The sequence below is a fragment of the Semicossyphus pulcher genome, unplaced genomic scaffold (assembly GCF_022749685.1).
Source record: "Semicossyphus pulcher isolate SPU_LCO1_2020_fin unplaced genomic scaffold, fSemPul1.0.p SCAF_23, whole genome shotgun sequence".
Classification (NCBI taxonomy): Eukaryota; Metazoa; Chordata; class Actinopteri; order Labriformes; family Labridae; genus Semicossyphus; species Semicossyphus pulcher.
The window spans coordinates 12,909,128-12,980,667 of NW_027211697.1; the positions used below are offsets into that span (position 1 = coordinate 12,909,128).

Below are 71,540 nucleotides of genomic sequence, written 5' to 3' on the forward strand. Positions count from 1 at the left end.
TGGCTCACAGCAGCTGGCTGGTGGAGAATCCTGAGAACAGGCTGAAACTGAAACTGATCGCCAGAGTAATCCCCAGTTAGAGAGAGACGGGATGGAGGGAGGAAAGGAGGGGAAGCAGGAGTAAAAATGTGAGCGTGTGAGAGAGCAGTTGAAGGAGAAGAAAATGAGAGGATGAGAAATAGAAATAAAAACGGAACAAACGAAAGTGATGATAAAACGAGCAGAACGGAGACAAAGACAATTTTATATATTCAAAAAACGCCATTGTCACACTTTATTGAAAAATGCAACCTTCCATATATACTGTGTGTTATTACTGTATATACATCGCCATGGTAACAGGGAACAAATAGAGTCAGTATGAAGCTGTAAGGGTACAAAAAGACAAGATGACGTTTCACCGACTTTGAGAGAGCAGCCCTACTTTTTCTATTACTTTATTTTAACAAGGCTTGGGTTAGGCATGTATACCTTATCGACACACACACATTGTGCTCTGAGTGTGTGTGTGCGTCTGTGTGTGACAGCTGTCCCTGTCTGTGCTTTAATCCTCAGTAAGCTCCGCGGCTCCCACAGTCTCTTCCCTCGATCTTTCAGAGCATCTCTGCCCTCCCTGTGTTCCTCTCCTGCACCCGCAACCTGCAAACTAGTCACATCCCGTCACTCCAACTGTTACGTTTAGGATTAGCATCAATAATAAAAAAAATAATAATAAAAAACACTTCAGTTCGCCCTCCCTCCGTCTGGTGAAGCTCGTATCATGACTGTCCAAAAGAGACTCTCTTACGTCACTCAGTGTCGGCCCGACGAGATTCAGCTCAACTCCACGCGACACTTTTGGACTTTTATTTGCAATAATACACGTTTAATTACTAATGATTTAAATTGCATAAAAAAATATTGCAAACTTTAATAGTTTCTTAAATTTTAAATGTATTTTTTGCTTACTCTGTGGAAAGCTTTGCACTTAAATCTGCTCTTTTTGATTGCAAAATAAAAACAAAACTGCAACCTCCTCGTGCAGGAGCAGCAGCAGCTTTGCTTAAAGGGCCAGCGAACTGCTCCTTTAAGAAACAAACATTGTTAAAACAGATGGCCTGGGGCAAAAAGGCAAGAAAATCTGCCTATTTACAGCCCCGGTAGCTCACCTGATAGAGCGTGTACAAACAGCGCTGAGTCCTTATCGCAGCGTCTGAGTTTGATTCAGACTCTGGCCCTTCGCTGCACATCGTCCTCTCCCTCTCCCGTCCTTCTCTTTAAATCTTCACGTATCAAATAAATGCAAATTGGACAAAAAACAAAATCTTCCTTCCTTCTACCTTCCAGAGTTCATTATTAACTTCATCAGTCCGTGTAATGTTAGTGGTGCTTCCCTTTGTCATGCACGTGTGCACCGGAGCTCTGTGGGGAAAGAGGTTAGTGGTGATACACTTCATACAAATTGATGCTAAATAACAAGTTACATGAAGTTTCTTTGATTAAAGCGGGCTGATCTGAAGATCAGGTCATTACCTCCATGTAGAAGCACAAATATATGTTGGATACATTGAACACAACCCGCTCACACAGCCGTCCTCTCCTCTGTCTGTGGTAATTAACAAACGTCTGCTGGGCCGGAGGGTCCCGACTCTTTCACAGTGATCTCTGGGCTCCTCTGACTCCCACAGTGTCCACAATCATTCATGTCACAGTGTCCGTTAAACTCTTTAAAATGCGGTCCTTGATGGTGAGATACTGTTTTTTATTTATAGTTGTTTATACTTTTTAATATAAAAATAATTGTCTCCCTCATTTGTTTGAAATCAGTCTTTAGAAGTGAGGCGATTAGGACGAGCAAAGTTTAGAAAAAATGTGAAAATATGTTTGCAATACTCCGTCTGATGAAGCAACATGTTCGGGACGATTTTAGGAGGCTCTTCCGTCCTTGATTTCAGTGAAGAATACAGTTTCTTCACTTTGCAGAGAGAAAAATAGCCGTGTCAGAGTCTCTTAACTGGTTAAAAAAGTAAAATCCATTTAACAACATTTAATTCCAGGAAGAAAATATCCTCTTGTTGTTCTTTCTCTGATCTGTGTAGTGAGAGGGTCGTCCCTCCACAACACAAACCCGTCCACGCTGAGAGCTGCGAACAGCTCACGTCTCTGTCCTTTGGTGTTTAAGTGTCATCAGAAGTTGCTGAACAGCTCGTATTTCTTCATCCAGTCCATCTGCGGTGCCTTCCTCTTCTCTTTGGCGTGGACCTTCAGCTTTTCTTCGGCTGCCGTCGCGCTCAGAGCCAGGCCCATCTCAGCGAACGGGTCCAGCAGCCGGCCGCCCTCGTCATCAGCGAGCTGCACGGGAGGTGGAGATAAAAGATAAAGATGGAGACAGACTGACTGACTATCATGTGAAACTCTAAAGAGGAAACAGATCAGCATACAGGGATGCTGAAACCACCCACCTGCGTGCTGTTGCCCTGGCTGCTGAGGTCGGAGCGCGTGGAGCGGATGGACTGTGTGGTGGAGCTGCCGTTGATCTGAGGGTTGTGGGAGCCGTTGGATATGGACGGGCCGTCATAGTCTGTGGGAACAAACAAACAATGCACACAGACGGCACTGAGGTCTTTATATATTCATCACACATTCGAAGGATTGAGATGTAAGTTGTTTTAGGGTCTGACAGTCAGTCAAGGATGATACTTTTTTCTGCCTCAAAGAAAGCGGCGCCCCCAGATGCATCATTTCATAACACATCTCGGACATTTTGCCAAGAAGGGAACATCAAGACAGGTTTGTTTTGGTTTAACCTCCAAAAAAGCATCTTATAATTTAGCTGAAGATGCAAAAAAAATACATTTCTGGAGAATAAAGTTTACAAAAATGAATGAATAATGAATAAGTGGTTTTAATTGAGCCGTGTCTACTTCTGGTTTGTGCTCTTTTGTTACTAGTAGTGTCTTGTGCGCCTGTTTGGGCTGAGCATGTTGTTTTATGCATGACACATTAATAAATCAATCAAAATGAAATCATATAAAATACTCCTGCTATCTTTGTGTCTGTGCAGCCGTACCTTTGATATGGTTGACCGCGGGGACGACCCCCCTCCTCTTGAAGTGTTCGTCCGTGTCGGGGTCCACCACCAGCAGCCAGGTCTCGTCTCCTCCTTTCTTTATGAAGGCCACCACCTCCGCGTGCCGCATGCCCTCGATGTTCACGCCGTTTACCTGAAGAACAGAGACAAACAGAGGAGCAGCTTGGTAAGAAGGGAGGAGATTTTTTTCTGAGCTCTCCATTAACAAACTACAATAAGTGCTAGTATACATACTATGGCTTATTTTTATGCCCTGTGGCAGCCATAGTGGAAGTCTTTAGAGCTCAGTAAGCATGCTTACAAGAAATGGCTTGATTTTTCCCTTTCACTAAGAGGTGATTATTTCATGGACTTGCACGCTCAGATTATATCAGCATTTCGTTAGTTGATTTCCAGAAAACTTTATCACATTTAATTTTTTACTATATTTAAAGTTTTGTAGCAAAAAAAGAAGATGGAGATCTTTAATTTAACATTGATTAAGGTCATGTTTTCCTTATTTAAAAATAAATCAAAATAATCGTCAGACGAGCTCAAAAGGAGCTTTAACCAGTTTGTGCTTCCTGAGAGTAAAAGTTCCAATTTCAACCTTTATTTTGAAAGTCATGTCTTCCATGGAGCTTAAATAGTTTGACAGTGTTTGTGAGGATGTCAACAGAAAGGTGAATTTCTCTGAATATTTATATTATTTATATATAATATATATATATATATATTTAGCCATAACAATCTGCAGGCTGCAGACATAACGTTGTCACAGAGCTTTCGATCATTTCAAACATACAGAAAACAAAACATCAATCTCCCCAAAAGTTGATGTGGGCATGATTGAGGTCCTGATCCTGACTCCCTCCAGCAAGAGCAGTACCTCCCATTTAAATTGTATTTAAACTGAACAAAAATCTCCCTAAGACAGCAGAATCTATTTTGACTTTTATTTTGAAATTACCACCTTAACAGACTTCCCGTCACTGATTGTCATCAATGTCTACAGCTTGTGCAACCACATTCGTCCAGTAGGTGGAGCTGTGGATCAACATACAGGTTTCAACATGCTCTAAAAGCTTCTCTATCACTCTGCACAGTTAAATGAAACTCGTGTTTTAAATGATAAATTCCTGCAGCAGCGATTCCAGCTGTTCATGCAGCTGTAAGAGAAATAATTTACAACATTAGACCTTCGATTGACTCCTCGTAAACACTAAAACAATTAAGAGAGATAAGTGGAAACAAATAATCTTGTTGGAGGCATTTGGAGGCCTGCGTTTCAGCTTTGTCTGCACCTGGGCTTCTAGCTTCCACCACGCCAAGTCAGTGTTGGTACACAATCAATTATTGATGGCTCTCCTGGGCTCCGGCTATTGTACGGGTTTCAGGTGTCAGATCCTGAGGGGGAATTTGTTTAAAATTCAACTCTTATGACAAGACGGGACGCAGAAAAGAGCTAACTCTTGAAATCAGCTTTTGCTCTCATTTGTGGCAGAGGAAAACGGGGAGAAACAAACATACAAAGTCGGCAAATAGATGCAATGAGAAAGTCAGGGAAGAAAGGAAGGTAAACAAGATCAACAGAGAGAGAGAGAGAGAGTGGAAGGAAGACAACACTGTAAATGATCTATCCCTTCTTCTTCATGACAGACAGATAAGGAAGACATTATAACAGACAGCATCAGTCAGCCGGGGACACAGACACACAGTTTGAAACAGAGAGAACGAGCATCTTTGTGTTGGGCCAAACAACAGGTGTTGTGTCATGTTTCACAGCCCTTCATTAACAGTCCGTCCCACACAAGACAATACACTCTGCTCCCTGCCCACTGGGCTAATTAATACAAGCTGTAGGAACAGTGGAGACACTTATTTCTCAGGGGACTTTTTCCTCAGGGAACCTCTTGATGTGTGTGTGTGTGTGTGTGTGTTTAAGTGCCTCGTAAAAGTCATGGTGGGTCTATCCACCTGAAGTCTGCTTGCACATGTGTGTGTTTGCACGAGCAGCTACAGACGGACCTCGGATGGATCAAAACAAACTGTGTCTAATTCTCCTGCACATCTGTGATGACGCATGTGTGACTTTTAACTCTCCCGCCTCCTCTTTGTGTGTTTGTGATTTAGATGTTTACATCACGAGAGGCCTGTTGAAACTGCAGGACGGCGTTTGCACCATGTTATCAATAACACAAGTTTCAGCAACTGCACGGCCAATTTGTTCCCTCCTTAATCCAGGGATTGATTTTGGCAGATTAATTAGTGTAAATGTGATGTTTCCAGATCGTCTGTCATGTTTTGCCGAGGAAGAAGTGAGTTGCACATTTGGCATAACAACTTTTTAATGGGTTTTAAGGTGATTCCTTAGCAAGCATTCCCATTGTGATCTCTATACTCCTAATTTGAACCACAGGTGTGTAACTCCCGATAAAAGATGTTATCACTTATATCAGTGTTGTGACGACGGATAAAAACTGCAAGGTTATATGAGCACACTGATTTTCGTGTAAATAAATGTCTGTTAAGTCTCTATCTATGTCCGAATGAGGTAACACAATGGTGATTGAGCCTATGGCCCACTGATGGAAGCCTTTGCGTTTGCAGTATTACAGACTGGGTGTGTGTGGCGACGCGGAAAAAATCACAAGCGGCGCCCAGTTAGTGACGCGTTTTCCATCAGCCAGCAGTGGTTGGTCTGCCAGAGAGGGTAGGCGGAGCTAAGCGGCTGCTTTTCCGCTCTCTGCAAGTGTTGCGAGTAAACAGTAATCTACTATGGCTGAACAAACAAAGAAAAGATGGATGACTACAGATACAACTTCAACAATAAGTGAAAATCCAAAGAAGAAACAAACTCGATGCTCAGATGAAGCAAACAGTCTGAAAAGGAAAGCAACCGTCAGCCAGGAAAATCAAGAGTTACAACCGGAGCCAACCGTGGACGTCACACATGCAGCACTGTCTGGATATCTGGGAAGTGTGCTCCCGCAATTACTGTTTATTGCCATGGGTGGCGCCAAAGAGAACAAAACTGAAATATTCGACATTATCACTTTAAAACGACGACTGTAGGCTCTTACAAAATGTCTTTGTCAATCTCCCTGATTAAAAAATTAGAGCCATACTAGCAGCTCTGTGAGACTGCATGTAGCCACAACGATGCTTTGAGCTAAATGCTAATGTTTGAATGCTAATATCAGGATGTTTAGCAGACATAATGTGTCTATCTAAGTCTTGCATGTTAGCATGCTAATATTGTCTTACTAGCAAAGTACAGCTGAGGATGATGAAAGTCATTAGTTTTGCAGGTGTTGGCAAAGGCCAAAATGCGGGTAGGGTACAAAAAGGCAGTCGACAAACCAGTGGGTGACATCACCGTGTGGCTTCGTAACGTTTTAAGTAGTGTGTGTTGTGTGTGAGAGAGTGTGACCGATCATCATCCCGGTGTCACAACAAATCAGCTCTTAATGTGGGAACTGAAGTGAGCGCGCTGTATATTCTTTGATGTCACTTGCACGGTTGTGAGAGGTCCAGACTCTGTGACGTGCTGAGTCCAGGCCGAGCAGACAGACTGGTGATGCGTTCACTGGTGTCACTGCTTCTGCCAAACATCAACAGAAAGCTGAGCGCTCCTCGCAGCCGTTAGCAGCTGCTGATGCACCTCCAGTGTAATGGGGCGTGGTGAGAGAAAAAGACAGCGAGAGACAAGCGGAGAGAGAGATCTGTCATGGTTGTTCGCCTCGCTAACAAGCTGCTGACAGATAACACAAGCACTGTCTTGACGCATGGTCAGAGGCGGTTACAATTATCACACACGCACACACACACGCACGCAGCAGCCATGTGAGTAAACGGCGGTTCAGATTTTTCCGTCCAAACAAAACTAAAAGAGATAAAGTTATCGAGCTGCTGAATTCACACAATTGCCAGAACACTGAAAGTCTTCTTGTTTATCTAACAGTAACACACATGAAGTTCAAAATAAGTGCAAAATACACAAACATTTAAAAGCTTTATGGAAACAGAAAAAACAAAGTCCTGTTTTGTCCAACCAACAGTCCAAAATCTAAAGATTGCAGTGACATTAAACGCTAAGAATCCTTACGTTGGAGAAGCCAACTTCCTAAAGAATTATTCATTAATTAATCTCAATGGGACAAAAGTCCCAGCTCTACACCAAACAGATATTATCAAACATCAAACTGTGTGCGCATCTACATCATGCAAATAAAACCTTTTTTTTAATTAAGTCACCTGACACTGCCTTTAGTGCCCTCCAGCTTCATGTGTGTGCATGCATGTAAATGTGATCCTCAGTAAAAGTCTCCATGGAGAGATGTAGCGATGTGGCGTCTGTTAGTGTCATCAGTGACCTGTGACAGGAAGTCCCCACACTCTCAGCAGCCACTGTTCCAGAGAAGCATCAAAACATCAGCAACTTTTAATGCCAAGAGCGTGATCATTGAAAAACTGCCTCTTGTAGACTTTTGCTTTGAAAAACAACCGCAGCCGTTCTGTGTCATAGTTATAGAACTGTTGCTACTCATCCACGGTTTGCCCATTTATTATCTGACAGACATTTAGCTACTATCAACGTTTGTGGCTGATTTCAGAAGAAATGTACGTCCTTTAAGTGAGTTCATTTACTCAACTATGAAAATCATCCAGTTGCAGTGACTTAAAGTTGTTGCTGTGTCTATAGTGATCATTTCTCTCTTGAAACTCAGCCTCAAGTTTAGCTGTCAAAAACAAATCATGACGGGAATAGTTTGACCTTTTGGAAAACAGGCTTGTAGCTGAATTAAGCTCATTAGAGGGTTAGCTTAGCTTAGCATAAGCCTAGAAACAAGGGGAAACGGCTAGCAATGCTCCGGGAAGTGTCTGTTAAACAATTGTTACATGTTTTTGCACTTTGGTTAAAGCCCCCCTCCAGTGAAAATCAACCTTGTAAACATCTCCATGTGGTGTTCTTCATGTGCTACAAGACATATCAGGGACAACATCAGCAGTCACCTCCATGGCTGGGCCTGTCTGCTTTTAAACTGCAGTGTACCAAGGACAGGCTGAACAACACGTTTTCAGATTGGCAGGTTTGAGACGTCACAAACCTGAGGAGCCAATCCCGTTATGTGTAACCTATGGCGACCGCTTCGGTGATGCGCCAGCCAGCTGTGACCGTCATCGTAATTTGCGCAACTACTGATTACTACATTACAAGCTCGCTACGTTTCAATAAGTTGCCACTAAACGATGGCAGAGGCGTGTTTTGTTTTCATGACGGAGGAGGCGGTTGGAAATGTGCAGACGGGACGCGGACTATTTAGATTCAGGAGTTTTAATGAATGAGAAGGAGGAGAGGCCTTGGGAGGATTTTTACAAGGTAATTAAACGTATTTTATAAAAGTATAATTTCAAGCAGAGCATTTTATATGTATAAAGCATGACTGGAGCTGGTCTGTAATAACATAAGATATAACTTTATTTATTGATAGTTTCCCCTCCATTTCCTGTCTTAATGCTAAGCTGAACTAGTGATAAAACAATGCAAAGGATGAGGATCTATTTTTTTATGTCATGCATCTTTGAATTCTCTGCAAGCTAATGTTATAAACACTGCAGTCCAGAGGAACGAGTACATCTCTGGAAACTAATCACAAACTAAATAGGAAATTCATCATACACATTAAAAACCAGGAGAATGTCCCTTTAAATTTGGGGGGTTGTAACCGAACTCTGTTTAACTTCACTATCGGGCCTGTTTGGAGTCGTGCTCGGCGGCCTGGTCTGGACCCTGATGAACGGCCAGTGAGGGTCAAAAGGTCATGGGAATGAAGGGTGAAAGTTGTGTGAGTAAACTCAGATGGGGAAATGCTTATAATGAAAAACATGATGCTACTGCCACGGTGCACTTTTCTTACTGTTTGGATTGAGGAGGTTGACTGATCGACCGTGCTCTCTGTCGCCTTTCCTTACCCTGCAAATTTGAGTTAATAAACTTTATCTTTGTGTGTGACGGAATCCTGAGACTTTGTAAAACTGTTCTTTTATTAAGGACTCTCCTTTTTGTCATGCATCTCTCTCTGCTGCTTTTTTCCTCTTTTCCATTATACACACTGTCTGCCTGTATTTCTCTCTATGCTTTATAAGAAGCGTTGTACATAAACACACTCCACCTCCCCTCCCTCCCCCCGTCTCTCCCCTTACTCTGCCATCAGTCTGATATATAACCGCCTCCCCTCTCTCCAGTATGACCGGCCTCTTCTCCCTCTCTCCAGTCTGACTCACAGTACAGATCGAGTCCTGTTATCATTAGAAACAGCGGCCTGACAGCAGACAGCAAGTGTCTTTATGCTGCTTTTTCAGACCAATGTGAAAATGTGAGGGACAAGTCATGAAAAAAGCGGTTTAATTGAGCTATTTTTGGATTGATTTAGTCACCGATAACATATTGAATTCAGGTGTTTTCACACTATCTTGTGTGAATAAATAAAGCTGAATGAATTTGTTCTAATAGCAGCCAACAGCTACTTTCGTTGCAATAGGGTGGGTGAGGCTGCGTATCGGTGTCATAGAGTGAATTCTACACCAAAGAACATCTAAGTGTAAATTTCGATTTATTTGGAGGTAATGGTTTGATTAGTTGTGTAAAAAAATGTGTGCACATGTGCAAAATGAAAACACAAGCACACCTACAAAGGTACGGAAAAAAGACGCTTCTCCAAAATGAAAAGATAAAGCTGTTAAAAAGTCCTCTGGAGGAAGTTTCTCACACCCAGTCAATCATACTGTTCTCTGACATGCACCACATTAACCCCTGATCGTTCATCAATAATCACCTCATTAGTCTGTCTGCTCATTCGTCGCTCTGTCGAGCTCTGCGGTGTCAAACATGTGCAGGTGTGAATAAAAACACTCTCTCACTGACATTAAACTACCCCTTCTCCTTCCAGCGTCGTAACGCCTCTGCGGAGGTTTCCCCTCACCGCATTATCTTCTTATCAATCACACACACACACAACCCTCCTAACTGTAACACCACAAACACACCCAGACACACACATCACACAGTAAGGGTGTAACACTGTATCTGGGTGTCGCACAAACCTTTACTAGAAGTAGAAATCATCGATAACAATTCATTTTGTGTTAATTTGTTCTAATTTCTGGATGTTTAAGTTTAACTGCCAAAACTATAATAAAATATTTAAACCGTCTAAATTCATAGGATTAACTGCAGGACTGCTTTATCCTGTTGATGTTTCTGTGTCTGTGTCCCTCCATCCTACCTCCACCAGTCTGTCCTGTGGCCGGAGCCCCGCATGGTCCGCAGGTGATCCTGGGTCCAGGGAGCGGATGTACTGCCCGGGCCGGGATCGATCGCTGTGGAGGTTGAAGCCGTAGCCCATCTCGCAGCGGACCAGGTGGCACAGACGGGGGACGAGCTCGGACGGGTCGACTTTGGGCCTTGGCTGGGACGGAGCCTGGGAGTGAGCTTCGGCCTGGACGGGAGCTTCCTGGAAGGAAACAAGAGGAGTGAGTATTTTTTACTCTCATTAAACAAAAGCAGCATCTCAAGCAGGCGAAGCTGCACATGATTAGTCCGGGTAAGAATGTGTACTTTAATAGCTTCATATAATGTGCTGTCAACACTCAAGGCATCGTTTGCATAATTTGATCAGAGCTTGAAGGATTAAAGGAAACGTTTGGAACGATACAAATTCCCAAGTACGACTCAAATCAGGCAGCGTGCTCACATAAATCTGCAGAGTTTATCCGTCCTTACAACACTGATATAACTGCACAAACAGAACAGAATGGACATGTATGAATGTCGAGAGATGTCAGAGCGAGGGGGGCTGCACATGAGCAGTTGGGGGATTCGGGATTGCTCAGGGGCACCATAACAGTCGACAGCGCCCAGGAAGGGAACTGGCACCTCTGCAGCCCCAACTCCTTGCTTGGTATGTACCGGGACTTTAACCGGCCACCCTCCGGTTCCCAAGATAAGTCCCTACAGACTGTTGGTCCAATATATATGAAGATAAATGCAAAGGTTTACTCATTAGTTCATGAGGACAGAAAATACAGAAGAAGCTACAAGAGCTCCATGGAGAAATTGAGTTTATTAGCATTCATGCTAACAGTTAACAACTAAGTTGAAGCAGATATTAATAAAATATAAATCAAGTGAACCCTCACACTAATATGAAACTACAAATACAGAAGTGTACCAAACATGTTGATACATAAACACAGGAAGTAGCTGGGAAAAAGACCACAACATTTATATTGACGTTACTTAAAAGCCAATAAAATCGGTTGTTTTGAGGCTCTCTCAATCAAAACAATAACAATAGACATAGTTCGATGACAGCGTGAAGCCCCGTGGGATCATGGGAGTTGTCCTCATTTTTAAACAATCACTGCTGCCAATAAAAATCAATCTGATGTGACTCAGGCAGAAATCATGTTCGCTGCTGAAGGGATTTATATTTCATCTACATTACACTTAGTCACAGTTATTACTGTTATGTAACTGCATTCTACTGAAAGAGCTGCAAGCGAACATTAACATCTCTCTCCGATGTATCGTCTTGTGTTTCCTGTGTCCCTTAGACATTTTAAATTACACATTAAACCTTTAAGTAATGCAGCATGTGAAGGGATTGGAAAAGTCCGACTGGCATTGAGCTTTCTGCGGAGCATGTGAACGCAGCAGGTGACTAAAACACATCGCTGAGTCAGTTTGCTCTTTCAGGACGGCCACCTTTCAGGCCTGCAGGTTTCATACAAACACTGTGGGTGGAAGGCAATTTAACAAAACCCTTTTCAACATATGAATGAGGCATTTGAAAGACATCTCATTACCTTCATTGTTGTTACAGACTTATTCTCCTTTTAGCGTTTCATTTTGAGCTGCCATTCAGGCGCAGAACGGACGTCATGTTTAATACTAGTGTGCATTCAAAGTGTCCTTTTGCAGCGCATCGCTGACACGTCGAACAGCCTGCACGGAGACATTTATAGAACCTGTATAATTGTGCCTCAAGCTCTTCAATGTGATCACACTGATTCACCACCTACACACCGAGGGGGGGAAAAGTGCACTGAGAGAGATGACGGCCAGCTCTGTAACCTTAGCTGATATCAGCAGTGAGGTTACAGACAGGTGGAGTGGGTGAGTCTGCAAACAGTGTGACATGCTGTGTGCACAGGACAGCTCTGCAATCATGTTATGCAACATGAGAAGTCTATTGTTTCTACTGCATATGTGAAGTTAGCATCATGGTCCAGCTTGTGCAGGCTAAAAATACATATGGCGTATGTGGGCAGGGTGAGAGAGAGAGAGAGAGAGAGAAAGAAAGAGAGAGAGACAAAAATACAAAGAGTATAAAAAGAGGAGAAGATGATTTTGGATTTATTTTGCTTTTTTTAGCCTAAATGTATCTATTTGAGCTCCATAAACTCCTTACACGTCCCCGGAGATGATTAAAAATGCATCTTAGCCACAACAGGGCCTTCGATTCGACCGCTAGACTGTGACAATGTTCACTAAACACAGTACATTTATTAGCAATGATTTTGTGAGCTTGCCCCGAAAAGTAAGGAGAGAGACCTCCGTGAATCCCTCCTGATCCTCTTTTCCCTGGCTTCCTGGGCTGTGCAGCAGAAGTAAACCCTCTGAGGAAGAGCGAAATCAACCTAAAATCAAATGTATTAGCATCCTGAGGTGGCAGGAATAAGGAGAGGAGAAAGGGAACGAGCATGGCTGGAGAGAGAGAGAGAGAGTGCGTGGGAGGGACAGAAAATGAGATGCAGAGAGAGGATTGAGAAAGAGAGTTCAAGACGAGAGTCAGTGGAGTTAAGAGCTTGCAGAGGAACACAGCAGACAGATAAACAGATAAACAGAGAGAGGAGCGGTAAGAAAAACCAAGACGACAGGAGTTTCCAGTTAGCGACGACAGGGAGGGAAAGAGTTTGCAGTGAAACTCCTCGAACATAAACAGGGAGAGAAACACAGCTGGGAGTCATTATGTGGGGGAGACTCAAGTGTCTGCCAGTGTAACCTCCGACTGCCTCGCTAGGCCCGTCCGCACCCCGTTAATCACCCCCTGAGGCCCGTGCCATCTCTTCAAATATTTGTGCTAAAGTGTTCATTCTTTACACTTTTCATTTGTCTTTTCGTGTGTGTTCGATCTAAACTAGTAACGTTTTTGTGCGGATGACTCTGGGTTGGATTCCTCTGCTCTTTACTGACGGAGTACGGGTGCAGATGCTTGATTTCTGCAGACTCCTGGAGTTACCACACAACCTCTCCAAAACCGTAAGGCCATCAAATGCACCGCGGTCTCCGTGTTTGTTTGAACAGTGGGTGTTGAAAACCTCATGGTTTTTGTGAACAATGTTTTGATGAGAGAGAGAGCGAGAAAAATGAGATGTAATGTTTTCCCTCTTCGTCAGCAAACTCGCTCGTCACCAGGAAAGCGGTCGGTTATCAGCATTGGACATTTTTTCAAAACAAAAGTCCCAATGGGAGGAGAAGCGGTAGGAAAACACAGAGTTCGTGTTTTGTTCCAGATACATGAACGCAGCACGGCTCCAAACAAATTCACATGGAAAAAAGTGCGATAAATCTTTCCATAGGGAAATACAATATGGAATATTTCACACCCACAGCAGCACATTATGGAGCGTGACGCCTCGACACACACACATGGACACACTGACCTCCTGACTGTGGCACACTGAGAGGATGTGCTGTCAAAGTGCCATCCCATGAATTCCTTCAGCTTCCTGTCACAATCAGCCTTTGTTTCTGTCACTCTGTGAGTACATGTGGGGGAGAGAGCGTCTACACAGGACACTTGTGTTTGACTCTCTGCGTGCCTTATGCAATTTTGATTTCATTAAATATATTTCAAAGTGAGGCGTATAAATTTGGCCTCGATTCGCACATATGATGAAAAACCTCCCGTGCTCTCTGCTGCATCTATCCAGCTCTTAGTTTGCATATTTATTCTGTGGACGGCGACAAATGAAAACCGTCAGCCCCACGTTTAATTAGCTTTAGCTGGCTGTTTTAAAATGCTGTCTCCTGCTGAAGTTCTAGCTGATTTATTCTAAAAGTATAATTCATAAATTGGGTCGTTAACAGTCAATATGGTGGATATATACATAATAATGGGCTCAAAGATTGAGTCATAAGCAGCATGTTTAGTATCATCATGAGCAGCCGATGATCAATGCAGACAACAGGTAAATAAATACACTACATTGTTCTTGTAGTGCAGTGTAAGGGCCCGATCAGAGCGCGGTTTGCAGGCTGTAAAACACGAGGCGCACCACCTTTTCTGTTGAAGCCTATGGTTAAAAAAAGAGCAGCTCGCTGCGCCTGTTGCTAAGGCAACCACCGAATCATTAGCTGTCATTAACCTAACCGTTATATTGTAAACTGACAGAAGGCCCGCCTCTCCTTTCATATGATTGGACAACAGAAAAAACGGCAATGACGTCGGGCGATTTTCTGCTTTGAGTTGAAGTTTTTCTCGAGGCGCTCGGAGCGTTTCCTCAAAAAGGTGAGGCGCACAGAGCGGAAAATGTGAGGCGCTCTGCAACGCAAAAGCAGCGTGCAAAACACCTCTCATTGAAAACAATGACAAAAAAGCCGCCTGGCATGCTAACATTTGGTTTTCTGGGTCTGTAAAGGGTTAAAGCAGGAATCTCTCTCTTACTTTAGCCCCATGAACACTGTCATGTGAGGACACACGAAGCTGGACAGACCTGCCGTACTTAGTGCCTGACCCTTTTAGATGTGGAGTTGTCTCAGGGTTGCGCGTGGAGTGTTGTACATTCAGCTGTTTATCACTGTGAACAGAACTTGGTGTAATCTGTAAGGTAACCAGGACGCTCTGTGTTTGAACAATCCAGGAAAAAACAAGCACCAGCTGCGGTATCTTTAAAGACAGGTAAGACAGTGCAGAGGGAAAGGGCTGTCTGACGTCAATGTGAAGCGAAAACTAAAATACAGCGTACTTAAACTGAAACTAAAATGTGTAGGACCCTTTAAGTGGCTAAAGTGTGTGCTGCTGCTGACCCTGTCTGCAGCTGTGCTTAGCTTAGCATCCGTGTTGGTTTCTCCTAACAGTGGCCGTGCTGTTATCTACTGTATGTAGCACACTTACTATGGATAAGTACCTCATACAACCCCACTTCAAAAAACCTGAATTATCCCTTTAATGCACAAGTGTGTCTACATGTTGCCTGTTTGTAAGTTTGTCTGTGGGTCTGATGTTTATGTCGTACACGACTGAAAATGAAGACATCCCAGTTTTGACGTGTGTGTCTGTCTGTGCACACACACACGCGTGTATTGTGTATATTTCCCTCTGCAAGCTGGCAGCGGCGTTGGCAGTTGATGAAACTAGATCTCAGCCTGTTGAATAATTGAGCGCTGGCCTACTGCGATGGATGGATCATGACCGCTGTTAACCCTTTCACAGCCAAGGATCATTGGCTCGCTGCAGGCCCTCAACACAATGAAGTGTGTTTGGGCACGCATCCATGCATGTGTGCGTGCGAGTCTTTGAGTTGCTACAAAGAAACTTTAAATCCACAGTGTGTGTGTGTGTGTGTGTGTCAACCATGCCATGTGTGTCAACAGTGCTTTCACTTGCATGCTTCTAATAGGGGATTATCGTTAACTTAATATCCCCAATCTAATAAATCAGGAGGTCGAGTTTCCTTTGAGCTGTGAGTCACAAGTATTTCCTGCTAAGTTTGGTTTACTGAAGGCACATGAGGAGAACTATGGAAAAACAAACATGTATTGATCACATAAAAACAGGCTGAAAATAAATTGACTTTTTAAACAAACAAGAAATCATTGTTCAAACCGTTACGAGGGAAAATCTCATCTGCAGTTAAACTCAAAGCAGTTTTTGTTCCTTGGCACTAATGTAATGTTTTATGGCTTTCCATAACTCGACCACAGCTCTTCCATGACCTAAAAACTGTATCCAAGTTTATTAATGCTTTTTCTAAGCCCGGAAAAATTCTACTGAAGTCGACGGCCTGTTTTCCAGCTCGGCCTGCTTCAGACAGCTGAAAACACCGACTTCTGCTGCAACAAACTGTCAGTCAAACTGGAAGTATGTTTCTCTAGAGAATCCAAGCAATGTATTTGTGTTGAACAAACAATTTCATCACATTTAGACAGATAATACTGTATGTTCTCGTGGGTGGAGTTGTTCAGATATGGATACCAGTGTCTGTACCGGCCTCCTGTCCTGCCTTAAATGCTGTGTCCGGTATTTGCGAGTCAATGATCACTGATCCCTTTATTTATTAGCCTCCTAAAAAGACATGCTCGTTAGGTTAGTTGGTTACTCTGAATGTGTGAATGTGAGCGTGAAAGGTTGTCTGTCTCTATGTGTCGGCTCCAGCGCCCCGCGACCCTCAACGGGATAAGCGGCGTAGATAATGGATGGATGGTATCAGAGGGATACTCGGCCGATGCTCATGTCTCGGTTGTTGAATCGGTATCAGGAAGGAAAAAATGATGTTGGAACATCTCTAATAGTGGGGGTAACTCGCTCTATCCTGCAACACAGCAAACCTGCTGCTCCTTTATTCCCACATATTTCACAGATCATCAGCTCCTGATGACTGACTTTGTGCAGCTTCACTCGCAGTCTTTAAACTGGTAATCTGGTCTCAGTTTTGTTCTCGTTGGCGCCACCTGTGGCGATAAACGGTAATTACAGGAGCACATTTCCCAGATATCCAGACAGTGCTGCATGTGTGACGTCCACGGTTGGCTCCGGTTGTAACTCTTGATTTTCCTGGCTGACGGTCGCTTTCCTTTTCAGACTGTTTGCTTCATCTGAGCGTCGAGTTTGTTTCTTTTTCTTTGGATTTTCACTTCTTGTTGAAGTTGTATCTGTAGTCATCCATCTTTTCTTTGTTTGTTCAGCCATAGTAGATTACTGTTTACTCACAACACTTGCAGAGAGCGGAAAAGCAGCCGCTTAGCTCCGCCTACCCTCTCTGGCAGACCAACCACTGCTGGCTGATGGAAAACGTGTCACTAACTGGGCGCCACTTATGTCGCCTCAGACACTCAGTCTGTAACACTGCAAATGCAAAGGCTTTCATCAGTGGGCCATTGGCTCAATCAGCATTGTGTTACCTCATTCGCAGTAGATAGAGACTTAACAGACATTTATTAGCAAGCTCCAGCGGATAAAACCTGCTAGCAACCACATTTTGTCCCATAAAATCCAGGTTATTGTGGAGTAAGAAGCATGGCTACCTCAGTGAAATCGAGAACAATTTGTTTAAAATATTATAGAAAATATAGGAATTTAGCTTGACAGTTCTAGCATTAGCATCTTAGCATCTAAGGGGGGCGGGTCTTAAACAGTCAGTTAACTTAATACCTCAGACATCTGATTATAAATGGAGCTCTGAGTGGAAACAGTCCTGATGTGCATGACTCCTTTGAAGTACAAACAACAGTTGCACGTGGGACTTTTGCTGACGTCATTGTTGACGTGTTACCATAAGGACGACAGCAGAACCTGTAAAACCAGTTCAGTGAGAGAAACATACTGCCTCCATACAAACCGTATCTTTAGATTTCATAGAGACTTGAAGCACCGTTTTGCAGCCCCGCGTCTGCGTGACAGCATGACTCAGTGTTACCAAAGCCCATATGCAGATCATTTAAAAAGCCTTCACCAAATTAAGAAAATTGCTTCGCCTCAGACATTCTGTCCATTTCAGCTCTACCCTCAAACTGTGTGTGTGTGTGTGTACATATGTGTGTGTCTGCCCCACATGCAGCTGCTTTCAGTGTTGCTCAATCGCAGAGGGAAAGAGCTGATCTGTCCAGTTCACTGTGGGTGAGAAAGAGAGAGGAGTGGGAAGGGAGTGAGAGAGAAAGGAAATGACAGGCAGCTGGAGCGAGGCAGAGAGGGATTTGGAGCTTGAGAAAATGAAAACGGAGGAGAGAGGAGAGACAGGAAGAGAGAAGGAGTCAGCATGAGTAAGAGAAAAAGATGGGATGATGCACAGAAAGTGGAGGACAGGATAAAGGCAGCGTTAGAGAGATAGAGAGAGATCTCGATAACCAACAGTTTTTCTCACCGGTGTTTTGGCGAATTGCGTAACGGCTCTAGCTGCGTGTGTTTGTGTGTCCGCTGTTTCTCTACCAGGATCTGTTTACAAAGTCCCCCTGCTCTGCTGCAGTGTTTGTGATGTGTGGTACCTGCTGTTTCGGTGTTTCATGAGATCATAACATCTGGAGTGAAACAGACAGAGGAGAGTGAAGGTGGAACGTCTTAAAAATAAGAGTGAATATCCTCTAAGGAGCTGAAGAGCAACACGATGAGAGTGGAAAACTGATATACTGGAGGAGTCATGGAGCGACTGTCATACTGCACTCTGTAGTCTGATCTGTTAATGGATTAAAGGAATAGTTTGACATATTTTATTAGATAAAAAAATATAGCGTTCTTAGCCACTTAAATAATGCAACAAGCAGCCAGTTAGCTTAGCTTTGGCTAGCCTAATGACAGAAGACACAGAGAAGCAGCTAGCTTGCTTTAAGCGCCTCTTAAGCTTAAACATTAACCTGCAATTGTTGTTTTTTTTGTGAGAACTGAATGAAAACAAAAATCTGTTTTCTGTGTCATGTTTCAGGCTATTTCCTTCATGTGGGAAGTAACAATCTCTGCTGGCTGTCTCGCCCAAGAAATGGCAAACAGACACTTTTCATCTCTTTATTTTTTGTTGAGAAAAAACAACCAAGCTGTAAGTTGTCATGTTTAAGAGGTGTTCCTAGTACGACTGACCCGAATGCTTCGAAGCTTCAATGGTAATCAACAGCAACAATCAGGATTCAAATGTATTTGACCACAGACATTAGGAGACGAGCAGACATAACACAGATCTGTTTGTCATGCTCTGTACCTGGCTCAGTAAGGTCGCGATCTGTCCGTATTTCTGCACACAGGTACTATAAAGTATAAACAACGTCTCCACATGCTGAGTGACACGACTCTGTGTTAATCACACACATCCTTCTGTCTGTCTGTCACTGTTAACAGAGACTCCAGTCGGCTGTGTAGGTCATATATTTCACACGGAGCTGTAGAGGAGCGTCAGGCTTCATTGATCAAACTTGCAGCATACTTTGGATAGAGCCAGGCTAGATGTTTCCCTCCTTGTCTTTTCTTTTGCCTTCTCTATGCTAAACTAACTGGCTCCAGCTACACAAATATCGTACTGTAAGTGTCAGAGGCAACATGTTTACTCCCCTAGAGGAAGTGAGAAATCAGTGATAGGAGTAAAATAAATAATGCGGTCGGGCTGGATCTAGAACATTCACTTCCTTCGCCTGAATTATCATGACGAGGGGAAACTTCATACTGAGCTGCTTTCAGACTTCTTTAAACTTTTTCCATGCTGACCTAAATATCTGACGAGGCAGAGAAGGACGTTGATGTTTGTCTTTCATAAACACCTGTAACCTGTCAGTGTGTCTGTCCGCTGCAGGCCTGAAGGCACTTCAGTGCAAAACGTCTGTGAGTGCAAACATACTGTGCAGGGTGTTGTTGCTCGGGGCTGAACTGTCACCGAGATGAGATCATGATGGAGTTGACGGCCCGCAGCTTGACTTGTGTGAATAATTAGCACAAAACAAGAGCTGTGATGCCGACACCAAAAACAACGCTCCAAAGTGTCGCTTCATGCTGGAAGGAAGACGACAGTTTTGTCAGATTTTCTCCCAATTTCCCAACACGTCTTATCTAAAAACTATGAGCCCTGCTAATGCCAAAAATAACAATCTCAATCTCAATTATAAAGTCACGACGGACGTTAAACCACACGTACTCCGCACATTAATGTCCCGGTTAATCTGATCCCTGAAGTCCCTGAGTCACATTTTACACAAAAGCAATAAAATATGTTCCTTCTTTATTAGAAAAACTGTGTTTCAGCAACAAAATGTGTAAAAACGTGTGCACAGGTTGCTCTTCTAACTCACTGGTTGCACAAACTGAATGCCCTGCAATGCAAAGTAATGCACTATGAACTATAACATTGCAGTAATGCAAATAATACATGCAAAACAACATGTGTGTTCTATTAAATCAAATTACATATGTCTCTTTGTTGCTGGTGATTTTTCACTCTTGCTGTTATAAGGTCAGCTGTGGCTCAATCATGGAGCCCATCAGCTATCTTCTGACAAAGCCTATGGGAGCAATGTGGAACATGTTGGGCATTCCGGTTTAGTGATAAATGACAAGACGTCCTTCTCCGTGCGCTGCATCGTTTACAGTCCAGTTAGCTACTTGAGAAGCGACCGTGTGTTCAGATCAAAGTGAAGGTAAATTATCCCTCCAGATGTGTCTGCAAAACAAACGCTGTCATCTCTCGGTTTGTTCCATCCCCCGGAGGAGCGCCCGTTCATCTGTTTGTGCTGAGTCTCAGTTTCACTGTAAACAGTAAGCTACACAGAGGCTGCACTCTGGCTTACTGCAGCGGGATGAAGCCCAAACAGAAACAGATTTTCTTGTGATCGACTTTAATTAACGGCTCTTCAGTTTGCTGAAATAACAACATCATGATGCAGATTAGTAACAACATGAAGCTTTGTCAGGTCTGTCCTCAAGAGGAGAAGAAAACTACTTTAACATGAGACGGAGGGCGGATCCATCATTTCTGATGCATTCAAGGAAGTCAGGAAATCTAAACGCTGAGCCGCTCTCATGACACAATGCCAGGGGAATTTATCTCAAGTTGAAATGTTTGATCCAGAATAGATTGTTAGCTGGTAGTAGCTGGCTAAATCTTTGTCAGCTGACGCTGATGGGAGCTGGGATGTCATTACGTTCCGCCTGCTTTTGCTCTCCATGGACTGTTATTCCTGCATACACCGCAGCCTGCTGATACGTGATTGGTCCTTTCCACAAACGTACCACGAACGGAAACGAGAACACTTCCCGTACTAAAATACGGTCATGCGCCTACATATTCCATATTTTTATGTATAATCTGTAAATAGAGATTAGCTGTGGTTTGAAACAGATCGAGTGAGAAAGGAAGAAAAAGGGATACTTGAGTCATTAACTGCATCCATATGAGTTATAACTCCTACTTTTATTCTTCCCCACATAGAAATACGAAAGTGAGAGAAAATGGTCATTTCAAAACTGAAACTAATTTAAGCCGTTTCCTCATGACGAGGCCTTTGTGACTCTTGTGTCAGATGATGGAAACATAAGTGTTTGTTCACGTCACGCTGATGCAGCCACTATGTGAGCAAGAGCACAGCGTTAGTTTCCATGAGAACGTGCTGCATGGAGTTGATTGAATTTCCACGGACATACTTCATGCTACAGTAGCTGGTAAACACAGCAGAAGGATCAAAAGGGCAGAAGGAGGCAGATAAACCGTCAAATATGATCCTCAATGTCACATTGAAACTGTCCTTCCTCCTCTGGATCCACAGTGACAGTTCATCAGCTGCTTCTCGTCTCAGCCTGTACAGTAAGAGCGTTTCAGCACATGTTTCTGTTTCAGTATATCATGAAACTGTGCATTGACAGACAGAGAGAGAGGGAGGAAAGAACAGGTGGTTTCCTCCATCTGTTTCTCTCCATCTTTCTTCACTCCATTCTTCCTTAATCTCCCATTTATTTTGTGCAGCACACTCACTCCCTCGATGTCATGGTATTTATGCGTCCTTTCTGCACAGATTCTTTCACCCTCTCACTCTCTCTTAGCCCTCTGTTCTCTTCGAGTGGCTGTTGTTCACACTGCAGTGAAGTGGCTGCAGAACACAACATTTCTGCCTGTTTGCATTTAAATGTCAATTTAAAACGAGTGGGCTGCTGGCAATGCTGATGGCAATGCACATAGCAGGCGTGTGCTGCTATGTGTCACTGATGAAGGAGCGATAATTTTCTCTTATTTTAATCGTTTTTTTGATGCTTTAAATTCTGGTCAGTTTTTCCTTCTACATCTGTTTTTTAACTTGTGTGACAGGACAGAAATAGGTGTTCGTGATGTAATGTGTGTGCGTGTGTGCGTGTGTGTGTCCACACCCCTGTTATCAGCATGCGGCAGATATCGCTCGTCCCTCGGTTGGGACATGTAAGAGTAAGAGAGGGCGGGAGGAGGGCAACAGAGGGAGTTAATCCGAAGAGTAAATTAAAGTAGGAAGGTTAAGTGTTTGTCAGTGTGTGTGTGTAAAGTTGAAACAGTTAATTTAAAAGTTGTTTCAGTCATTTTATTAAGAGATAAATCTTAGTCCTCAGGGATGGAAAACTGACTAGATATTTGATATTCCAGCTTGCAGAGAAATGTTTGACCTTTTAAGAGTTATGGACGTGCAGGAAAGGACGGATGATAAACGTGTGGTTGATAAGAAGTCATACTGTTACAATAAAAACTGACCATCGTTATTATGCAAGTATTAAACCCTGGTGTCCTCTGTGAGGGTCCTGAGATTGACCCGTCGTACCAAATGAATCCCATCACCTGATTTTGACAGTACATCAAAACATTGCCTAAAAGGGTGCCTTTAGAAATGCCACAACGTGCCACAGACAAAGCAGCTGTATTTGACGCTTTTAGAGTTAGAACACGTTGAAAGTAAAGCTACATGATACGTCAGGGATAATGTATACTGAGCAGGTTGTTATAGAGGAATATTCCGCGATAACAACCTGCTCATTATACATTATTCCGCTTATTACACGACTGTTCACTTAAAATCAATAATTTGACACAAAATGTTGATTTGGAAGTCATTTTATGAATTTAAAAATGATTTTATTTCAGTTTCCTGTTAAAAAATAGTCCGTTACATACACATTTAGAGCTGCGTCCATGGCAACAGTTAAGCCTTCTTAAAGTGGCAGTAAGCAACATGAACATTCCAATGGAAATGCTGACACAAGTCACGTAGAACCCCAAATGTTTTAGTTTGTACCGAGTCGCTGTGTTTGGCTAGTTACGTGGAAAGCTAATCCTGATTGGTTGTTTGATTCAGGCCGGACACATTTTTAAACAAACTGATGGTGAAGTAAGACCCGGACCGCAGGTATCAGAGCAGCACCTGATTGTTTTCTGTCTCGTCACTGTCAGAGTTGGTTGACATTTTCTTTTCCATTCACCGTCTTTAAACACCGCCGTATCCCGTCCTGTGTTGAGTTTAATGTTAACTTCATATACCGTCTTCAGTTTTGTAGATCTCTCGGTCGTTCCCTTCACTTTTTGCATCTTTAACCTCTCTTGCTTTCTCTCCGCTGTTTCTCTCCTCTTTTCTTTTTTTCACTCTGAAAACAAGCCAACGTCAAATTTCACCGGTTTCTTTCTGCAGATTGATATGATTACAGTCCTTTAGATGGTGTGATTAGAGCCGCATCCCTAGCAACGGTCTGCTCTTCATAGCAACGGTCTGTTATCAAGAAGTAACACACCTTGGAATGCCGTAATCAAGCATTATAACTAATAATTGTATCATTATAGTTCTGTATGTCAGCTGAAAACAAGTAACTTGATCTTATGTGTGTTAAGTTTTTTTTATTTAAAGCAATTACTATCAGCCCAATATTTCAGGAACAGCATCAAACATCCCATAAGGATATATTTTAAAGGCGTCACCTTTGACCCTGTGATGTACATTTCTCACATTAGACTTTATAGAACAAACACTCGTGAAAATAACCATCAGATTACTCAATTTTGGAACCCATGTCGGAGCTCTGTATGTTTGTGTATTTAAACCTCTGGGCCCCAGAGCCAGAAAGACATATTATATATGTGACATCATGGAGACGTAAACATGCTCAGTGGAGGAGGCCTCATAAATGACACCAGGACAAAGATTTACATAGTTCTGTGTGTGTGTGTGTGTGTGTGTGTGTGTGTGCGCTTTAAGAAAGCAGATGGATACAAATTACCGTTTCCAACTTTCTTCAGCATAATGAATCAATTAGAGGGGGTTCCTGCTATGCCACTCACACCCTCTCTCACTAACCTCACCTCACACACACAAACTCCCCCTCTCTCTCATGTCAAGTGTTACTCAAGCATCTATAGAATTCCCTGTTGATCCATGAGGATAGAAAGCCTCTCTATCATCACATCTACGAGAAAGAAAAGCTGTAATTAAACGTATCCAAGATGCTGATGTGTGAGCTGAGCCAAACGGAGCAGCGCCAGTGGGACGGGAGAAACAAGCGCCCGAGTGTGTTTTTTTGTGAAGGGTGTGTGGAATCGATGTGTGGGAACGTACGCTGGCTCACAGCTGTGAGTGCTGAAGTGAACATGTGAAGGGACTGAACATGATCGAGTGGTTAGGAGTGAGAACAAAAAGGCCGGTGCAGCTATGGATAGATCTGTGAAGCAGCACAGTTGTGACAGCTCGCCTGAAGTCGAGTGCACGTGTGATCGCCAAATCATGAACACATAACAACAGCAACACGACAAAGCTCCATCACCGCTTTCAAGGTTTTCTCCATCAGCAACAATGAGGTGTAGCACTGAAGAATGCCTTGCTGTCTGCCTCTTGAGTTGTCTGTATTCACACTCGCTCCCTCTTTTGTGTTTTGTATTGTATTCGGTGAGGCTGTTGTGTGGGCAGCTCATCGATCGATCCTCTGCATGGCTACAGCCGACCTACACTTACACTGATATTCCCTCGTTCAACAACTGACTGAAAGACGAGATTAAGAAAACTGAGACTGAGTAAACATTTCCCAAACATTTGTTGGGATTATATCCACAAATCCAAATACAATTTTTATGATTTCACAAACAGATCTTTGAGATCAGTCCCAGATGATTCAAAGGCGGCAGGAGAAGCCGGCCTGTTTTCCAACATTCTGACCCACCGAGGGCTGCGAAAAGTAGCGCAATCTATAAATAAAGCTGAAGATGTGGGTCAAGCCTGTAAATTGCTACAGTTACAACTAGGAGGAGTTCAGTGAAGCAATGTTACAACTTCATAATTATAGTTTGGGCAATAATAAACTTTATTTGCACAGCACTTCAAAACAAAGTAACAAAGTTCTTCACATAAAACACCAAACAGAAATAGACACAAAACGTTGCATCGTGCAGAAAGGCCAATTAAAGTAGGAATGCAAGTTCATATAATTAGTTTTATATGAGATTTATAGGAAGTCACAGAGGAAATGAGACAAATTTAAGTCTGTTTCAAGGGACTGCTGGCAGAGTTTTGCAGGATCACAAATGTATGCCGAACCACAGAGGCTCTGAAAGTATATTTTTCAATTTAATTCAAAACGTTATTAAAGACTCGAGGTCCAGATAAAAGACAAGACAATACAGAAAATGTAAAACTTTTAGGGAGGCAACTGTACCAGCAACTCCAGAGCTGGGATTCGCAGCGCATGCACCTGATGTTTGACAAAACCAAGATTTCTTTGAGGCATTGAACCAGCAAATACATTTATACATAAGAGTTCTTAAAACAGCTTGGGAAGTATTGACTCGTGCAGCCACAAATATTTCACTACACCAATTTAAGGAGTATTCTCATAGCATCATACTGAATAAAATCAATTGAAAGCAAATGCAAACAAGAAGAGGTGCGTAATCTCAGTTTCTTGTTGCCGTTTATGGTGTGTCTGCAGCATTTTGTACAACATGAAGCTGGAACGGGCTTTGCTAACAAAATCATTTCCACCTGATTAACTTGATAATCCAAGATTCGATTAGAATCAGGGGAAACAAATCTACCATTAAACGACCCGTCCTGATCATTTTTCTTCATTGAATTCGAGGAAGTTGTTAAACTGTTTTAAAGGACATCGGACTGCTCGTTGTGCCTGATATTTCATATACATAATGTTGAGTGTCATCGGATTTGGCAGAGCAAGAAATAAATGTTATGAATACCTATTATTCAGCCAAGTGGAGGCATGTAGAGACAAAATAGAAGGGGACCTAGGACGGAGCCTTGTGGTACTCCACAGTTCAGAGGGGCAGTTATCAACCATTTAAGAGCAGATTCTGCAACTCCTATGATGTCTTTGAGATAACAGAATAAGATATAATGAATTCAAATCAATATTAGTGTTATTCTTGGCTTAAAAGCCAGATGGATAGAGATTGCGGATAAGGGGGTGAACCTTATTGTTTTATTTCAAATTAAAAAAGAAACTTCCATGACACAGTGACAAAAACATTTCCAGTCAGAGTAAAGTTATTATTTTTGTAAAGTCAAACTACGCCTGCAGCGACACAGTTGGGTCAACGACTGCAGGGTAACAACAACATCTGATTGCATTATCAGCTCTGCAAGGGGAGATAAAACATGAAGACACACAGCTGCGTTCACTCACACACACATGGGTTTAATACAATACACTCAGTTGTTCATGTCCTGCCTACATTACACACCTTACTAATCCCTTTCTGTTGCTTGATTCCCCAGACGAACGCCCTCGCCCGCACTTACGACCCCTTCACATCCTACAGGCCATGTTTTTACTCCAAGAATGTGGTTTATCACACACACACACACACACACACACACACACACACACACACACACACACACACACACACACACACACACTTAAGACACACAGAATCGGGACCCCTGCATCTTGATGTAACACAGTTGGTATTCAAAGGAGGGGGGGAAGCTCAAACACCAACTCCAGATGTTAGTAAGAAGAATTACACACTCACTAACCCTCACAAATGCACGGTCACTTAAAAATCTAATGAAAAATCTTGATGGGAACAGTTAAATAAAGGTCAGACAACTGAAAGGCCCACGCTTTGCCAAAAAGAAAGACTTGCAGAAGATTATTTGCTTTCTCATTCTTTTATGTCAACTGCTCCGTTCGGCTTTCAGAGTATCAAACAACCTCAAACACAGACGATGACACAGGCTGAAGTGCTGACTACCTCCAGACAACTCCTGCGCTGTGTGTTGTTCCATTAGAGCTGACAGGGGACATATTTCTCCTATTATGCTGTGTGTAATGAGAAGCCAGGGAACAGGCCGAGGGAGGAGATGTGTGTGAGTCTAACCTGAGCCATCAACTAATTTTGTATCGCTATAAACTGATGGCTTGAGATGATCATGTTTTTGTAGTGGGGGCAAAAAGACCCTTAAAAGAGCAAACAGGAAATGAGTGCAGTTAGCCTTGTTATGACAGTCAGCATCTCTACAACATCTACTAAGAGATGGAGGAAAATTGAAGCAGAGGATGGAAAAAAGACGTCAGTTGCGGGTCTATTTGCTGCTGTGATTGATACCCCGCCCCTTTCCCATCAAAATGAGCGCATTGACGCAGGTTTTTCAGACCCAGGAAGACCCGCTAATAAATGCTGATTGTCTCTTTTCCCATTGCCAGTGTTTCGGCCTCTTCTCTGCACCATCTGACGTCTCAAATGTGCCAGAGACAGGGTTAGTAAACAGTGAAGATGTTACAATGGTTAGGTCTTTATTGTATCTATTCATCATTCAGTCTGTTCATTAAACTCGGCGCAAACTTGGAACGAACCAGGCGGCTCGGAAGTTACTGACGGAGTGTAGCATCCCGCCGGGAAAGGGGGCGGAGATTAGCGTGTCGACACGGGTTTTGTGTTCCCATCAATGCCGATCGGAGCCGAGGCGATAATTACCCGTCTGCAGAGTCATTTGACCTGAGTCTGAATGCCGATTGTAACCTTTCTCACACAAAAGCCGTGTGTTAGCAGGTTTCTGACCAGTGGTTACTGTTTCCAGCATGTGTGTCCCATGCAGGACCTTCTCAGGCTGCTGTTCTGCAACCGTCTCATTTTCCTCTTTTTAGTGTCAGCAAAGTCTTCTTCCGTTTCCTCCTCCCTCACAGATCCCAGAGTGTAACTTTTGGTGTTTATTCAATCCCGACCCCACGACCTCAAGCCCTGACCCTTAAAAAACTGAGCTCGCTGTCCGAGCTTTTCTCACGCAGATCTCTTTCTACAAGCACAAAGATGCACATGTTTAAGTGTTTACAAACTCTGCAGGAGGATTTTGTGCAAACTGTTGGGTCTCTCTTGTGTACGTTGTGTGCGTGTTGTTTAGTCTATCCTCTTGTTTAGATGGAAATCAGAGTTTGTTAAGGTTTCAGCACCTGTGACACACGTGTGTCCTCCGACAGTCATGCACAAACACGCACACAGACATGTACCCGCAATAAAACAACCAATGTTTTGATGCTACATACGTCACACAAATCTGTCTTACATTCTTGACCGTGCAGACACAGACCACCTCCACAAACACCATCCCCCCCCCGACTGTTTTAACAGATGTGTGTGTGAGTTCTCTACAAGGAGCAGATGATCTCTCGCAGGCCTCTGCAGATTCTACACATGTTGTGAAGTTTATTACAACACAAAATGCTTTTCACATGTCGGCCTGTGAGCTAGCAGCTGGATCGATCATCTGTGTCAGACTGAGCCGAAACATGACGTGTTCCTGAGCTCCAGAGGTCAAGGAAGGAACCTCTAAAAGGTCAAACTCATAATATCAGAGAACACTGATTTGTAAAGATGCTGCCTTTTCTTTTCGATTCCCTTTCCTAATCTCAAACTTTATTTTCAAAGTTTTTCACACATATCTTTCCAGCACATGGACGCTGACTGTTAACATGGCAACAACTTCTCCGTGTACTTCCTGTTAAGCCAGGTGTTATACCAACCAGAAGAGAGAGAGGTGTGCATCGTCCTTTAACAGCCCAGAACAAGTTAGGTTTGTGTCTGTCTGTCTGCAGGCAAGAAGGTTCTGTTTTCTGCTGCTAACATATTGATATTACCGAATCTATCTTCAGCTTTATAAACGTGTGCAGAGCTGCAAACGATTGTTTCATGATTCATTGTTTTGTCCATCAAACATCAGATAAAAGGGAATAGCTACAACAAAAGATGTAATGAAAAGTCTTGTTTTCTGTCACCAACAGTCCATGACCTGAAGATATTTAATTTACATGTAAGACGAAGAAAAACAAACATTCGAAGGTTCTCTGCGTTTCTCTGCGTGTGTTTGTTCATGTGTGTTATCGAGTTAAAAAAAGGTTCTGGTGAGAAAGTGACATCTGACACTTTATCTGGAGCTTTAGTGCTAATGACACGTCCACGTGACACACCTGAGTGCACATGTGTGTGTGAACAGAGTGGAATAAAGACAAGCACAGAGACAGAGCACTGACACCTCAGGTGTGTGCTCAGGTAAGACGATACACGTTGAACCGGAGGCCTAATGTTCTCGTCCTTGAAACGGGTCTTCCTTTCCCAGGCAGACGAAAGAAACGAGCATTGTTTCTGGTGAATGTGTTCGATGCCGTGTGCTGGCTCATCGAGCAGAGATGTGAAGGAACAAAGCCTGTACTTTTTCACTTTTACTTCAGTTAAGAATCCGTTCTTCCTCTTTTACCAGAGTACCTTTTTAAACACGTACCTGCACTTGTGAGCAAAGATTGTGAGTACTGTTGCCACCTCGACTGTGTTTTTGAGGTTTCGTCCAGATCTTTTATCAAGCTCAGTCAAACTAGTTTGTGTATAGAGTATAAAGATGTAAGCCTGGAGATATACTTGCTTTTAGCTATGCGTTTGCCAAGCGCTCCATGCGTCTGTTTGGAGCGTCGGCTGTGAACACACAGCATATGAACAGCGGGGGCAGTGTAGAGGCAGAAGGGATGTGACAGGGTCGACACAGCAGCAGGGACGATGCAAAGTTCTGAAGACAAGCTGACAGACCAAGTCCGCAATTATTGTCAGGTTGAGCAGTGTGCTCTTGAGTAGTCACATTATTAGTTCCCTCCTTCTTTTGGCTGGCTGGTAGTGGGCGGGGCTTATCAATTAACCCAGTTGCGCAGGTGTACTAAGTTTGCTGGTTAACAGCGTGCAGTGAGAAGTTTGGCGCTGAACCACGATGAGCATTAAGAGCTGACACCGGAGCACCTTTTGTTTATAAGCCTTGATCACGACAAGGACTAGAAGCCTACTATCTCCACTTATTTCTTTTGGACCAAAATGTGAACAAGAAACGGTCACTGACGCTGCCTGGGCTGGCCGCTCGTGGAGAGCTCTCGGTTTGAGCTAGCCACTGTTGCTAACAAGAGGTAAGCCCTGCACCACCCACTGCCAGCCAGCCTATTCTCTCCTATATGCACTTTGTGTTAGAGAATCAACTTGCCCTGCGCCAGGAGCCAAACTCCTAGTCATTCTCATAACATTATCAACATCTGTATGATGAGTCATTGCCACTTCACAGCGACAAACATGTCAAAATATCTGTTTCATAAATGGAAAGAAGTCCGGAACCGTTACGTCCGTGCACGGAGGAACATGTTGGAGAAACGGAGTGGGGACGGTGCTGACGGCGTGTCGCTTCTTCTGAATGAACATCACAGTAACCTCCTCGAGTGTCGCCATGTCTGTTGTTTACATCCCGCACATACGGTAGTTGCATACAGCCTGAGCTCTCTGGTGTGCCCTCTACAGGTATCCTCCAGTAACACGCTTAATGCAGAGACAAGTACGTGAACACTTACTGGAAATATATGATGTAACTGTAAACTCAGGGTTTGATACGCAGACTTCAGAGTACAGAGGACACGATGAGCAGGGATCAGAGTGATGCACTCAGTGACAGCATCGGCCTTTCAAGTCTTCATGTGGCTCCTACAGCAAACAGGCTTATACACGGTTTCCTAGTTCATGGTCGATATTGTCAACAGTAATGTCCTATTAAGGCCTGCACAGTGGATTTCTAATAACCCAACATGACTCAGCTGTATTCCGTCTGTGCCGCGGAGCTCTGCTGAAGAAATGAGCAAAACAGAGAAAATGTTATTCGTTGATGGTTTATAGTTTGAGTTAGAAATGCAGAAAGAACGGAGTTAAAACACTACCTATGTATCTACACACGCTGTGTTTAGACCCAAGAATGTGCACACACATATATTCAGGGGCAAACACACAAGAATCTGGAGGGGATGAGTGGCCATAAAAGAGAGGAAAAATACAGGCAGTGTCAAGTAACCTGGGGAACACACACACAAACACACACACGAACCCTGAGCGGGGAAATTTATTGGGAAAATGTGCAAGTGATTAAAGTTGCAGAAAGATTCATGTCTGCCCATGTTTCTACTGTACCGGCTGGTCAATGTGTGTGTGTGTGTGTGTGTGTGTGTGTGTGTGTGTGTGTGTGTGTGTGTGTAGAGTCTATGTTGTGTGTCTTTGAGGGGCCTTCGACTCTAATGTAAAGCTGTAAAACCTCCCGTGCTTTGTTCTGAGCATATATTTGTGTACATTTAGGAATACTGCTGGCATTGTGCTGAATTAGCTACAAGCAGAACCTGTTTGCAATGTGAGCATGTACGTACAGAAAACTGTCACGACCACAGTTTGATGATGATGAAAACCTAAAAACGTGACGATTCTGAGACAACATCTGGAGATCGAAGGAGCATGTTTGTTTTTTGAAGATTTAAGGGTTTATTAGTGAACCGACATCGGATGCAATCTGCAGGACAGAGATGTTTCAAAGGTAGCTTAAAGGGCCAGTTCGCCGATTTCCAACCTCAGCCCTATCATGCTGTTATGGGGAGCTAATGCCATTATGGTCGGAAAAAATGCAATTTGGCTCTGTGTCTTTGGAGGACACTATTCGCTTCTCCAATGTGCCCTGGAAAACCTCCGCCAGACTACATAAAATGCGTCATCTGGTGGAGGCCAGGGAGCTCTCTAAACTACACATTCCCAATCTAGGTCGCCACCGCCTCTGATGTCATGTCTCCTTCAGAATCGTCAGTTTGAAATGTAGACTGCAGACCTGAAGAGTTTTTAGACGATGCACCGGTATATTCTCGTCGTATTTCGGATTCTGTCCCGCTCTGAGCCGCTGCCTGCAGCGATCGATGTCCTTGACTGGAAAACGATAGTATTTCACGCTGGGTGTTGTAGGAATGTAGAATGAGCGAAACCACGAGCTGTTTGTACAACTCTCTCCACAGCTATGGCGCCAATTTAAAATATTATTGCCTCTATTGATGACAGAGAACACCAGCTTTGACTGACAGTGGAGCGAACTGCTCCTTTAAGTACCTTCATGAGCTGAGTCACTACTACAGCTGCAACTGTGGACCCTGTTGATAGCTGCAAAACTACAGTTTAGTAACTGACCTTTAACCCTCCGGCCCTCAGTACATTTATCTCTCTCTGTCCCGCTGATTTCTCGTGCGCAAAAATGTTTCGTCTTTACATTTGACAGACCTCAGCAGAAGGCCAAGTGCTTCACAAAGGCATAACCCCATGTGACACATCCACCATCTCTGGATATACTGGCACATACCCAGGAAGTGCCAAGTCGCATCAAACCTCTTCTCCATCCCTTCCCCTCTCTGTGGGACTCCACTAACCCTGCAAATCTTCTCTCTCCCCCACTCCCCAACCCCCCCCCCCCCCCCCCCCCCCCCCCCAAGTGAGGGGGGCCCATTTCCTGAAACGGCTTCCAACAAATCTTCATGGTTGTTGTTGGCTGCTCTCGGTCTCGGTTTCCCTCGTTCCAAACGCTGTCTGCGCTCATCTCTCTCTCATTCTTTCTCTCCTGCCTCTTCTTAAAAACAAAAGTACGAGGAGAAATGTGCTGCTCTCAGCGAAACATCTCGCAGCAAACTGAGTCGACTTTTACAGCTGTGAGAGAAACACAAACACGGAAAGCTCCGATTGTTCTAATGGTGATTAATGGTTTCATTGCTGATCAGTCTTTTTCCCCCTCTGCTTTTGTTGAAGCAATCACACAGCATTGATTGCCAAAGCTCCTCGCCAGCCTACACACGAGACCTGATATGCTGTTTCAGCGTGCGGCGTGACTACTGAGTCTGCATATCTGTGGTGGAACAGCTTCCTATGAGATGGGACGAGAAACAGAGACATCAACTCTTTGCAGACTAACAAGGTCCGAATCCAACCGGGGAAGTCAGGTCAGTCCATGTTCCCTGTGTAAATTAAGTTGTTTAAAATCCAACAGCGGCTCATACATTGTCCTCCAGTTTTCCTGCTGTTCGTTCAAACCCTGCTAATGCTTTTCTGCTCATCCTGCCAAACCTTCTTCCCAACCTTTCATTAGAGCCATTAAAGTCCGGGAGAAAGAGCGAAACGAGAGACCTCTGAGCATTTCGCGAGCCAATCCGACCCCGGCGTGCACTGGGGTTTCTCCCCACAGGTCACAAAAGCCAAAGCCAAACAAAGACACACATTTAACATTTAACTGATTGGCCCTGTCACTGCTCGGGTAGAAATAGTGCCTGAGTGGCCGCTCAGGTTTTGGCAGGGCCGAGCTAAGTGAAAACACATGTTGTGTGAATGCAGAAAGCAGAAGTGGAGCGGCCTCGTCCTCTCGCTGATGGGGACCATGTGAAACTGAAGCCCATCAGGGGAGGCAGAGCAGACGGAAACACATCCTGTTTTCCGTGTCGAGATGGAATAATCAAACAGAGATATAAAAAAAAAAGTAAAAATGCATCAGATGACTTTTTCAGCATTATGCAAGCCTCTGTGACGAGAATAAACACAGGAAGAGGAGCCGTGAAAGGCCTGTGAAAAAAGATCCCTCCAGAATATCATTTTGTAATATCTATAATACGAAGGCATTCAGAAAATGTTCCCTCCAGCTGTCTTTATTCAAATCATTCCTTTTATGATTTCTTGAATTTCCTGTTCTGCAAAGTCACCGCGTTGTCCTCTGCCAGATTCCTGACTTCTGACCGCTCCCGCCCTCTGACCTCTCCTGCCCTCTTTGACCTCTAACACAACATCTTGAACACTTCCGGCTCGCCGTCGTCTCCCCTCGAGACACACAGACTCACTTATAGGCGCGCATGCATTTATGGAAGGCTGCAGAACAGGATGGAAACTTGCAGAACGTCTTCTAATCTAATCTAAAACTGGCAAAGCAGCAACAAAACAAGTCTGGGGTGAAAGCATGACAGAGCTGAGGAGAATCTGTTCAAAGAGTTGACTCACAGCCTGCAATCTGTTTGTTAATGCTGTAAGTTTTTTTAACTCTCGTGTTTAGGAGTTCTCAAACCCCTTAAGATACATTTTTGTTTGTGTACTTGTGTTGTGGAGACTTTATTAATGTGGTTAAAGTAACAATCTTTTAGATTTTCATTTAAATAAACGTCTGTTAAGTCTCTATCTGTCGCTGAATTAGCTAACACAATGGTGACTGAGCCTATGGCCCGCTGATGAAGCCTTTGAATTAGCAGTATTACAGACTGGATGTCACAAGCGGCCCCCAGTTAGTGACGCGTTCTCCATCAGCCAGCAGTGGTTGGTCTGCCAGAGAGGGTAGGCGGAGCTAAGCGGCTGCTTTTCCGCTCTCTACAAGTGTTGCGAGTAAACAGTAATCTACTATGGCTGAACAAACAAAGAAAAGATGGATGACTACAGATACAACTTCAACAAGAAGTGAAAATCCAAAGAAAAAGAAACAAACTCGACGCTCAGATGAAGCAAACAGTCTGAAAAGGAAAGCGACCGTCAGCCAGGAAAATCAAGAGTTACAACCGGAGCCAACCGTGGACGTCTGGTTAAATTGGGAACTGTACTCCTGTAATTAACGTTTAGAATATAACACAAAAATGCTGTAGCATGTTAGCTGTAAGTCACCTTTTCTAACCTGTGTACAGAGCCAGGCTTGCTGTTTCCCTTGATTCCTGCTACACTAAGCCAAGCTTGGATCTAGCTTCATTTTTTCTGTGACAGACATCCGGCTTGTTTTCTACCTCTCGGTGCAGTGAAGCAAATACATGTCAAACCGAAAGGTCCGGCGATTCCCTTCAGTCATTTTGCAAGACAAACCACCTCGCTGGGTTCAGCATTTCAAATGTAAATATTTGCTGATTATCTTTGTCTCGTTTGTTTTTTTTCAGCCTGTTGATTGGACAAAATAAGTTAGTTAAATTTGTCCCTTAATTTGACTATTTTCAGAGAATTTGAAGACCAAATGTTTCATCACTTAATCGAGATTAATAACCAACAACATTATCCCTAAAATCATTTCTAGTTGCTGCTATGAATAACTGTTTGATGTTAACTTCCATGAGCGTGAAAGCGGAGCTCAGTTTAACTTCATCACAAAGAGGTTTGGAGCTGTACACAGTCAACAGAATCATGAGATCTATCAATCAAGAACACATAATAACAATATTCATCAACATCAATAGTCTCATCTGAATAGGTCTCTCTAGAGATCCTCATCTCGTACCATCACATTTTGAACCAGAAAGACATCGTGCACAGTCTTGGTGCACAAAGATGATGTTAGCCTGTGGTGGCGTCCAGCTTACCTTCCTCGCAGCCTTCGATGGTGACCTCCTGGTGGGCTTCTGCACCTGGCCGCTCGGTGTGACCGGCTGCTTGGACACCGAGCCGTTCTCTCGCTTCTTGCTTGGGGTGGATGGGACCGAGGAGGGGGGAGGAGAGGGTGAGGCTGGGGCGGAGGAGGTGGAGGAAGGATGCCCGGCCCCGATGATGGCCATGTCCTCTGTGGCTGTGAGGCGGAGGCTGCGCAGGCTCTCATGCGTCTCCTGGTCCACCACCAGCAACCGGGTCTCATTCTCCACGGCTTTGATCCTCTGAACCACCTGAGAGAGGAGGGGAGACTTTGATGTAGTTTACTGTACTTTAGACGACAGCTTCAAAAGAGCCGTCCAATCACAGCGAGGAGAACACTGTTAGGTTAACTGGGCTTTCTAGAAGCATCCATTCAGTGCTGCAGCATTAGTCACACTTCTCTTACACATGTGCATGTGCAGCGCCTGTCAGAGTGGTGAAATATACAAACAGTGACCAAATATCAGGCTGTAAGTCGATGTTCGAGCAAAAATGAGAAACATTTCATGGTTTCAGCCTCTCAAATGTTTGTGTTTGAATCCATTAATCGAGAAAATGATTGGAACTAAGACTTGTTAGCATGCTTTCACATTATTAATTTAATGAAGCAGGCAGAGGAGAGGTTTTGAAATGTAAACATTTAAGTGAGGGATTTCCCCTAGTGTAGTGCAAGCCTGGTGGACCCCCTGGGCCTGAGTTTACCTCCTAATGACACTTATAACTACAAGCTAGCCGCCCCCCTGATGAAGAAATACTAACACTGAGCCGAACATGTTTCAGGGGAAACCCTGTGAGATTGGCAAACATTATCTGACAATCCAAGCTCCCGAGCAGGATGATGATGTCCTGTCATCCGTTGTATTAAGACAAAAGAGAAGCACCAGGGCAGCAGAGAGTCTGACAGTTTCAAACACAAAGTTCAACAGGTTTGTTTTTATCTCTGCTGCTGCAAGGTTACAGAGAAACTGTCTGTGGCTTTTGGGAAAATGATTATCAGAGCCTGCTGTTCCCATCTGACCACCAGCAGAGACACAGAGTGAAGCAGGACCACGTGCAAACAGGAGGAGACAGTTTTACAATGATTGTTTACAGCCTTTTATCGGTGCATTGCTTCCTTCACAGCAGAGCTGGGCAGGTTAATCACACGTAACTCATGTGATTGGCATTGCAACCATGCAAAAGTCAAGTTTTCACAAGACCTTGGTGTGATGCGGGCTAACTGTCAGGACAAAAGATAAGTTTCACAGTGATAAGCTGCAACAGGGGGAGGATGGGGGCTTTGATGTTGGCCTGGTTGTAACCGTCTCAACAGAGTCAGAGTGCATGCGCCAGCCAGTGCGACCTGTTGATATATAACCCCTGCACAGACAATTAAATCCAGTGTTGCAACAGAAGGTAAAACACAATCTAGAGTGCGCATCTACTTGCCTGGTGGTGCGTCTCTTTCTCCACGTTAGCTCCATTCACTGCTACCACACGGTCCCCCGCGCGCAGCCCCGCCGCTTCAGCAGGAGAGCCAGGCTCCACTTTGCGGATGAACTGTCCGCTCTTTCCTTTCTCACCGTGCAAGTGAAATCCATACCCTCCCTCCGCTTTACCCATGATACAAAGCCGTGGTTTCCGCTCGCTGGCCATTTCCTCCTGAAAGTTATAAACCTCCTGCAGAACTCAGTTAATGTTTGATGATTAAAATGCAAAGATGAGCGTTCAGAAGAGAGGGCGCAGGGTCAAACTTCCACGGAGCAAAAACACATCAGCCCGATACGCACGCTTTCCCCCATGTTAGAATAACACACAAAACAACGTAAGCTCCAAATGCACATAAAAAAAATCCCAACGACAAAAGATGAAGCAAAAAGGGCAGAAAACTTTAAGAAAACGATGCAAGCAGTCCTCCAGATCGTGTGTCAGGATGCAGCGCGCTGCTGGCGACTCCAAAACTGATCCTTCCCCGCGCGCACAGACTTCAGATCGTAAAACAGAGCATCTTTGAAGGTAACGCAGACGTGTTGGGTCGAACGGATCCCCGGGATGTCACCTCAGCCTCGACATTTATCCATAACGTCCGGACTGAGAACACGCATGCAGTTATAATGTAGTTTGCGCAGGTTTAGCGTCGTGTGCGCAATAGCACCACCTCCGTCCAGCGCCGACTACCTGTTTGTTTCTGTGAGGAGACCGAAATATTCAGGACGGAGTCAGAGGAGTCAAAATGATACAATACTGCCTCCTGGTGGCAGAAGATAAAGTTTATGCCAAGATGGGCCGTGAAAGAAATCTTCTCAGCTGTGTTGATTTTCTCAATGAACAAGATGTTTAGTGACCTTCATTTAATCCGGGTTCTTGACTAAATCAAAAACTACTGTACATATTAGTTCATATTTAATCAGGGTTATTTAGTCCTGATCTGACGACTAGTTATTGTTATTTCGGATTGCAATGAAAGCTGTGTAGCAGGCCAAATGTCGAATTGAACAACCTATTAATCAATATTGTTTATATCACGTTAAAATAAGGTTTATATATATCATAATAATCTTAACATTTTATTGGTGAAATAGAAGAAATGTAGATAAAAGTCATAAAGCTATACAATGGTCAGACATACAGACTATAACATAGAGCAGGTAGAATAATGTATAAGTAGAGTTTGAAAGCAAATTAAATAAATGTTCGATTAATTTCATAGGCAAAAAACAGAGGATAAAATAAATTAAATGATCATTTATTAAATATTTTAAAAGATAGCATCAAGTCAATATTCGCCATTAATTTAACAGCTGTTGTAGTTCCTCACTGTGACCACTGGAGGGCAGCAAACTCATAACTTTGATTACGCTCAGGTTCACAGTTTACCTTTCTTTCATTAAAACAGACGCCTTACCTCACTGAAACTTCCGGTCAAACCTTGCAAAATAAAATGAGCAACTTTAACTGCAAAGGCAACATTTTCTTAAATTAGAGGATCTAATAAACACGGACATTACTGACATCCATACTCACACTTTAAATATGAAGAACTATTAGTTGTTTTTTTAATGCTCTGTTTTTACATACACTTGCCTTGCCTATAAATACCGTAATAACCTTGATAAATACACTGCACATTTTTAAAAATCAATTTAACTTCAGTTATTTTTTTCCCCCACAGAATAAATATTAAAAGTTATCTCTGTGATTCCTAAAAGAAAATGATGATTCGTTTGCATGACTGCTTCTGTATTATTTTGATAAGACAAGATAGACGTTTATTAAACCCAGAGGAAATTAAAGTGCCAGATAGCAAAAAAAAAATCCCCGGTACAATAGACATAATACAAACAACAACTCAATATAAGTGAAAATATAACGTGTATGGGTTAATGCAAAAGAGACAGTGGCTAAAGGATCTTTTCTAACAGTAAGAGCTTAAAGCTTTAGTGCAATAAAAATAAATGAGCCAACATCAGATTATTCTGATTTCATGTATTACGCGCGTTATCATGCAGGTCTTCTGTTTACAGTGACGTCGGCTCAGAGCATCATTTCCTTTATTAGCTCCTCTGGGGAAAACACACACACACACACACACACACACACACACCCACACACACACTCTTCCCGCTTGGAGGATCATCGTACGTCTAGAGTTGTGAAAGCACTTCCTGAAAGAGTAACAGATTGTTCAAAGAATAATTTTAAGTTTTGGTCAAATAAAAGACATGTAGAGATGTTGTGGGAAACATTCTGACGTTTCATAGATAATAACTCCAGAAGATAATGGACTGATGAATAGATGCTGAAAATAATGATGAAGAACCATTAATCAAGTTTGTCCCTTTCATTATGTTGACAGACTCTCAGCCTGCTCCTGCACCCTTGATTTGTTTCTCTGTCTGCAGACAGGAAGGTGATGAAGAGTGCAAAGAGACCATCATCCTCTCACTGAGTTTAGGTACACACTCCTCTGCTCTTTTCCCATCGAACATCTCATTTTCACATACCCTGCTTCTCCCTAAACTGTCCTTCGGTGGGTCCAATGATTGACAGCTCCAGATGTGAGAGAGGAGTTCAGTGATGCCTGCTAACGTGAAGAAAAACACACGAGGAGATGTGATGATACTTCAACCTTTTTCTGTCGCAGGTAATGGATGGGTTTGTATGTTGTCTGTCTGCATCTTACTCCCACCCACACACACACACACACACACACACACACAACACACACTCCCACACACATTAAACGTCTTGTTTAACAGCACCAGCTGACTATTTTGTCCTGTGTTTATATGAAAGCAGACAGCGGCTGCCATCAGGGGAGATTCCCCGGGGAAAGTCTGAGTTTAGTCTCCTAAAGCTTCACCTAAACTTCTCCATGGGCAAACAATCACACAGGACACACACGACGTCGACAGCAGATCAAGTTATGAAAAAACAATCCAGGGTTTTTACGGCATTTTACACAATGAATGCCCCATTTAGCATTTAGAGTTACAGTTAATTAATTTAGCCAGAAATAACACCTTATCCCTGACATCTGCACGATCACATCCGACAGCAGACACACTAAAGTGGTTCAACACTTTTTAAAAAAATCCGTGCACCTTTTGGTAAAAGCATGGAAACAGCATAAATAACCCTCTCGGCCACAATCTTCTGCAGGTTTAATTGCTACTGACACGCTGATGCACTCCCTGCTGCTCGTCTCCTCCCACCGCGGTGTTTCGGGGTTGGCAAAATATCAAACGTGCGTAGGTGAGAAAGAAACCTGTGAGGGGGAAATGCCACACAGCTTCAGCATCCATGATGCTGTTTTGTGGATGGACGCAGAGTGAAAAAATTAATAAAGAAGAAGAGTTTATTGTCTTAAAATAATAGACAAATGTTCAGGTTGCTGTTCCACTTTTATTCCTGTTCCTTTATGCATTAGGTATAAAGTGAGAAACAGATTTAGGAAAAGAGACACTGAATGACACAGACGACATCTTGGTTTCAGTCTGCTGTGAGTGACAGCGTGCGTCTATCCTGGGTTCAGTATGCTGATAAATAATTGAAATGGGCAGAGACATCCTGCATCTCCCCCTGGCAGAGGGAGGAAGAGACACTGTGGGGGGAGAAGGGCACAGCGCTCGGCTTTAATTAGCCACAGAGGAAACAACTCCTCTGTGTCCTTCTTCTCATCCCATCGGTGCTGCTCGCTCCTCTACATCTGAGACAGGTGATGGTTGGTTCTTTTTCCTATCGTGATTTTAGGGAGCTTCTGCATCGCTGTAAACCTTGAACATAAACCATCACATGTCACCAGACACCCATAAGCCGTCAGCCCTTTGCTCATGGCCGTTCTCAGGGAAAGTTTCATCAACAGAAAATCTGATGTCTGTCTAAAACAAACACCTAAAGCGCGATATAAGCCGTGTCCCTATCCAGGCGCTGCAGCCTTCAAAGGCTGTATTTGGAGGCCGCGTTTGTGTCACAGAAGTGCAGCCAAGGTTGTCCCAGTTCAAAGGCTCCTTCAGATACGGCTGACAAATGCATCCTCCTTTTCCCGGGCCGGTGCATCCTTCGCGGCCCGACGTATCCTGAGATGCATCGCGCGCCAACTCAAATAAGATGGCCGAGGACACATTCAATTTTTAATGTAACAGTTTTTGGTTTCAGCTATATCGAATAACTTACGACGTTAGTTATGCTAGCTAGTTACCTGTTGCTAGGCGACAGGAGTGGCGCAAGGGTCAGGGCGGGAACAGCTGCTGACGCAAACAGGAAATCCTCCGTGGACCGGACCGTCTCATTTCAGTTTGGCTTTAACGTCTACACAGGCTGTGAGTGTAGCAACACCTGCACCTCATTGAGTTTGGTGAGGGAATCAGCTTAGGTCAGGTGTGTGTGTGTGTGTGTGATTGCCCCTGATTGAGACCAGGTGTGTGAAGCCTACATATATCTCTGGGTTCCGGTGCTCTGTGCAGAACTCATTATCTCACCTTCAGAGGTAGTGAGCGGTTCATTCATCGTTTTCTCTTCTTGTGTCGGGGTGTGTGAGTCCATTTCACAGTTTCTAGCTTCTCTCAGAGCTGAGGTTCTCACCTGGTCTCGCCTCAGGCCCCACTACCACCTCCTTAATGACCAATTGTGACCCAAATTTCTGTCATTTTTAACCACTTACTGGTGCAGAAAAATGGTGCAGTTTGGACCTGGACATCGCAAAACACAACAGTATAATAGTCGAGCAAACAAGAGGAAAAAATTCCCTCTACAAGTCATTCGATTAGCAGCCTTTTTTTTCTCTACAGAATAAACTAAAAAAAGTGCAACATAAATGCAACTACATGAGGGCTCATCAACTTTCAACAACTGTATCTGGGATTGTTGAACACATGGAGTGTGAATAAACTACACTACTACTGCATGCACATCATAGGTAAGCCATGTCCTTCAAAATAAAAGCACAGCATAGACTTTTGGCACAACTTTATTTTTTTCAAGCACACATCCGCGACCCACTGAAAACAGCTCCACAACCCACTTTTGGGTCATGACCCACCAGTTGAGAACCACGGTCTTAGAGTGTAGTTTGTTGGTGCTGGGTTGGCATCCCTGGCAGCCATCGAGTTTTGGTTTTGTAGTCTTGCCTTGATCTCCCTGAGTCAGCTGCTCCTCACCGATGGTTTAGTTTCCTCTTATTTAAGTCTCATTTAGTTTAGCTCGTCATTATTTTGGTACGTCCCCTCTCTCTTCCATAAGCTTGTGATGTTTGTGGTTATCTCTCTGGGGTAACTTTAAGACACTCCCACCATCCTGACACAGCTGTAGTTTACTTCAGCCTTGGAGCATCTCTTTCGCCTCCACCTCAATAAAAGCCTGGATTCCTTTCTTCACCGTTACCAGCAGGTCTAACGCTTATTTTAATAAGTGAGGCAAACTCCTCACCTTCCTCCTCGTCCTTTTCCTCTTCTCATGGACTCCACAGTGTCAACAAACACATCTTGTGTGTCCATAACTCACTCTCTGTACGGCTGTGAAAGTACCGTCAGTCAGTCAGTCAGTCAGTCAGTCAGTCAGTCACATACAGACCCGTTTGTAGGCCTGACCCCGGCGGCCAGACAGATCCAATGATCATAGACGATGCTTGTTTGCTAAATGTTATATATGTTATCTAAAATCTCAAATATCACATCCTGTGAGTCTTTATATCGCTATAATGGCAATGACAAATCAATGTCACTACGACAAAGATATTAAATTCCTCTTTGTGGCTTTGAGTTTGTGGGTGAATTAAACCTCTTTCTTAAAAAGTCACAATACGAGCAAACGAATGAAATGTGTGCAGGTGTGTGTGTGTGTGTGTGCTCTATGTGTGTATGTACTGCTTTCACAATCCAACATTTTAGCCTTTTACTGCCACTTTTAGAACAACCTGTTTAGATTATAAAACAGTTGGTCGTGCTCTTTTCTCTGTTAGGGGATCAAACTGCTTCTTCTGCTCGACAGTGAAACGTGGACGGTGGATGGAACGGAAGCATCATGACGACAAACACAAAGCTCACCTGAAGCTGCAGAAGAGTGTTTGTGCCTCCACACCCCGACACAAAGACAGCTTGTCAGTAGTCATTTCACAAAATTTGAATGTGACAGATGCACACATAACAGCTTTGTTTCATGTCAGCAGCCGTACTTTGTGTCAAAACCAGAGACTGTATAAAAAGCTCCCTAAAAGTGAAGCCAAAGCCTCTCTATCGCCCCCTGCTGACTGGGTCATAAAGCCCGCCTCCTCCATGTTATCAGATGGGACATGAGTCAAACTATAAAATCAAAACACACGTCAAATACATTTTTGTCAAACATGGTTTCTGTCACTATAGTTAGTTCTTATCATGCTGATTTATGTCCAAGTGTTCATTTTCCTGACAAGTTTATTTTTAAAAGTTATTTGATGCTGTAAAAATGATGATTGACAGCTCTGTTGACCAATACAGCTCCTGCAGCCGATCTGTTCCAGATTAGCAGAGTGGAGGAGGAACGTTACTAAAACAATCACTACAGTCATGGAAGTTCTCATACCTGTGAACGTTAACCTCAGACCAACACAAGAAGCTGCTCTACTGTTAAACACACCGGTGCAGGATCCTTGCTGGGTTTTGTTGGTAAGTGTGTGTTTTGGTTAGCGGAAGTGGCTACGGCGGCTCCACCCGCCGATCTCTACTGTGCAACTGACGCCAAATGACGTCACCATTGCTAGATGGCAGCGCCCGTCACGGGGGCTATTTTGGCATCACTTTCGTGCAAGGAGAGCAGATGGAGACGCGTCGTCCATCTTTATATACAGTCATTGATCGAGAGAAAGGCAGGAGGAACCAGCAAAACAGACTTAATTGTTTATTAAAATTCATAACAGCTTCATAACAGAATGACCAAGGTAGATTTTTTCTTGTCCCATGCTTTACAAACCCAGGACCCCATATTTAAATTGTCCTATAATTCTAAAATTCACAGTGTTTCAAACACAAATAAATCCCTCGCCTCCTCAATGTTTCCATGTTTCTGCAGGTCCGTCTGCAGAAGCTCACACTCGCCTCAAACATCGCTCACATGGTCGTGTTTGGATCAAGTTACAAAGAAGATTTTACAGTGTTGTCCAGCAACTTCCAAAGAATGTCGGCATCAAAAGTCCAGCAACCAAACGGTGAGTCAGGATATGATACAGTTTGTTAGTTACCGTGGCGTCCAATCCTGCGGATGTTTCAGGAATATGAGAGAAGAGGAAGAGGAACCGCACTGGACCGTTCTGTTTCAAAATGTCTCAAAAGTCTTAATAAGCCAAAGGAAATATAATAGTTATAACTATCAACACATTTTCACCAGCTTTACAGTAACCAACAGAACCGTGCTCACTCACGTCAAAGCACTACAAATTTATGTTTAATTAAGGGAGAGAAAGATAGCAGAGAGGGATAGCAAAGGTCAAAGCTGGTAAATGAATCATTGAGCAGGGTCAAATTACCTGTAAGATAGTAGTGTAAGATAATGTCATTTCAAACAGCACTCATTTCAACTTTTACTTTTCTTTTCAACGATTGGGGACGAAGGCTTAATGCAGCTGTCTCTCCCACTTTCCTCCTTTAGTCCTCTTTACAAAAGTCCCAGTCAGAGAGGATCAGAAAGAAAGACAGGAAACACCGATCAATAAAAGGTCCAGGAGCAAATGGTCCCTGCTGTAGCTCAGACTGAGAAATCATAGTGATGTCTGGCTGTTCAGCACTGTTTTTGAGGTTAAAGGCTCGCTGTCAAGGTCTCCGATAGCTTCAAGCTGGATCGGCTGCAGAAACAAGACACAGAGATCAGGGCTGCATGACAGACTCAGTCTGAAAACAGGTTAGACAGTGAACTATCTTGTTGTGGTTGAAACGTATAACCCTGTTAAAAATATGACATAAATTGTGGTACAATAAATGGTAAATAGAATGCAATTATAAAGCGCTTTTACACCACATGTCACATTCACCCTTTTACACACACTGATGGCAGAGGCTTCTATGCAAAGGGCCAATCTCCAATCAGGAACTAACTACGTTCATACACTGAAGGCGATGCAAAAAATGTAACGCCTTTTCGCTCGCTTGTTCGTTCGCTTTGGTTCCACATATAAATCGGTGCTGCAGTGGGAGCTATTGGTGGTAGCCGCAGATTTTGTTTGGGTTATATCCTAAAGTAAGATTAATGCAGTGATGAACCATGATACCAATGAGGTTCAATAAATAAATAAATAATGATGATGCATGAATTTAAAGCTGTAATCCGGAAGATCTTAGTTAGTGTAACTCTTAATTTTCATCGCTGAAGGTCGCTTTCCTTTTCAGTCTGTTTGCTTCATCTGAGCGTTGAGTTTGTTTCTTTTTCTTTGGATTTTCACTTATTTTTGAAGTTGTATCTGTAGTCATCCATCTTTTCTTTGCCGCTTAGCTCCGCCTACTCTCTCTGGCAGACAAACCACTGCTGGCTGATGGAAAACACGTCACTAAAGCCGCTTTCCTACTGGTCAAAAAACCCGCTAACACTCTGCTTTTTTGCTTAGTGGGAAAGGTTACAATCGTCATTCAGATCCGGGTCAAATGACTCTGCAGTTGCCGGGTAGTTATCGCCTCGGCTTCGCTCGGCATTAATGGGAATACAAAACCCGTGTTGACACGTTAATCTCCGCCCCCTTTCCGGCGCGATGCTATGCTCCGTCAGTAATGTCTGCAACTCCTCGTCATACTACAAATTCCGCCTGTCTCCGTCCAAGCAGCGCTCAAACATTGTTCCAAATTTGACTTAACAGACATTTATTTAAATGAAAATCTTCAAGATTATATCCTTTGAACAGTGTTATCTTTCCACTCTTTCTCTTAAGTTTTAACTTTATAATATTGCCTTCTGGCTTTAGAAATGTCTTGGGCCAGAAAATTGGTCTAAACAACTTGTGCCAGGGTCAAGTCAAAATTTCAGGCTGCTTGCAGAAATATAAACCATGCAATGCATCAGAATTAAAATTTTAGCCGTGGCACAGTATACTTTAAGTAATAAAAAATAATGCCTATCTTTATTTAGCTTTTTGCACAAACCTGAATACTTTGCAGTTTTCCATTCTGTGTGTGATCCCCGGGGGAGTAAATCGGATTGTGGTTTTCCTGGGGTGCCTTCTTTCTGCCTCCCATCTTGTCTGTGGTGCAGACACAGTTTGGTTTTTGGATGCAGAGAACCTTCTGGAAGCTCTGCTTGAAGTTATCGGAGAGGAAGGCGTAGAGGACGGGGTTGGCGCAGGAGTTGACGTAGGTGAGGATGACCAGGAAGAAGTAGATGGCCGTGGTGGTTTTGTTCTCGGGGATGATGTGAATCAGGTTGACGATGTTGGTAGTGAAGAAGGGAAGCCAACAAAGTACAAACACCAACACGATGACCACCACCATGCGCGTCACCTTACGCTCTGACTTACGTCGTTTTGTCAGGCCGGCCCGCACACCTGCAGACCTCACCTGGAAGTGATTGAAAAGGTTTTATGAGATTATGAGAGCAGAACATCTCTGAAAAATCAAACACTGAGTAAGAATCTAGAAGCGATTCTCTCTGTCCCCTTACCCTGATGACGATGAGCAGGTAGCAGAGGCAGATAACGACCAGAGGACCAAAGAAGCCAAGGATGGACGTGTAGAGGATGAAGACGATGGACCAGAGTTCTTGCGGTTTAGGCCAGGTGATGTTGCAGGTGTTGAGCTCCTCCTGCACGTGTGAGTAGATCGTGACCGGCAGCACAACCAAAAAGGACACGACCCACACCATGGCATTGGAAACTTTGGCCACCTGTGGTTTCCGCCAGTTAGCACTGCGGATAGGATGAACCACCGCCAGGTAGCGATCGATGCTCATCACCGTCAGGCAAAAGGTGGAAGCGAACTGGCTCATGGCGTCAGCAGTCATGCACACCTTGCAGAAAAAATCCCCGTATGGCCAGTAAGAGAGCACGCTGTTAGTGCCCAGGAAGGGAATCCCCAGGATGTAGAGTTCATCCGCCATGGCTAAATTAAGGATGTACATGTTGGTTACCGTCTTCATCTTAGCGTAACGAACCACCACATAGATGGCCAGCGTGTTTCCCAGAAGACCCACGATGAAGACGATGGTGTAGACGACAGCGGTGATCACGTCAAAGGGCATTGGTGCGGCCATATCTGACACGTTCCTGTAGGTGGGGTAGCTGGGGGGCCGCTGGGAGGACGACATGCTGTCATTCTCAGCTATACTTGTCCAGTTGTAGACATCCATGTTGAAGGATGGAGAGCTGGTGTCCATTTGGATTACACAAGGAAATCGCTTGTGAGAGAAAACAAAGACAAACATTTACAATTTAACTTTGGAATACCAGCAACACAAAGTTCATCAGATGTTCTAAGGATCTGTGAGTTTCTATCTGCTGTACCACACACCTGGGCACTCTCTTTGGGCAAAATGCCCATATTTACCCCGAGAGGAGAGAAACTTTCCACTCAATTGTCTGGGCAAGTGGCCAACAGGCCTTTTCTCCTAATGGGAAGGTGCACTTTAGAAGAAGACGACATTAGTTAAGCAGGTTTTAAGTACTGTCGCTCCTTTAGGTTGGATTCAGCCAGAAACAAAAAACCTGCAGCCAAGTGGCAAACAGCCCGCACCATTAATGAAGTGCGGGAGTGATAAAGATCCACAGTTTAAACTGTGTGAGGTGAGTTTTGGTCCAAACATCTTCAGCTGAAGAAATAGGGTTTGTGAAATCCCTCCAGTGCACAAACTAGAGGTTCAAAGTTACACTGTGCGTCTATATTTCATCATCAGAAAATGTGAGCAGCATGGACGAAAAAAACAACGATTGGTCATTTAAGGTGCAAAAAGACTGAAAGAATGACTTCACAGGTTGAAAGTGCAGATGTTTGGTGTCAGTGTGCTCTTGTGCACTCATGCAGCTGAACAGCGAACATGAAATAATGATGCAAAATCATTCTGTGCATCTGCATCTTATTGGTTTTGTAATTGTTAATATTCAATAATTTGCCTTGTTTCTTAATGCCCCTAAACGGGCAGCTAGGTCGAGCTGAAACGGCATTTCGAGAGTACCTAGCATCCGTATCGTGACGTATTTCCGAGTGAAACAGGACGTGCAGGCGGGACATATCATTAGAGGGATTTGATTTGATCGTTGAGAAGTGGGCGTAGACAGACGTTGCAGATTGATTGGTTGAAATTGGGTGGTACTATCTTACGTAAGCACACGGGAAATTTGGTTTTACAGGAAGAAAAAATGATCGAATTTTGATATAAGAATACGAAGAAATGGATTTTCTGTATTCTTTTTGGCCTATATTGTCAAATAGATGCACAATATTACCGGGGATGTGATCTAAAAGGATTAAAATGACATTTTTCATTTCACCTCGACTTTAAAATTTAGTAGACTGTACTGTGACTGAATGTTCACGTGTGCACCAAACTCTGAACCCTGTCTCATCAGGTTTTATGAGCTTAAGGTTGTCAGGGTGTCCCTAACAGATGCATGAAGGTAATCTAAAGTGAGATCAGTGCCCCCTCCGCCACACACACACGCACACACACACACACACACACACACACACACACACACACACACACCTGGTGGCTTGCGGGTGACCTAAAATAATAAATATTCTTAGACCCGTCAGCTGTCGGACGTTGCGACCCGAGGCTGTGAAAATGTGTTGCACAAATAAATGTTGTGACGTGAGCTCCAGTGAACCGCGCTGCAGAAAACACGGGAGTGACGCGCAGCCCGCAGCATCGTGTTGAGAAAACAAACACTTGCAGCCCCTGTCCCCTCCAGGCTGAGTGATGCTTGATATTTTTTTGTCCACCAAATTTAAAGTGCTATAGCCTACAGTCTTAATGAGCCACAAGACAGGGTCATTCAATCAGAGATGAACCATTACAACCTGAAGGAGCACATCAGTTTCAAAATCACTAAAATAAACTGTGATAAATAAAACATTCATGGCCACATCTCTTATAAAAACAACAGTCTAAGTGTCATATCACTTAGTACATATTGTGTTGTAAATGAAGTTAATGGGATTCATCTTACCCGTTCGCTCCGGTGCGCTCTATCCTTGATGCGCGTCTCCCGAAGTATTCACGCGCTTCTGGAAACGTGCGTTTTAAATCAGCTCTCTCGCTCAAAATTTTCATCTTGAGGCATCTTCCTGCTGTCAGAGGGCACTGATTTCCACTGTCAGAGGCGCATAAAAACCCACATTTCCCCCGGATTCTCTCTCTGGTCAGACCTGAAGGAAAGACTCTGTGCGTTTGGAGACGCGTTCCTGAAGATGAAGAGGAGCCACTCACAGGGTCATTATGTTACACCTCGACGCACTGCGAGTATTTATGTGGGAAACGTCACCACGCCTTTGGATGCCCCACCCACCATCACCTCACAGACACCAGTTTTTGGGTTAAAAACCTACATTTCAGCACTTTTATTTCTTTTCTTCTCCTGGCTCTTAAATCCAGCCTTCCTGCCAATCAATCATAACTTTCTCCCTATTGTGAGACAGCGAGACCCACAGAGAAAGGGAGCATTGCCTGGATCCAGCCTGGGCAATGATTCAGCTTCATGTGGGCGGGGGCACCTGAGACTGAGGGAGAGAAATTAGGGTGAAAGGAAAGCGATGGAGGAAGGATGAGACTTGGCGCTGCAGGAGCCATTTGATGGTAATTGTCTGGGAAAGCTGCCTACTTTAAAGCCATTAACTTCATGTTGCTGTCTCCCAGCTCAGTGCAGCAGACCCTCTCACACAAACAGAACATGTCCCACTTCTGTCTGGTTTGGAGCAGTCAGGGAGCAGGTACAGGATGACCGTGTGTGTGTACATGTTTACAGTGCTGCATTTTCCACCAGTGTGCAGCATCAAAGGGGGTTAACAAAGGACACGTGGGGAGTGATGACGTCTCTTTGTGGGTCCTGTTTGACCGGTCCCAACGAGACCAGAGCCAAAGCTTTATGAGACTGCTGAGTATAAAAACCTTGTCAGACAGCTTTTTATATCGGCCTGCCCTAAAGGGACAGCGGTGGGTAGAGACACTCAGGATGCCGGGATGTGATACGGCTCATTTACACCACGTGTGTCTCTGTGTGGGCCTGTGCCAACTCTTTTTTTCAAGGTTACAACGGCTCCGTCAACAAAAACCTTTTTACCATGCACACATGTGTAAACGAAACAGTCCTGCAATAAGTTCAGTTAGTCTACTGTCCTTGGATGGACACGATGTAAGAGACATGGAATTATCTGCACCAGGTGTAAGACAGTATAGGGGATCATGTGTTTGGTTGTATGTGTGAGTGCCTGTGTGTATTTGTATGTCAGCAGCTAATCTTGAGTATTCCAGGACCCATTAGTCCAATATTTCTTGTGCAAACGTAAGCCTGTCTGCTCGGCGACCTCTCGGGGTTGCAGTGTTTTTCTAAATGCATTAACTCTTTACTCACAGTCTGCTTATACTCCACTAAAGTTTGAAACAGATATATAAATCCCTGCTTTCTGAAGTCAACAGAAAGGTAAAAAACAACCAGAGGCACACTTTCAGTTCGGTCTGCCAAGCTGGACTTCAAGTTGTAATTTGGACGATCTCAGTGTCATTCTCTTTGGCGGCACCTATGGTGATAAACAGTAATTGCGGGAGCACACTTCCCAGATATCCAGACAGTGCTGCATGTGTGACGTCCACGGTTGGCTCCGGTTGTAACTCCTGATTTTCCTGGCTGACGGTTGCTTTCCTTTTCAGACTGTTTGCTTCATCTGAGCGTCGAGTTTGTTTCTTCTTCTTTGGATTTTCACTTATTGTTGAAGTTGTATCTGTAGTCATCCATCTTTTCTTTGTTTGTTCAGCCATAGTAGATTACTGTTCACTCGCAACACTTGCCTTAGCTCCGCCTACCCTCTCTGGCAGACCAACCACTGCTGGCTGATGGAAAACGAGTCACTAACTGGGCGCCGCTTGGGATTTTTTCCGCGTTGCCACAGACACCCAGTCTGTAATACTGCAAATAAAAGGGCTTTCATCAGTGGGCCATAGGCTCAGTCACCATTGTGTTACCTCATTCAGTGATAGATAGTGACGATAGATTACCACTACAGTGATGGGTTGTTTTTAAAGAGACTCATATTGTTTAATGGATCACATTCTAACCGTGTAATGGTCCTTTACAAGTTGTACTAAGTCCCCAAACCGGGACCCTAAAGCGAACCACATGTTTACGCATGCACACATGTATGCGTTTATGCACCTACCTTCAGCATGACAGCTAACCGTTAGCATGGGCTAGCAATGGTGTTAACATTCAGGCATTGATTTGTTGACAGTCTGAGATAAAACAGTGTTGAAGTCGGACTCGTGGTTTCATTATTTTTATATAAGGTTGGGTCAGATAAGTGGGGCAGAACATAAGAAGCTGTGTCAGCAGTATAAGTCAGTATGATACTATAATTGCTGTTTTAAATGTGGTAAAAACCGGGGTTATTTGCTTGTGAGTGTTGAAAATGTTAAACGATATTTAAAGGGACTTTAAATGAATGTGTTAATTTGGTTTGTCTTGTTTTTCCTGTTTTAATTTCACTTCACTTCGGGCACAACAAACAGTCACGATGTTGGTTTTAAAATGTGTCCAGAAGATTCACACTGCTGAAGGAGTTTTAAATAAATAATTGTCCTTTCCTCAACATCTCTGTCTCCTCTGCTCAGATGAGTCACAGACCTCCCTGTGGGGCTGAGATCACATCATGCTGCTGTCGATCACCTGCTTTGTCTGGCTGATGACAGAAAGCTGGCAGCGATCGATGAGACTGAACACTGAAGGTAACAGGAGCACGACGTGTGTGTGTGTGTGGAGCTCTCAGCGGAGCTGGATCAATACTCCATCTCTGATCATCCAGAGGAGACAGAAAAGTGTGTGTGTGTGTTTGTAAGTGTGTTTGTGTGTGGAGGGGAGGCCTGTTGGGAGGGAGAAAAGAAATAATGTTCAAAGTGGCGACTCATGGACAGAATAGGAACAATCAGCCTGTGCGCCTGTTTGTTTCGCTGATTCCCCCTGCTGTAGACACTGTGCTGTGTGTTGTTGGAGGTCTTAATAAAGCCCACTAACAGGGCTACTTATTTGTTGTTTACTTCCTGTTTCAGATTTCAATGAATTCAGTGTCTGAAGAAAAGATGAGGTGAAAGTCGTGTGGATAAGCTTTGGGAGGAATGTTTCCTGAAGCAGTTGTTGTCGACTTTTATCTGCACACAGGCCGCAGTCGGAGCCGTTGACTGTCGTGACATGCAGGGCAGCTGCTTTGTGATAAGCTGCAACAGTTTGTGTAGTTTTCTACAGTTGCTTCTTGCTGTTCAGCTTTCTGTTTTACCACAATTATTGGAATTTAAAGGGACACGATTAAAGTTAAAGGGCCAGTTCGCTGATTTTCAGTCCTATCATGCTATTATGGGGAGCTAATGCTAAAAAAATGGGCCCTGGAAAGAGGCCAGGGAGCTCGCTGAACTACACTTCCTCAATCTAGGACGCCCGCCTCCGATGTCATGTGTAGTTCAAAATCTTCAGGTTTGAAATGTCGACTGCAGACCTGAAGATTTTTTAGACGATCCGCGGTATATTCTTGTCGTGTTTCAGATTCTGTACCGCTCTGAGCCGTTGCCTGCAGAGAAACGGTAGTATTTCACTCCAGCATCTCTCGCTGGGCCGTTCCTTTCAGAGGGAGGGGCGCAATGCATGCTGGGTGTTGTAGGAATGTAGAATGTGCGAAACCACGAGCTGTTTGTACAACTTCCTCCACAGCTATTGCGCCAGTTTTAAATATTATTGCTTCTATCGATTACAGAAAACACCAGCTTTGACTGACAGTGGCTTTTTCCAGGGGCGAACTGCTCCTTTAAAGAAAAAGTAATATTAATAGTTTTCTTAGTTATTCGAGGCTGCAAATGATTTTTTTTGGGGACGGAGCACGAAAAATACAACTAAAAAAGAACGAAAACAAAATCTCTCTTACAGGCATGAAACGAATCATTTTTGAATTGATAAGGTGATGACATCATCGAGACATCTTTACCCTTGAATTCTGACTAAGATCATAACCCTGATGTATTTTCTGTTGTGGTAATTATTGTGATTATTTCTTACTCTGCTGAGTGTTCCCTCTAATTACACAAATCAGGATACATTAAACTGAAAGAGCACTTGGGCAAGAATTTTAAACATTTTGAGAAATAAGAACAGGTCCTGTCAGCAACAAGGCGTTTTACATTCATGTTTCTTTCTTATTAATTGTAGTACTTAATATTAAGAAAGCCCTTTTGTATTTCGCCCTGACGGGCCAGTAAGACGGATTAATTAAGACCGAAAGGCTTTCTTCTATCACCAAAACAAATGACTTGACAGCCTTAATTACAGCGTGTCAGGGCATTGCTTTTAAACGGAGTTCCTGGGTGGATGAGGAAACGATTTTCCTAAGAAAAGACACATTATTAAGGATTTATGCAACATTTGGCTTTAATGGAGGTGGCAGTGTCAGCCTGTATTTAACCCCCCTGTGAATCTGCACAATCGTAAGGAGCTCAAAATAACCAGAAGTCAGGTGTGTGTGTGTGTGTGTGTGAGGGAAAAGGTGGGGACGTAGAGGTAACGGTGTAGAGTTTCATGGAAATCTTAGCAGCCAAGTTGAGTCATTTTAGATTTGTTTCTGAGGACCAAACATCCATCGATCAATCCATCATCTATACCGCTAATCCTGTTCAGGGTTGTGGGGGGCTGGAGCCTATCCCAGCTGTCATTGGGTGAGAAGCGTGGTTACACCTAGACTGATCGCTTGTCGATCACAGGGCTGACACACATACACCTTTCCCACCTAAATTTAGTTAGGCAGTTAGCCTTGTTATGGCAGTCAGCATCTCTACAACATCTACAAAGAGATGGAGGAAAATTGAAGCAGAGGATGGAAAAACGACGTCAGTTGCGGGTCTATTTCCTGCTGTGATTGACGCCCCTTTCCCACAAAAATTAGCGCATTGGTGCAGGTTTTTCAGACCCGGGAAGACCCGCTAATAAATGCTGATTGTCTCTTTTCCCATTGCCAGTGAAGTATACTCCTTTCAGCCTCTTCTCTGCACTGTCTGATGTCACAAACGTGCCGGAAAGGGTCAGTAAACAGTGAAGATGTTATGGTGCCTAGGTCTTTATTGTATCTATTACTCATTCAGTCTGTTTATCAAACTCTGCAGCAGCAAATTTGGAACGATGTTCGAGCGCTGCTTGGACGGAGACGGGCTGAGATGGAGCCAAGGTGATCATTACCTGGGTCTACTGCGGAGTCATCTGACCCGGGTCTGAATGCCGATTGTAGCCTTTCCCATTAAGCAAAAAAGCCGGATGTTAGCGGGTGTTAGCGGGTTTTTTGACCAGTGGGAAAGCGGCTATAGAGACAGACAACCTTTCACTGTATTATTCTCACATGGTATTATTCTCACACCTACGGCCATTTTAGAGTCACTAATGAACAAGTCTTTGGACTGTTAGAGGAAGCCGGAGTACCCAGAGGGAACACACACATGCACAGGGAGAACATGCAAACTCCACACAGAAAGGCCCACTACGTCCAAACCGGGATCGAACCCTAGCTGTGTGGCGACAGTGCTAACCACTGCACCACCGTGCAGCCTTGGACCTAACATTTATATTTAAAATTGATTTGACGTGGTTGTAAAAGGAGAAGTTGTATCCAAGCAGCAACACTTTATAAAGAACAGTGAGCTCAGGTTTAAGACAGTTGAATTTATTTGCCCTAGAATGACATCATTTCCTCTCCTGTGTTTTTGTCTCTTATCATTGTTGACAACATCGTTAGAGCCATCATGTAGAAATCACTCAAAGGTTTAGCTTCGATGAATCACTAGAAACAGGACAGCAGATTGAATTCTTTAAAGCATCATGTAGGCACAGACTAATTCTGTGCAGAGGCACAGGGGGACGATGATGTCGGCCACACACCAGTTAGCTTCTCGATCTGAACACAGCCCACTGACACTGTGACAAGGTCCCGCCTCCCACGCACACACATTATTAGCAATGTTAGGTCCACCAGCAGGGTCAGATCTTTGTACGTGGAAAATTGGGTCAGCTGGATTTGAGTGTTGAGGGTTTGACAAACGTAAGATGGCTTAAAATGTACGTGGAGCTGCAGAGCAGCAGGTCAGCAGGTCACCCCCCTCTATTAGGTTATGACAGTATATATCATTAAATATTCACGGTGTAATGTGCTTTTACACTTTAAACTATAAATGCACTTGATGTGACTTCAGACACCTTACATTTTGTCAACAACACATTCCAGCTGGGCCCCTCCTCCTGGGCTCTTCGTCACCAGAACCCACCCCGCCGAGCTATCACCGACAGCATCACGGTTACCTTTGTGCTAGCATGCTAACCACCGGTTAGCTTGTCCTACCCGGTTTGAGGCACCTACCTGTCCGACAGAAAGAAGGCCAACTCTGCATCGCTCTGTCGCCATGTCCGCCGGTCCGAATGGGGCCCGGTTGCTATTTTGAACCACTCCCACACTCACCTGTACGCTGTGATTGGCTCAGGGAACCACAACAGCGTCCTGAAAGCGTCGTGTGCAAAGAAAACAGAATAGCTGCAGAGGGAAGGGTCTCATAAGAGTCTGCACACACACTCACCAACACACGTGTAGAGGCCCAGAAGTGATGATTTATATTAGATTTGTAAGAGTCTATATTTTATTTTTCTAGGAAAATCCTACTTATTATTCCTTTTAAAATTTGCTGAACTTTGACCCCACGGTGCCGACCTTTGTGGACGTTAATCACTGTTAATTGCCGCCTGATCTGAAAGAAAAAAAGGCCTTTACAATACTCGTGTTAAATTTTAAGACCGGGCAATAAGAGATTTCTTTTTGTATGAAGGTGCATCTACGAGGGCGGTTGCTGTTTTGAGCTTTGCATTGCAGCTAAAGTGCACCACCAACACACAGCACAAGTGTGAACTAACCTTTAGGCACAAGTTTGGAAAAAAGACGGCTTCAGCTCACTATTTAGACATTCAACAGTCCATTCAAGTAAGGTTACTTTATTTTTAGCCCAATACCACAAAGTACAAAGTCTCCGCTCTCTGTCCCAGACCCTCGGTAGATTCACACATTGTTAAATATAAGGTGTGTCGATGTTTCACTCTTGAATCGTGCCATCTGATTAGAGGTGATTCATTTTCACACGTTCCTCCTGTGATTTCTGCACAGTTGAATCAAAGGCCACTAATCAGAGGGAACTGTAATAGAAGATAATTAGCAGGAGGAGGAGTGAGTCACAGTGACTCACACACTGTGGTTATCTGTCGGGCTCACCTCAGTGCATCACAGCAGGTGACCTGATAAGACAGTGACAGACTCAGGGCCTGTGTGTCATTACGCTGTGTGTCTCTGTGTCACTGTGTGATATTACGCACAAAGGGATTGCCCACTCGCACTCTCTGTATACACACGTGTAATTACAATAAGTATATAAATAGTACACACACAATATTTTTTTTCATAATGTAAGTCTGTTCACTTCCAGCTCCTTTTACAGACAGGACAAACTTTAACACGTTTTTGCTCTGCTGTTAAAAACTTCCTCTGATGGATTTCTGTAATTACATGTTGTAACTTTAAAAGACCATAATTATCGCAGCACTGAAACTGAGGGCTGATGCATCCTGTCAGTCAGAGGTTTTCCCAGAGGACAAGCACGGTATTTTAGGAGTTTCTATAGGCAACGTTTTTATTTTGGTAACAGAAGCCTGAGGTGACTTCAAAATGAGTCCGAGGCTATAATAAGGAGCAGACCTGTGAACACAGCGTGACACACATGGAGAGATTATTGACACATTTAACTTGATTTGGCTGAAGACAAAAAAATAGGACAGAGACTTTCCTTTAAATCCCCCTATTATTATAATATAAATATGCAGTTAATGCCATATAACAGTATTAGCCATTGTAAGAAGAGATAAGTGTAATAATGCAACCTGTGGACACCAGCTTTAGGAGATTACTGGTATATAACTACCTTTCTAAGTCATGCATTTACTATATTCTGCTTCTCAATGCTACATAGGGAGTATTAGAGTAAAGTGTTAACATGCATGTTTAAAAGTGTCTTTAATTTTATTAAAGGAGCCCCTGGAAAAAGCCACTGTCAGTCAAAGCTGGTGTTCTCTGTAATCGACAGAAGCAATAATATTTGAAATTTGCGCCGTAGCTGTGGAGAAAGTTGTACAAACAGCTTGTGGTTTCGCCCATTCTGCATTCCTACAACACCCAGCATGCATTGCGCCCCTCCCTCTCAGAGGAAAGGCCCAGCGAGAGACGCTGGAGTGAAATACTACCTTTTTCGCTGCAGGCAACGGCTCAGAGCGGGACAGAATGTGAAATATGACGAGAATATACCGGTCTAAAAATTTTTAGATCTGCAGTCTACATTTCAAACCTGACGATTTTGAAAGAGACAAGACATCGGAGGCGGGCGTCCTAGATTGAGGAAGTTTAGCGAGCTCGCTGGCTTTAACATTGGTTCGGTTTGGCTTTGGTTTTCCAGGGCCCATTGGAGAAGCGGATAGCGTCCTCCAAAAGCACAGATTGCATTTGTTTTCGTATTTACCATAATGGCATTAGCTCCCCATAATAGCATGATAGGACTGAGGTTGACACAGAGCACCTCTTCGTTTAGGCTGTCCTTTCTAATGTTTAGTCCCGTCCTCAACTGTATTTAAGATAAGATAAGAATCAGAAAATCAGCCGCTATTTATGGAGGTTTTGAGTGGTAGATATATTGAAATAGTGTTAACATATATAATATAACATATAACGTATATTAATAGTGTTAATAGATATATTAATGTGTGAAGTAAGTAAAATGTACAAACACTGAACTGTATGCAAATCCAGAAAGAAAGAAATAATTAAATGATTTTCGAGACATTTTGAAGTCCATCTCCTCTTTAATGCATTTTTGTCCCTCGTGTAATCCAAATCGAAGCCGACTCTGCCGTCTGTATTTTGCAGCCGTGTCTGACATTTATGGACTAAAGCCTGCTCCGTCTTTCTGACTGACAGGAGGAGAAAAGGCATCGTTTCCACGCTTCAGTTGCTGCATTTGACCCGAGCTCACTCACACAGATTGGAGTGCCGGGAAGCACAATGGCTGCGGGATTACAAGAGAGATTTGTGTGACGTCCTTCTAAGATTCTAACTGGCTGAGAAAGAAAAGAAGGAGCCGACGTCACACGTTCAACCTTTCCTTCACATCACTGAGGAAGAAAAGAAGCTGAATAAGCAAAAAGAAAGATAACACCATGAAACAAATGTACGCTGCAGCTGCCTCCTTTTCCCACGCTGTCTTCCACTTCTTTATTTTCATGCCGCTGGAGTTAAAGGAATAGTTTAAACTTTGCTTCCCGTCCAGATTGAGATGAGGAGATTGAAAACTTACGTCAGTACTATGGACACAAAGTCGCTTAGTAAGCTTATAAGGGGCTCAGACTACAGGAGCATTCAACTTTCACATATCAAGTTGCATCAGTCGCATGTAGAGAAACTTCAGAGATATTTTTTCTCTTTAATCTCAAACATGCACAAGAAAGAAAATTAACGTTTTGTCACTTACTAAACGATATTATTAAGATGATCTTGTGTTCCAGACGGAGCAACGTGCCACCTCATGCTCTCACAATTTCTAATGGAGAAGCAGATGTAAAAGAAACAGGCAGATTACAACCCGCTGTAATGATGCTCTGCAGTGAGAAGTGGTCTACAAGGACTGTCGATTCTACAGCGACAACTGGAGGTAAGATTTTACCGTCAACAGTAGCATGCTAGCTACGTTAGCCTCAGGGCTAGAATGTTTACGGTTGCTTGGAGACACCATCAGCTGCTCTGTCGCCTTCTTCTTCTCTCTCTCATTGGCTGCTTTGTTCCTGCTTGCAGAGAAAATCCAGATTTAAAGAATTTGGTTAAAATAACAATTTTTTTATTTCCCTAACAACATTAAATTGAAATGATGTTGACTGTTGATCTGTGAGCGCCCACCCCTTTGTATTTAGTTTGTTTAAAAAAGTGTGTGCGGTCTGAATCAAACAACCAATCAGGGTTAGCTTTCCACGCAACTAGCCAATCACAGCGACTCTGCACAAACTAGCGTCGTCCGGCTTCTGCGTGACTTGTGTCAGCAGCGCGCGCACAGAGGTTGTGTCAGTCAGGAGCTATGGCAACTTGCGGTAAATTTCCTGCACCTCCTTTGCCGACAACGACATACTGCTAAAGAAGCAGAAAGAAGGAAGAGCAGGGAGGAGAAAAAAGCTACAAAGAAAAAGAGGGATCAGACGAGTGAGAGTGTGAGGGGCTGAAGAGTGAAGCAGTGGCTGCCCCGTTCCTTCTTGACAAATAACGGTAGCTCTTATGGTAACAGCTAACGGTAGCACTAAGCTACAACACCTGGAGGTAAAAAGGTGGTCCACAACAAGAATCATAACTATAACGATAACTTTAGTAGGTTTTAACATTTTGCAGCAATTAAGTGAACTTTATGGAATAAACAACATCTCTTTCTCTCTCTCTTTGCCTCGGTGCTGCAGAGAGACGCACTGTGCAACGGCCGCGCGGCACACACCACGTGCAAAATGCGTGTGCATGCGGAGTGCATGTTACATTCATGTTGCTTACTGCCACTTTAAATGCTAAAATCCCAAAAAGGTTTGATATTATGCGGGAGCACAGCAGTGAGTCCATGCGCTGCTTTGCAGGTTAAAGATTACATTTGTAAACTCCTATTCCGATTGTCGAGGGGGAAACGTGGTAAAAATCATCACGAGCTTCAGTAGTCCAAGCCCGGCCTTCACATAAAGACCAGAAACAGGAGAAAACAGCTGCCTTGTTCTGAGATCTACTGAAGGGAATTAATTAGCACTATATCTGATGTTTGACAAATATTACGAGTAAAACCAACATGTTTCTGTGACATGGGCGTGGTAACAATTTCCCTTACTTCAACAAACTGCAGCCACTACAAATGAAGACATGACAAGCGCGTACGTGAAAACATATATATATTCATATGCGGCACAATTTGAGCATCATCCTGCGTAATAAACTGAAGTATTACAGCTTGCTATATTTGATCACTCTGTGTGTATCAGGATCCAAAGTTCTGCAGGGCAATTTTTACGACATTGATACCACAGTTATAATCATTAACCAAGTCCACTTCTTTTTCCATTTCCTTCGGCGCAGCAAGTTTCATTATTGCAATCTTATTAATGAAAAGCATTAGCAGATTATAGATCATGTAAACAACAACACAAATTAGACCCTACAAAGACAAAGCTCAACGTTTACAGTATGAAGTATAAAACCTGAAACCTCCCGTCTGTGCACATTGAGTCAAAGCCAGGACTCTTTTTGTTCTCAGTTCTTGTGAGCTTTGTAAATCAGCAGCATCACTGGCTCCTGACACAGAACACGAGGCGTATGGAGTACACGGAGTCCAGCGTGTACACAATAAAGTTGAGGATGGTCATGAAGGTGACCACCACCAGCTTGTCCCAGGGACAGAGGCTGCCACAGTTATTGGGTCTCTTGGTTTTGAAACTATACAGTGGCCAGATCACCATCGCTGTCATATACATCACCGCTGCCAAAATGTTATAAACGATAACTATCTTGTCAAAGGGGATTGGAAAATAAGAGGTGAGCTGTCCAATGGTGAGCAGGATGATGACCATGTTAAAGATGAAGCACAGGGAGAACACGGCCACGCTCCACTGCAGGCCTGCGGAGCCCAAGTACTGTCCCTCCTCCAGGGACATGAAGATGAGGCAGGCGAGGAACGTCTCCAGCATCTTCATGATGCCGGGCAGCGTGGACAGGAAGCCGATGTGCTCCCCGCTCGGGCGGAGGCGGGTTAAGACCACCTCGCCTGCGTAGACAGCAAGACAGACCCAGGACACCACAGACGCTCCGATCTGACGGTGGCAGGTCCTGCAGGTGAAGAAGGTGGGGTAGATGATGGAGGCCGAGAGGCACATGAGGCTCGCCAGAATAGCAAAGGCGGTGGTGAAATCCTCCCAGGCGAAGGGCAGTTTGGTGCTGACGGTGGTGAACTCCAGGATGAGGATGAGGAGGGTGAAGAAGAAGCAGAAACACCAGGTGAACATGCACCACGCCCAGTACGGAGATTTGTCATGTCCCACTGACGCCGCCAGGCTGAGAGACATACAGGCGAGGACGGTCGCCATTATTCTCATGATGCCCACAGGCTGAGTGAGGGCGCGTAAATCCACGTGGATCATGGCTGCACACGACGAGTCGGCGGGACCTAAAAAGAAAAGAAAAGGCGTCTCTTTTCCAAAGTCAGTTTGCTCTCAGTGCATGTCTCAGTGCAGCAAAGACGCCGTCCATGTAGAGGCCGAACAGGTGTGTTCTTGAAAATGAAACTCAAACTGTGCCGGTGTTCAAACAGAGCATCCTGAGCTTATCTGAGCACTTTATGGCCCCTGAGTAACTCCTCGGATTGGATAGTGACTGGGCGTTATCATGTTCGCCTCACGACAAACACACTGGACTCTGGTCCCCAGAGCGAGCCTCGCTCAGGAGCTAATCTCGCAGTGATGTAGGTGTGGCTCACATCCTGAGGAAAAATAGCCAGAGATCTGTTTCCTGTCCTTGAGCTCACTTGATTTTCCTGGGTTGAACAAAAGGCAGAGTTTGGAGGAGAGATAGCTGTTTTATGTATTTAATGGAGAAAATACTATATTTCGTGTGCTAAAAAAAAAGGTTCAATTTACTTTAAAGCCTCTTTTTAAAATTGATCTTCAAACTAAAGCAACAGTAAAATGTTATAGTTTCTAATTTGTACTATAAAAACAGACTTTCTTTCCATTTTACCAAAGAGCAAGAGTTTAAAACACTTCTTAAACCTTTTTTTCCTCTTCCTTTCATTTTATTTGGGTCAACATGATCATTATAACATCCACTCTTGTGCTACACTGTGACTTTTGGAGGGAGCAATATTTCCTGGATCAGTTAAAGGTCACGTAAGCTTTCTCATGGCTGTTGCTGATTTGATAAAGATATGCAAACCAGGCTTTAATCCCGACCGATAACTCACCTGCAACATCAAAGCCCCCAAAGAGAAGCCTCATCAGTCGTACTCGTTACTACTCAATACTGTCTCAGAGCAGACCATCATCATGGCTGCGTCTGTGCCAAGATAATACAGATACAATTCATTGTCATACTTTTAAAACAGGTTATATAAATTGGCCAATAATATAATTATTAGACGGGCTACTAATACCTTTCTCTTTATAAAGACCGGATACTGCAGGTAAGAGCTCTGGATCTTGGGTGAAAAAAAAAGTGACTTGACTCGCCTTAACTAACAACACTGTCACTAAGCAACGATTTGTAACTTTGTAACTCTTACAACGGCTCCTTCTTCTTGTGATTACCTGAAGTTTTTGGTTTCAACTCGTTACACATGTTTAAGAAAACGAAATTGTCTTTAAGATAATAGGTTAACTTACTCGACGTTAGTTATGCTCGCTAGTCAGCCCGCTAGCTACGTGTTGCTAGGCGACATGACGCAGGCTATGAATGGAGCATCCTGCGTGGACCGCCTCCTTCGAAGGCTGCAGCCCGTGGATTGAGACACAGCTGTTGTACTGACTACAGCAAACCAGCCTTGCTCCTGTAGTAGACAGCTCGGCTACAACGGCAGGAAGTGCGCAGAGTGGACTTTTTTTTGTTTTGGGAACGCCGTGGCTGTCCCCTCAACCGTCGCTGCTTGAAGTGTCTGTTGTAAGAAGACGGCTGAACATACAAACATTTAAACCACCATCTCTCTCTTTTGTTTCCTTTTCAGCATCACAGAAGCATCAAAACATTATAGATTATTCTTTTAATTAATTGTTTTTTTAGTTCATTGTTTTCCTAAATCTATGAAATCCAAAAAAGTCACAACTTCCCATAGCTCAAATTAAAGTACCAAAGACGTTCAATTTATAATAACGACAAAGCAAATCTAATTTTTCCAGCTTTTGCTTGAAAAACTGCAGAAAAGCTGCTGATTTCTTTTGGATCAAGAGATTGTTTGACTAATAGATCATGCACACGTTTGTTACATGTGAGTTTGCACAGGCTGTTGATGGAACATACAATAGCCTGCGCATAGTGATATGAAAACCTATAACTGCTGTGTGCTTCAGGGTGCGAACACTTGATCACACCTTTGCAAACATGCATTGAGAAGGACAGGGTGGGTCCCATTGTACCAGTTTAACCATTAAACAGATCTTTCATTTATGCTTCATTTATTGTGTCATGGTTTAAACTTGTCACCGCGGTGCTGAAACAACCAAATGACTTTCAAAAGAATCCAACACACGTTTTATTCATGTTTCATACATGCTGAGATGGACAAGAGGGCGTGGTTAGAATAATGCACAGTCAAAATAAGACAATAACTAACAATGAAGGAGAGAGGAGAAGAAGTTAAAGGTTAAGTCAGCAGCTGCATCGTGATGAGAGAATACAGGTAACTCTTGTGTGCGTGTCCTTATAAAACAACAATGAAATGAAATATAGAAAACAGGATGCTTTATAGTAAAAACCATTGTCCTTTTGTGTTCAATCTTTGGGTTACTTTAAAGATTTCCAACTGCTGAAATATTTGTTCAAGTTTACGTTCTCCCGGCGAAGAAGACCAGCCTGAAAGAATAAACTGTGTCTACAATGTAAGCAACGAGGTTGAAACACGTCATGAAAGAGATAACCACTAAGTTATCCCACGGACAAGCACGAAAATTGGAGCAGAAGCTGGGTCTGGGATTGTTCCTGAAGCTGTACACCGGCCAGATGACCACAGCCGTGATGTACAGCAGCACCGCCAGCACGTTGCAGCATGTCAGGACTTTGTTGAACGGTGCGGGGAACAGAGCCAGGAGGCGGCAGATGGTGAAAATAATGACAATGAGGGCAAAAATGAAGCAGATGGAGTAGACAGCAACACACCACTTGAGCCCTACAGAGTGAAAGTAGAAGCTGGGTTCCAGGCAGGTGAAGATGATGCAGGCCACGAAGGCCTCCAGAACCTTGAGGAGGCCCGGGACCGTGGACAGGAAGCCACTTATTTCACCCGGTTTGGCCCGGAGCAGCCCAACCTCGACGGCGTACAGGATGAAGGCTAGACAGGAAGTTACACTGGCACCGATGAATTTGTCGCACTGAGAGCAAGCGAAGTAGATGGGAAAGATGACGGATGCAGCCAGCACCTGGAGGAGAGAGAGCACAAAGGTGCGTCTGAAGTTACTCCTATGAACGACTAGCCTGCAATTTCACTTTCTACTTGTGCAGCACTTAAAAAAGTACCAAGAGTGGATGATGAGAACATTTGGTAATCATGTTGTATTCACCTTTTACCCCAAGTTAAAAGTAAACATGCATATTAACAGTCAGTCGACAACATGTGATTTTCATCTGGCTTGAGTCACACAAGCTTCACTCGAGCTCCAGTGTGGGACTCTTTATGATTCATTCAAGATGTTTTCGCAGTTTATGGTGAAACCAGGAGATTTGTTTTTTATCAGTTGATCTAATAATCAGCGATCAATAGACGAATAGATGAGTTAGCAGAGCCATAGTACACAACCTGGTCAGCTGAGCAGGCTGTTATCATCTGATTAGGAAGAACCATATTTACAAAAGGTCGTTCCACTGTGGGTGTAATAATTATGACAGGAACAAAGCAAAGGAGGAAGTCAGGAGATGAAGCATAAAGAGTAATAAAGTCTGCGTGGGATGGTTGGGGCGAGGGAGAGGTCAAACAAACACAAAACTTCACTCAGTTTCGTTCTCTTTGGCGGCACCTGTACCGATAAGTAGTGTGATAGTGTGCTCCTGCAATTACCATTTATCGCCACAAGGTGCCGCCAAAGAGAACGAAACTGAGATCTTTGAGATTATTACTTTAAAGTTGACTCATTTTAAATATACGTGACTTCACTTCCTTCTTTTATATTCTCCTAGAAGTCCTGAATTCATCATGATGGATAAGGTTGCAGACATGTTTGTAGGTGCAGTAGGTCCTGTGTGAAGTACTCAGGACTTTCCCTGAGGAGACAGGCGTCACGTGTGGTACCAAAGGAAAAGATGGTGAGTGACTTCACTTACTTCATTTCAGATTTATTGAACCACCAAATTTCTTTAACCACTTGTCTTGAAACAAAGAACCCACAAATTTCTGGTGCATAAACTTTACCAAACTGTTACTGTTTCACAACTTTAACAACACATGTTTTATTGTTACCATGACAATAAAGGTCAGGTGAAGGTCTGCCGGTCACTGTGTGCGTGTTTATAGTAAGTGATGACTGTAACCTGGTAGGTACACATAGGTATCTTAAGGTAAAGAGATAACTACTGATAATGAGTCCTTTAATGGTCTGATGATCAGGTGTGGAAAAAACAACTTCTGGTGATTTTTGGAACATAAAATAACAAGCATGCTGAAAGTAGAATGAACCTAATTACACTTCTATTTAGACCTAATACCTTTTTCCAGTTACAATGCTAATTACTTCAAGTCACTTCAAAAACCTGCAACAAATTAATCTATAAAGATACAACTATAGAATAAAAATGACCCACCATTAGCGTAGCCAACATGGCAAAAGCGGTAGTGAAGTCGTCCCAGGAGATGGGCAGCTTGGCGCTCAGGCTGGTGAACTCCAGGACGAGTATGAGGAAGGTGACGCAGAAACAGAAGCACCACACGAACATGCACCACGTCCAGAAGGAGATAGTGCTGTGGCCAACCGATGCCACCAGGCTGAAGGAGATACACGTGAAGATCAGCTCCAGTACCCGGACGATCCCCACCGGCACCGTTAGAGTCCTGAAGTCCAGAGTGACCATGTTGTTATCCCTGTACTGTGCTTCTGGATATTTAATAAGATAAAACCTCGACTCTGCACCAGCTTATTTCTTCTGTCCTTGATGATTTTGGAGTATTTTTAAAATGTCTCTCTGGGCTCAGCCTCTCTCTGAGCTCTGCCTGAATTTCTTTTACACAAACAGAAAGTAGACGAACTTCTGGCCGTAGGAATTATATAAAGTGGTGCGTGGGTGTGGGGGGTGGGGCGGTGTTCAGCTGTTCCCTCCCATTTGCTTATCAGCTGCGTGTGTATGGGGCTTGGTCAATAAAAGAGCATTGACAGATACTGCACCTAATGACACAGGACTCCTTTCAGCCTGATGCTTTGTCTTTATGTTCCGTTTAACTCACCGTCCGTTAACAGTGCTAAATGTGTTACAGGATGAAGAGGAAATCAGCTTTACGATGTAACGTCCTCGGATAAAGATGAAGGTGTGAGATGGGAAACAAAAGCCAACATTTAGGATATGAGCTTAGACTCGTCTACAAAGAGAGATATTCTGTCTGAATCTGCTGCTATCCATCAGAGACGACCACCTGCTGTCAAACACACCCAAGAAGCTCTTTACTGAGCTATTTAACCTGTGAAATAAATCCATTAATCAGGCTGTTATCTCAGAGTGTAGACATGTAGATTAGGCAAGACCAACAACCTCCTAACCCCTTACAAAAGGTTGAAAGTCACACTATGTGTTCTCTGCCCACGTAGTGGTTAACTTTCAAACTGATTTTTATGAATATTTATGTGCCGGTGAGCACGTGTGTGAGGTGCGTCGAGAGACGGAAAACAACCAGTTAGTTATTCTGTTTTCTTTCTGAGATGACTCTATGATGTGTGCCTTTATTTAAACACTCGAAAAGAAAGAGTGAACACAATATGTGATATAAAGATCATCTCGGTCTGAATGTCACTGAATTGAATCTTAAAGTTGTAATCTCAAAGATCTCAGTGTTGTTCTCTTTGGCGGCACTTTTGGCAATAAACGGTAATTGCAGGAGCACACTTCCCAGATATCCAGACAGTGCTGCATGTGTGACGTCCACGGTTGGCTCCGGTTGTAACTCTTGATTTTCCTGGCTGACGGTCGCTTTCCTTTTCAGACTGTTTGCTTCATCTGAGCGTCGAGTTTGTTTCTTCTTCTTTGGATTTTCACTTCTTGTTGAAGTTGTATCTGTAGTCATCCATCTTTTCTTTGTTTGTTCAGCCATAGTAGATTACTGTTTACGCGCAACACTTGTAGAGACCGGAAAAGCAGCGGCTTAGCTCCGCCTACCCTCTCTGGCAGACCAACCAATGCTGGGTGATGGAAAACGCGTCACTAACTGGGTGCCGCTTGAGATTTTTTCGCTCACCGGACACCCAGTCTGTCATACTGCAAATGCAAAGGCTTTCATCAGTGGGCTATAGGCTCAATCACCATTGTGTTACCTCATTCGGCGATAGATGGAGACTTAACAGACGTTTATGTAAATGAAAATCTTCAAGATTATCACTGTATAATGCAGGGTGTAAAGGTTGACAGCGTAGCCCTCTCTGCACCCACCCAGCCCCACAAACACTGAGGGAACATTCAAAAGCAAAATACTCCAAGGCCACAATCATCCCGTGTAGTAAGAGTCTACTTACTGTCTCTGTACATCATCCTCTTCAGTATAAAACTCAGGTGATTAAATGTCTGAACAAACAGTGTATACAGCCAGCCTGTAGCTGTTAATGTTTATTAAACTTAAAAGAAGAGTAAACACTATAAAATTCTTCGTTATCTCGATGACAGGCTTTTGAGGTGTGGCGCCGCAGCCATTAAAGGGAGGATAAACTGCTTCCATTTTCCACTCATGACTCACTCACAGGCTCTCAGACCTGAGTTTGGTTCTAAGGATCTCTTTATCTAGAACCAAAACCCAGCTCACTGCAGGGACGGTTCATTTTTACTCCTACGACAAGGTTTGCATTCTTTGCGGTTTTTCATAAATAAACAGGCAAACAGTCTGCAGTCATGTTAGCGGCTTTGTGAGGCTGCAGTAAGTGTTGACGTGCTCACAGTGGATTCTAACACGGTGATGTTTCGTAGCTGCAGCTTTTATCACGTCGCCAACTTAGTTTTAAATTACATTTCAATAGTTTGTAGGTATTCAGAAATGATTGATCTTATGATGGCGGTGGATGCAGAGTCAGGAGGGGGCCAAGGGAGTCCACAATGAATGAAAGGTGAATCACATGGTGCAGCTCGATGATCAGTCAGGTTATCATGAAAGCTTGAAGGATTAATCCTCTGGGAACCAGGAGTGTTTGTAAGTTTCATCTTGATAGACACACATTGAGGAATTATAACGTTTACCATCAGCAATGAAGAACAAACATAACACATGGCATCTTCCCCCAGAAGCAGACAGATAAACATTTCTGGTGCAAATGATCTTTAGAAGTCACAAACACGGACAGATCTACATGTATGTATTTACAGGAACATTCACATGTTATATAAGTTCACAATACACCCTCAGTGGTCTCTGATGCATTGGGAACATTTCGAGCGACAGGCCCGTCTGAAATTTACAGGTGAGTCAGAATTCAACAGAGTTTAGAAGAACAGTCATGAGGCTCAATCATTAGGGATGAAGACAAGCAGCCCGGTCGACATAAATACCACAAGTGACTTTAACACAGAAAATAAGCTCACCTGCATATTAAAGATATAATCTCAGATCAAGATCTCAGTTTCGTTCTCTTTGGTGGCACCTCATGGAGATAAAGGCAGTTACATGCACAGACTGAACATGGCAATAAACTTGATTCTGATTCTGAAATCTTATTGCACAGGGGAACCTAATAAACCAAATTGACTCGAAGCTGTTTTTAAGAACACTTGGAAGTAGCCATCAAGACCGTAAACTCAGAGAAGTGAGAAGAAGACTCAATTTCTCTTCTGCTTCTACAATCAGACTTCAACCTGAGGTCGCCTCCTGGTGGCCGTCAGAAAGAATGCAGGTTTAAATCACTTCTGCGTTGTCTTCAAACCAACATGCTCTGCCTCCTCATGCATTCAGTCTGTGGTTGTTACTTATGTGTGATGCAACAATGCTGACCTCTAGTGGCCACGTGTGAGAACTACACAGTGATTTCCTCTCATTTTGACTCAGCACAGCACCTTCCCATGTCCGCCTGGTACCATCAGTGTGGCTGTGGTACAATGCATACCAGATGTGATTGGTAATGTTCTTGTGATAGTCCTGTGACCTCTCAGTTTCCTGATAGTCAGGAGGCCTCTGTATGTCATGTGTTTAGAGGTGGATCATTCTTTTTCTCTCTCAGCGTGTCTGAATGATTTTACTCACAAATATGTCGTGTTTTACTACGAGGAGCCGGATCGGATAAAATAACTCGTCCTGTCTGGGGGAAGAGAACTAATCACACTTTGTCCTCCTCTTACTTTGTTCCTTCTCATTGATAAAAAGTTATTTGTTCCAAAACTTCTATTCCACTAGTTCCGCTTCAGGCCTTTTTTTAAAAACATGATTCATAAAGTTTTGCAAGACCGTGAATGTGCAGAGTGAAGGAATTTATTAAGCTTCATACTAATGGAGAGAAACACAACTTTACTGTGTTTTAAATTAGGTTTTGAACTTCAACAGAATTTTTTGTTTACTTGTAAAATGCAGTAAACCCTAAAACGCTAACACAAAAGACTTTAGGGTACCTGTGTGCCTTTTGTTAATATTTCTTAATATTCTTAATATTATATTTTTAGTTGATCAGAGCTGTTAGGTTTGTTTAAGTTGAACAAATTATTTTACTGACTGACTAATTCTTTTGAACTCGTAGTCAATCACGGCTGACACAAAGAGACACACAACCTTTACGCTCACATTCACACCTACGGGCAATTTAGAGTCACCACCGAACCTCACGAGCATGTCTTTGGACTGTGGGAGGAAGCCGGAGTACCCGGAGGGAACCCACGCATGCACGGGGAGAACATGCAGACTCCACACAGGAAGGCCCACTATACGTCTGAACTTGGAATTGAACTAGGAACCTTCTAGCTGTGAGGCAACAGCGCTAACCACAGCCACAGCCCCCTGAGCCAGCCAATACACTGTCAAATGTGTCCATCCTCTGCACTCATATTCTGGGTGTCATTGTTTCTAGTGTCATCGCTAGTTTGCAAGTCAAGCGTGCAGAGACGAGAAATACAATCTGTACTTCTTCTGGGACACATACTACCTCAGAGGACAGCGATAGTGGCAGGAGACAACAGATTTTTCAGTGAATCAACAACTGCAAGGATCACGCCATCAGCAGGATCTGATTGAACAATTTATTGATGAATGATATGGATGATAGTGATGCTTGGGCGTTGAGAGGTCGAAGTTCTCTCAGTTAGCGCTTTGAGGAAGCTTTACAGGGGATCCGCTGTATAGCACGCAGGCACGACGAACCCCCTCAGGGCCCGACGGACAAGAGGATAGAAAGAAACAGAAAAAGAGCAGGGGAGGGAGGGAGGGGGCAGGATACAAGAGTGAAAGAGGAGGAGAGGGTTAGGTTCGAATTTATGTGAATGCCGGAATAGGCACGGTTAAGGTGTGGTCCTGCACCTGAAACTTTGCTTTGTAGCATCAAAAGTGGAAAATCTGCAATCGATGATCTGTGTGTTGAGTAGTGGCTCCAATGACTACAGGTGCTGTAGGAGGTTTCTTAGGAGAGAAAGACAGTTCTGTTGGCGTATAACTGTCTCAGTGTTGTGCCTGGAGTGTGGATGTTTACATTTAGCCACTGCTATCTAACACTATTAACACTCAACAGAACTCGGTGTAATCTATAAGGGAATCGGGACACTCTTAGTTTGAACAGTCTGGAAAAAAAGACAATCAAGCACCACCGGCTAGCACAGTCTGATTTCAGTCTGTGCTAGCTGCTGCCCTTTCTGACCCTAACAGCTGACATACAGCATGAAGCACTTCACGGCATGAAGGAAAACGGTGAGCGGCACTTTGTCGTTTCCATAATATTGTATTTTCTTTAGTTTGTTGTCTCTTCTACAAACAGCTGACACAAACAACTGATCCGACACCGCACGCTGCAGGCGTAGTAATATGTATGTGTTGCAGTCCCTGCAAAGTAGTGCCAAATAAAGAGGCTGTCTTACTGAAAAGTGAAACGTGGTGAATTATTAAGCAGCTTAAACCAGGACAAACATGTGAACACATTCCAGAGTGATGACTCACGATCCCTGAGCCCATACAGCCCATGCCATGTTATATATATATATATATATATATATCATACTTCTCCATTGCTCTGTGTTGAGGTACAAACATGCAACAGGTGATGCAAGAATCTCTCTGTTAATACGTTTAATTTAAAGTTTCTATTCTGGGAACGTCACTAAGGATGGATTATGAAGTGTGTCACCCTGTAGTGGACGGGGTACCAGCCTTTGTTATTTTATCACAAGTGGATTAATTTTAATTAGATCTACCACAGGCTCAAGAGAGATCGATTATTTAGACATAACGGCTCAAA

At 43.6% G+C, this 71,540-nt stretch overlaps 4 protein-coding genes across 4 annotated transcripts; all 4 read right to left on the reverse strand.

The window, feature by feature from the left end:
• Positions 1-264: 264 nt before the first annotated feature.
• Positions 265-37,558, reverse strand: LOC138602687 (Na(+)/H(+) exchange regulatory cofactor NHE-RF2). The gene is made up of 6 exons (XM_069674216.1): positions 36,911-37,558; positions 35,437-35,733; positions 10,339-10,566; positions 3,050-3,203; positions 2,442-2,560; positions 265-2,331 (listed from the first exon to the last, which is right to left on the reverse strand). Exons 1-6 carry the CDS (start codon positions 37,115-37,117, stop codon positions 2,167-2,169), a joined length of 1,170 nt encoding a protein of 389 aa, XP_069530317.1. The 5' UTR covers positions 37,118-37,558; the 3' UTR covers positions 265-2,166.
• Positions 37,559-43,821: 6,263 nt separating this feature from the next.
• LOC138602641 (somatostatin receptor type 5-like) lies at positions 43,822-49,326 on the reverse strand. The gene is made up of 4 exons (XM_069674146.1): positions 49,077-49,326; positions 46,574-47,305; positions 46,060-46,470; positions 43,822-44,774 (listed from the first exon to the last, which is right to left on the reverse strand). Exons 2-4 carry the CDS (start codon positions 47,282-47,284, stop codon positions 44,691-44,693), a joined length of 1,206 nt encoding a protein of 401 aa, XP_069530247.1. The 5' UTR covers positions 47,285-47,305; positions 49,077-49,326; the 3' UTR covers positions 43,822-44,690.
• Positions 49,327-60,521: 11,195 nt separating this feature from the next.
• LOC138603184 (myeloid-associated differentiation marker homolog) lies at positions 60,522-61,373 on the reverse strand. Its single transcript, XM_069674886.1, has one exon. It carries the CDS (start codon positions 61,371-61,373, stop codon positions 60,522-60,524), a length of 852 nt encoding a protein of 283 aa, XP_069530987.1.
• Positions 61,374-63,459: 2,086 nt separating this feature from the next.
• On the reverse strand, positions 63,460-66,141 carry LOC138603056 (myeloid-associated differentiation marker homolog). Its single transcript, XM_069674711.1, has 2 exons — positions 65,731-66,141; positions 63,460-64,355 (listed from the first exon to the last, which is right to left on the reverse strand). The coding sequence occupies exons 1-2, from the start codon at positions 65,995-65,997 to the stop codon at positions 63,765-63,767; spliced, it is 858 nt and encodes a 285-aa protein (XP_069530812.1). The 5' UTR covers positions 65,998-66,141; the 3' UTR covers positions 63,460-63,764.
• Positions 66,142-71,540: the final 5,399 nt, after the last annotated feature.

Bases quoted from the DNA above. Each gene is read 5' to 3' on its own strand.
- LOC138603056 (XM_069674711.1), bottom strand. From the start codon at position 65,997: ATGGTCACTCTGGACTTCAGGACTCTAACGGTGCCGGTGGGGATCGTC. The intron at 64,356-65,730 runs GTGGGTCATTTT...TCTCTCCTCCAG, and splicing joins CCATGTTGGCTACGCTAATG to GTGCTGGCTGCATCCGTCAT.
- LOC138602641 (XM_069674146.1), bottom strand. From the start codon at position 47,284: ATGGACACCAGCTCTCCATCCTTCAACATGGATGTCTACAACTGGACA. The intron at 46,471-46,573 runs GTAAGGGGACAG...AATCACTTCCAG, and splicing joins ACCTGCTCATCGTCATCAGG to GTGAGGTCTGCAGGTGTGCG. The intron at 44,775-46,059 runs GTTTGTGCAAAA...TTGTTTCTGCAG, and splicing joins GAAAACTGCAAAGTATTCAG to CCGATCCAGCTTGAAGCTAT.
- LOC138603184 (XM_069674886.1), bottom strand. From the start codon at position 61,373: ATGATCCACGTGGATTTACGCGCCCTCACTCAGCCTGTGGGCATCATG.
- LOC138602687 (XM_069674216.1), bottom strand. From the start codon at position 37,117: ATGGCCAGCGAGCGGAAACCACGGCTTTGTATCATGGGTAAAGCGGAG. The intron at 2,561-3,049 runs GTACGGCTGCAC...TTGTTCCCACAG, and splicing joins CGCGGTCAACCATATCAAAG to ACTATGACGGCCCGTCCATA. The intron at 2,332-2,441 runs GTGGGTGGTTTC...CCTCCCGTGCAG, and splicing joins GCCAGGGCAACAGCACGCAG to CTCGCTGATGACGAGGGCGG.